The 72,089-nt window shown below is 37.9% G+C and overlaps 2 protein-coding genes and 1 long non-coding RNA gene across 5 annotated transcripts in view; all 3 read left to right on the forward strand.

The window, feature by feature from the left end:
- Nucleotides 1-2,375, forward strand: part of LOC122142315 — an 11,078-nt gene extending 8,703 nt beyond the window's left edge. Inside the window, exon 3 of the long non-coding RNA XR_006158523.1 lies at nucleotides 2,332-2,375. This is a non-coding gene — a long non-coding RNA (uncharacterized LOC122142315). The remainder of the gene's footprint in view (nucleotides 1-2,331) is intronic.
- Nucleotides 2,376-23,313: 20,938 nt separating this feature from the next.
- LOC109077063 (SH2 domain-containing protein 1B-like) lies at nucleotides 23,314-42,869 on the forward strand. Its single transcript, XM_019092679.2, has 5 exons — nucleotides 23,314-23,459; nucleotides 38,286-38,568; nucleotides 41,176-41,239; nucleotides 41,357-41,537; nucleotides 41,718-42,869. Exons 2-5 carry the CDS (start codon nucleotides 38,435-38,437, stop codon nucleotides 41,759-41,761), a joined length of 423 nt encoding a protein of 140 aa, XP_018948224.1. The 5' UTR covers nucleotides 23,314-23,459; nucleotides 38,286-38,434; the 3' UTR covers nucleotides 41,762-42,869.
- Nucleotides 42,870-44,098: 1,229 nt separating this feature from the next.
- On the forward strand, nucleotides 44,099-54,352 carry LOC109077065 (protein CIP2A homolog). Of its 3 annotated transcripts, none has more exons than XM_042751772.1 (21): nucleotides 44,099-44,549; nucleotides 44,943-45,090; nucleotides 45,180-45,295; nucleotides 45,777-45,871; nucleotides 46,743-46,839; nucleotides 46,934-47,056; nucleotides 47,180-47,325; nucleotides 47,420-47,495; nucleotides 47,666-47,893; nucleotides 48,789-48,948; nucleotides 49,133-49,274; nucleotides 49,509-49,608; nucleotides 49,697-49,815; nucleotides 50,704-50,893; nucleotides 51,062-51,136; nucleotides 51,225-51,335; nucleotides 52,695-52,891; nucleotides 53,009-53,122; nucleotides 53,532-53,614; nucleotides 53,736-53,854; nucleotides 54,024-54,352. In XM_042751772.1, exons 1-21 carry the CDS (start codon nucleotides 44,448-44,450, stop codon nucleotides 54,174-54,176), a joined length of 2,694 nt encoding a protein of 897 aa, XP_042607706.1. In that variant the 5' UTR covers nucleotides 44,099-44,447; the 3' UTR covers nucleotides 54,177-54,352. The 3 variants fall into 3 exon arrangements, with proteins under 3 accessions (XP_042607706.1, XP_042607708.1, XP_042607707.1); XM_042751774.1 differs by having other exon boundaries at nucleotides 51,068-51,136; XM_042751773.1 differs by having other exon boundaries at nucleotides 44,100-44,549; nucleotides 45,183-45,295.
- The last annotated feature ends 17,737 nt before the right edge of the window (nucleotides 54,353-72,089 follow it).

Raw genomic sequence — 72,089 nt, forward strand, 5'->3', positions numbered from 1 at the left:
AGAATCATCCTGGTCCGGCAACCATCACAACACCACCACAGGAGACCATTGAGAGGCCCTGCAAAACAGTGCAGGAGCTGCAAGCTTTCATATTAAAACTTGAGGGCCCAGAAGGGAAAAAAAGGATGGTTATGTTGATATAGCACAGGGGTCGGCAACCCTTTTTGTAACAAAGTGCCATTTTTAAGTTCAAAATGTAGATCTGTGTGCATGTAGGCTAAATTATCTGTAATGAAATACATACACCTCTCACATTTTGCTTGTGTGCCAGCGATTAACCCTGCTCCGTGTGCCATTGCAACACTAACATATGCTTTTTAATATTTATCTTTATATGTTGCATAGATACAGTTTTTGAGCCTGATGGGAGGTAGCAAACATTGGAGACGCTGTGAGGAGAATCCTGCGGAAAATAGCTACCAATGAGGCCTGGTCAAATTACAGCCTGAAAGGCCGAAAAGGAAAACTGACCTTCATTGGGGACAGCGCTTCCCCATATTGTTTTAATTATGCTTTTCAAAACTTCTCTCTTCTTCTCACTTCATCACGAAACTTTTTAAAGAGCAAATGATAAACAGAACAAAAATGTCTGTACTGTCCCTTGTACCTCGGATAATTTGTTTTCTCGTTTTTGACTTCTAAACGGGAAAAAATAAGAAACTGCTCATTTATCACATCAAAAAGGGATTTTACTTTAAACCATTCAAGCGCAAGAATCGCGCGCTGTTCTGTGATGCACACTGATGCCTCACTAACGGCCCATTTCAAATGTTTACTGCTTTCTTCTCTTTCTTTGTATGCCAGTCATACAGTTACCTGTGCTTTCTCAGCAATGAAAGTTCCACATTTGCGGCTATCCAACACGAAAATGCATGCAGCAAATAAGCCGTTCACAATATTTTCTTCAGATAACTCCAAATTTCTCCCACACACTGGACTTGATTTTTTGATGACGTATTGTCGACAACTTTACAATCTCCTCCACTAGCTATTCTTTTCTTCCACTCCTCAGCATCCATCTCGACGACTGCAAGCAGATCGCGCGCGAGCGGTTATGATGAATTTTTAAAAGTGGAAGTATAGGTAACGTTATTCCTGGGAGAGCTTGGCGCGTGGGCACAAATAAATGATGTGGATTTTAAATTATTTTATCAAAAATTAATCTTATCAACTTGAAATACAGGCATATTTTTGTAGATGTGTTCCTAAAAATATGCATATTTTTTTTTTTTTTTACGTTTGCATGTGATTGTTTTAAACCCGTGTTTCCCCCGTGTCCGACCCGACCCGCACCCGACACAGGTGGATATTTTTCGCCCGTTTGAGCAAAAACCTGCGGGTACCCGAACCTGTGCAGGTACACCATATAATATTAGGTCTATGCTTATATTTTAATTTCACGAAAGCACAAAAACATTTTCAATATTACAATAAATACAAATTATTGTAGGCTAAGATTAAATTAATATCTTACTTACATCTACAGTTTTCCTCGAGTGAATTCAGTGAAATCCAGACTGTGTCTGTCTCTGTCTGAGGTGAGCGGCACTGGCGTGAACGCGGCAAAAACTGCCGCGAACCAGCAGGTTTTTTTCTTCACTATCTAAACTCATATGATTGGTTATTGCATCATGAGCTCGTCAGATTCGTGTTTGATTGTTTATAATGCTCAACGCTGAAATAAAAATTAATATTTTGCATGCCATGTATAGGCTAACTTACTGTAATATGGCGAAACACTTTTAATTTATTTTCGCATTTTATTTCAATAGTGATAATCGTCATAGATTTATTTAGATTGTTTTACCCCCCTTGTAGAATATGCATTTTTATCAATTTTGGAGGGAACAGGGCAATTGTGTCTCATAATGTAGCAATTTTATTTCCACATCGCGCCGTTCCCCGGTGCTGTCCGAGGCGATGGTGCTGAATCTGTTATCTGATATCGATGGCTCGAGAATCAATTATTCTCTCGTGCAGGGCTGCTTCACTGCGTTATGTGAGAAAGCGGTGTTCTTTATAAAAGCGCTTCAGAAATAGTTGAAATTGCATTAGGACTCATGGGATATTATAAAAAATCTAAAATAAAAATATAAAATAATCCAAACTATAATAATAACTATAATAGCCTAGTCTACATATTTTAAAATGTAATCATGTATAACAATAACGTCATAATAATGGTCCATTTTAAATGTTTACGTGCTTCTTTTTTTCCATTTTTGTTTCGGTGGAGCTGTGAACTGTTGTTCTTGTAAAAACTTTCCAGCATAGTCTGGAGCCCTGCATAGAGACTTTCACATTTATTTTGTTACCTTTTTTCTCTTCTAGGTGCTTGTGCCCAAACAATTTCCGAAACACACAGAAAAGGAAATAGATACATGTAAAGGGGGAAACCTTCAAAACATGCACCTCACAGTGCCAAGGTGGTCGCGACACCTGTAAGTTGTTTTATTCAATGAGACCTCCCTCTCTCTCTCTCTCTCTCTCTCTCTCTATATATATATATATATACATATTCTCTAGAATAACATAACTGTTTTGATTTATTTACTTAGTACTTATAAACAAAGTGAAGTTAAAAGTAATTAAAAAGTCGTTGAAGTGATTGGTAATAATAATGTTTGATTTTTTCAGGCAGCGGAAAAAAGAACTTCGGGCACCTCCTGGGGATGGAGACAATGACTGACACACACGCACACACGCACACACGCACGCACGCACGCGCACACACACACACACACACACACACACACACACAGTATATATTTAATTTAAATAATTGTTTTTGTTACTTGTTGTTCAGCATTTACTGAACATAAAATTAATATAAATCGTTGTTCTTGTTGTTTTATTACTGTTTCCTAATATTTGGAAAATCTGTTTTTGTTCACACAAATAAATAAATAAATGACTGATTTTATCTTTGAGTGTGTTAAACGTGCCTGCTTATTCCTGATTAAGGTTCTGAAGTGTTTTTTGCAGTAACATTCTAGTTTGGTTCCCTACAGGTCCTTTGAGACCAGTGGGGATGTTCTTAGAACGTTCTGGGAACATCACATTTCCAAATAAAACATGGTCCCCTAAACACGTTTCCGATAACGTCCTGAATGTTCTGTGGAGGTCCGCAAAATAACGTCCCCCGACCCTTTAAAGAACTCCACATCATGAACCGTCTCCGAACGTTCCCGGAACGTTACTAGGCGACGTCCTTGACACTAGTGGGGACGTTCTGAGAACGTCCTGGGAACGTAACATTTCTAGCTGGGTAAGAGATGCATCCCACACAGCAAAGGGACTCCGCAGCGGATCGGCCGCGGTGGTGTCGTGGCTTCCGGAACGGACCCGCGAAACGGACCCGTATCGGCGTCCACTTGCGCGCAATGACGGATCCGAAACGAAGGCAGATCGCGGACACGCCTTTGCTCCGCGCTGCATCCGCGATTAAAACCTTACATCCAGGGCGGGTCCGTTTGGGACCCGCAAATTGAAACACATATCCGCCACGGACCCGCAACGGACTCATAAAAATACTGTCTCATCTGGCCCGGGTCATTTTCAAAATCCCTTCTGTTCTTGCTGTAGGATAAAATAGGATAAAGTAAACTGTAAGATAAAACTATCACTATGCCTGCCTAGGCTACTACAGCAATATAAACCTAAGCTTAAATCTGCATTGCCTTGTATTTTTAACCTAACAATATTTAAGCCTAACAGAAAAGCTCCAAGACAAGACATAAATTTACTATACAAAAGTAATCACTACTCAATGGAAATATAAAATTGACAGTTGCATTTATGGAATAGCCTATTATTGTAGAATGTTATCCGGTGATCATGTGATTTGCTCTGATTGATTTGCCCTGATTGTATCCACCTGTGAGCATATCAAAGGACTCATTAAAAAGAGACGCACGAGATGAAGCAGCGGCTTCGAGGTGGGTGACTTGTGGGGTTACGGTTTGTTGTCTCTCGGGGGCAATAGGCCCTCCGGAGATGAAGATAGACAGTTAGTTAGACGTGTGTGTGTGTGTGTGTGTGTGTGTGTGTGTGTGTGTGTGTGTGTGTGTGTGTGTGTGTGTGTGTGTGGTGTGTCTGTGTGTGTGTGTGTGTGTGTGTGTGTGTGTGTGTGTGTGTGTGTGTGTGTGAGTTGAGTTAGGAGGGAGGGGTTAACTATTAGTGTCACCATTACCTCACAGCATTGTTTGTTTTGGCATTTGTGCCCGACTGTCGTGCTAACTTAGGGAGACGTGTGACTCTATATAATTGGACTGGAGTGTTTTCCCCGTTTCCGAATGCGTATGGACTAGAAATAACAGTGAACTTTATCTTCGCCTCCTTATTGAGTGTTTTCTGTCTTGACGGTCTTCCGTGGCTGCTCTTCACCCCACGGCGGGGTCCTGCAAGTTGGGGGAGAGGGAAGTGTTTTAACTTATTTCTGTGTGGATGAGGGAATGAATGGTGTGGGTGTGTGAAGGGCGATCGGTATAAGAGGGTTGAGTCGGGGAGTATAGGAACGGAGTAACACGCCTTAATGATGTGTGCAGTGTAGGTTGATGTGATGTTTTCAATAGGGGTCACCATTGTATTAATCTATTGCATTTGAAGATTCACGGTGTGTGTAGATGAATTGACGTGAGGGATTGTGTGTTGTCCCGTGCCCTTCTCTTCTGTCCTCATACTCGTACCTGTGCTTTTTTCTGAGAAGCTGTATTTATTCTAGGCTAATTGTAATAAAGGAAGTGTTGTCTTTGGTACAACGACTGTGGAGTTTTATTTTGACGGACATAGACTTGAATAAGGTTCGTTACAGGTTATAGCCTATTCAGATTTTGTTAAGTAGCCTATCTTGGCTAGGCTAATCTACATTCATTTTATGAAAAACCTAATTTAATGCTTTATAGGCCTAGGTCGGTGCAAACATAAAATATTTGATCTATTAGACCACAACTTCAATGAAATGTTGCACTATGCACAGCATCAGAAAATAAATAACTGGTGAACGACAAGAGGTTCAATAAAAAGATGATTTATTGTTTAATCAATCTTCCTATTATTTAGTTTGTGTGGATGGAGGCGGGACACGTCTCCTCGTTGCCCGATCTGCTGCCAGGTTGAACCACCTGATTGCGTGCTTGGTGACCTCCGCGTCCGTGGCGGACCGTGTCACCGTGTTTTTCCTCACTGTGGTGTAATTAAGAAAGTTACAAGAGACTGTTTAATGTAGAATGCCTTTATTTTGAAGGCGTGTGTTTTATTTTGTAATTTAGATTTCCTGTGAGTGAGATCATTTCCTGTTGTGACAGCAGGTCAGATATATTGTTATATAATTAGGTTTCTTAAAGAAACTGAATTAATTAAAAGAATCTGAGTCTAATAAGTATTATTATTATTTATTTATTTATTTTATTATATATATATGTATATATATGAGTTTTTTTTTTTATTTTTTTTATTTTTATTTTTTTTATTTTTTCTTCTTCCCTGCTTAATCTCTCGTTCCACACTCCAGTCCAGTTAGTGGCGGTAATGCACCGTTAATGGTTTGCCAACCGCCATTAAACACCAGAAGAAGAAGATTTCCTGTTGTGCTGTTGTTGCAGTCATGTTGAAGAAGTACATGTTGTAGTTAATACCATCTCTATCCATCCGTCTTTGTTTGTTCATGGGGCATCGTCAGTGAGTATATTTAATTTAATAACTTAAGACCCAATTAAGGAGTAATATATTATTTGTTATGTGCTGAATATATTTTTGTTTACTTATCTGTATTTGTTATGTGTTTGTTATTTCAGTTTTACATTTTCTTCATTAAAATTACCTGCCAAATACAACACATCACCTGTTCATTGGAGGAAAACTTTTTGAAGGAACGAGTTTAGCTTGCTGTTTCATGTTAGATGAGAACAGTATACTCACAGCACCTGTAATCAAACAGACAGATATGTTCGTTTATGGTATGTAGCGTCCAAAGCCAAGTATGCTTACACAATAAAATATTTGAGATAGGTATGAAGGAGATTAAATTAAAAAAGAAACGTGACTTACAAAGTTATAAACAGGGTTGTGGAGGTTAAAATAAGAGGTGGGTAAACTATGAATTCATGATCAAGGTAAGGTGTGCCGAGCCTTTCGCTATCGGTCATTAAAAAAAGACATCCAAAATGTTCAAACAATATCAGTGGTATTAAATGGTCCCTTGATCAGAGCACATATTGTATGTGGATAAATCAATGTGGTTTTGTAATGTTTTAAGTTTGTTAGGGTCCTATAACATTCTATTTGGAAGTAAACTCTTAACATTACATTACATAAACAGGTGGATAAACTCTATTTCTGACATTTGAGCGGTGGGTAAACTCCCATTTACTTGCATTTAGTCCTGGTTTACATTACATTACATTTAGTCATTTAGCTGATGCTTTTATTCAAAGCGACTTAACATTCAAGCTATATGTTGCAGCAGAGACCTTAGTGTTAGGTTAACCATTCCAAAATCAACACTAAATTAAAATACAACTCACATGTCAATTTACAACCCACACAACTCAAACAAAACTGCATTCCATCAGTGTGTATTATTATTATTATTATTATTATTATTATTATTATTATTATTATGGAGATCCAAGATAAATGTACACGAGCAAAGCTATCAGAACCACCAGGCAGCCAATACGTTTACATGCATTTACTTTGATAACATGATGGGCCTGTTGCCCACACCTGGGGTGCGTTTCTCTTGACATGACATGTGAAAAAGCTCTTTATCTCAGACGTGCTGCAGCGTTAATTTTGTGAAAAATTATTTTAATATTGAAATGATATATTTTTTAAATACTTTTAATTAGGGATGCACCGATACAACATTCCTCAAAACAAACCTCATACTTACATTTAAATTTATAAACAAAAAAAATAAAATAAAATAAATCAAATCCCTGAATTTTCACTGCATTTGTAATTTTTAGACGTATTAGTAGATAAACCAAAAGAATATAAATCATATTAGTTGGCTTAATTTGTTCATCAAATATATATTTCTTTCAGTTATTTTCATGCTTAATTAAGCCTGCTAAAATGCATTGTATGAGCCTCTGTTACTTTCACTGTTCATTCTATTGCTCTATCATATTTTATCTTTCAATTAATAGTACATCACATATGTAGAGCTGCTCCAGAAGGGTTAGGGCTGAGGATAGGGTCATTGGTACTAATGTTTAGACGAGTGAAATATCAATTGTTTAATCAAATTTTGATACTACAACAATTAATGTGAATTTAAAACATTAATAAAGACAAGTAAGCAGTCAGTAACAAAATAAGAACAAAAATCAAATAACAAATAGGACAAATAAATACAATAGAACAAAAAAGGCTACAAATAAAGAGTGTTTTTAGAGTTTTTCGGGTAGATCTAACAGGTACAGAAATTTGAATAATCAAATGTGGAAAAAAAAATCATATTCATTACTGTATAAATTATATATAGATGGATATTTTTGTAAAGTTGAAAAGGGTAGCCTATTTAGAGCAGTGAGTAATTTCTTTGTCCTTTGTTTGTTTAAAACACAGCAGCAGTTTTATTAAATTGCTGCCCCTTAAAGACCGAACGACCCAATATGAACATGGCTAGGTTCACTTGAGATATAGGGCTAACCGACTTAGGATACTCACCAAGACCAGCGATTTTACATAATTTTAAATTATGTAAAACCCCTAACCCTAACACATTTACAAGTGATGAATAGTTTACACTTTAAATTAGGGGATGCAGAAAGTGTTGTAAATTATTTACTCATGCATTTACACATCTTTTATGACATACAATTTTTTTTTTTACATCATTTATGAAACACAAAGTCATGTTTAGTAAAGGATTAGTTAATCAATTAAATAAAAAAAGGCTACACGGTCATATTGGTAAGATGGTTGCAGCGATTTTTAAGGCTGCCCTAACATTCACAAACTATTGACTTTGAACGTATTTAATATTACTTTGAATTATGTACTTACTGAAAAGTAAGGTCCTCCACCACCTCCAATGGTGGCCAAAGAAGAAATCTAAAAGGCAAAGACATCTTTTTTAAATAGACAGCAAGGTAAACATTTCTAAGCTCAAGTGGAATTTAAAGGTGCATTTAAAATGTTTTTGTTCCTTTTGAAAGCATCCAGAAATCTAGAAAAACATAGAAAACTTCTATGTTTCTACTTTTGTCTGTAAAGAAAAAAAAAAGTTTTCTTCTAAATTATGTTTTATTAAAAAAAGTTTGGGAGGACCACGTTCAGATAATTAACACGAGTGGTAAGGTGTATATACAGTATATAGATTCAGCAGTCTCGCCTCAATCCACTCACAGTTTAGCTCCGCCACCCCTTCTCCACACTTCTAGTCCTAACCACTTACATACGGGGGAATACTCTGGGTTTGGGCCGAAGTCCGAGCTCTGAGCCCTCCCCCCAGACAGCACGCCATATACACATTAAACTGTACCCCCTCTAATTGTATGCAAGTGTGAACTCGTGATACATGTACTTGGATCACACCCTCATGGACCTGTGCCACCTTTACAATAATAATGATGGACAATCAATTAACCTAATGGCACCATCCAATAAGAAAACTCACCACTCTCTGTCGAGCTGGGCCATTTGACGGTTCCTTTAGAAACATTTCAAATGCCTCCACGGCCTCCAATTGTTCCAGGGGAAACTGGATCAGGGTACCCGCGGGGTCTTAAAAGCATTGAAAAAGTCTTAAATTTGATAATCTAAAATTAAGGCCTTAATAGCCTTGAATTTGGTATACAAAGTCTTGGATTTCGTTACAAAGGTCTTATTTTTATTTATTTTTTATTTTTTAACTTTTCCTAGGATTAAGTTCATTCCGTAACAAAATGAACTGTTACTAGTGTAGGCTTATTAAAAATTCATGCAGCGTAATGTTGAATGCACCTCGCGCTCCACGTCATAGCAGTAAGCGCGAAAGCTCGCGCACCCGTTACTATGGTTACTAGGCAAGTGAGGTAAATTACAGAACAAGATAGTAGCTAGCCTAGTTTGTCGGCTAAAATGGGAAAGTGTCGGTTTAATCCGCTGTGGACAAGGAATCCGAATTACGTTTGGGTCAAGCCTGTGCCAGGAAATGACCGCGAAAATTTTTTAAGCTAGCGACAATGGGTGTTACGGCCCTGGACTCCCATATGAAGGGTGCCAAACACACCGCGTGTAGCACTGCTCACCAGCGCAAACCACCTATTGACCCATTCTGTGCACCGCGGATCTCTTCGGTTACTGAAACAGCTCTGACTATCAATAATGAAGACATTTCTACAATAGAAATGCCACCACAGCCAAGGAACATTCTATCGTACTGTGGCTCGACACCAACTCTGCGGGCAGAGGTGATGTGGGTCCCTAAAACAGTACTCTTACACTTAAAATGAAAACGTTACAGAGATTTTTAAAATCATGTTTCCTGACTCCGAGGTTGCAGCTACATTCTCGTGTGAAAGCAACAAAACGGCATATATTACTAAATTCGGATTAGCTCCCTTTATAACGAAAGAACTGACTGACCATGTCAATATGTCCAACGGGTTTGTGATCATGTTTGACGAGAGTCTCAATAAGATCACGAAAAGTAAGCAGTTGGACCTTCATATTCGCTACTGGGTGGACGACCACGTCCAGTCATGATACTTCGGCTCGCAGTTCATGGGTCATGCAACGGCGGTGGACTTGCTCAAACATTTCAAAGTAAGTTTTTATTCTGAATTTTAAAAATGTTGAGTTTTTTTATTTATAAATAATATATGATATGGTAAAAGTAACATAAACACGACCAAGTGAGCTGTTCTATAATATCATGATTGCAAATGTTACATTGAATGTATAGTTTAATAAACAAGTAGCCTAGCTAATATGTAGTCACTTACAATTTAGACGCAATATCGTTTTGTTCTATTTCAACGACGAAAATAGTTACAAAAGAAAAGCAACACTAAAGTGCTGTGTTTTGTTATTGAATGATTCAGCATTTTGAACAAATTGTTTTAATGAATGAATCAATGATTCATTTATTACACTCAAAAAAATGCTGGGTTGTTTCTGTAAACAAATTGTTGGGTTGATTGTGCTGGGTCAAAAAGTTGGGTTGTTTGGGGTACTGTAAACACATTATTGGGTTGCTCATGCTGGGTAAAATGATTTGTAACGGGGTCATTCACAAATAAACAGTTGGTTGGGTTATTTTGACCCAGCAACTGGTTTATTACTTTTTCACTCTTTGCGGAACTTTCTGGATTCTTCACTTCTGACTGGAGGAGGCACGCACTGGAGCGGGCAGTGTTTTATGGTAAGTTAATATGAATGTTTACCTATATTTTTAATAAGTTGTGGTAACAGCAAGCTAATTTCACTGTTCAACATACAGTCTTTGATATGGAAGTGTGAGGGGTAACGTATTTATTCTGTGAAACATTAAATAGACACTGCTAGCCGTTAGATTTTTTGACAAAATGCAGCATCCTTAAATCCTTAGTTGTAAACCAGCTAGCCTATATATGCAGCCTTTTTGAAATATTCTGTTTAAATTGTAAATTAATCACGTAATTATTATCGTATTCATTGTGGACGTTGCGTATTTAAAAGTGAGGAAAGCGTTTTGTATGAAATCCATAGGCCTACAAGCGCAGTAAGTTAGTCCCTCACAGGGCTCGCACGTAAATTCGGCGGGAAATAGCGAGTGAGTTGTGTGTGGAAAGTCTGCTGTATTTTAGAAATACTCGTCAGGAAAAGCAACTGAGGTAAGCTCCAGCACAGTCTGCGTGTGTCTTCTGTAAAGTCTCTGTCGGACTCTAAACCAGAATAGTTTTTGCCAAAAAAAAAAAAAAAGTTTTTTATATGAATGACGTGCAATCTTTACAAACAGCGTCAGAGGAAAGGAGAAATAAATCGATTTCATGTTAAGCGTTTTCTCGCCCTGAAAACAAATTACAAGTTGTTAAGATTTTAGGTGCTAAGACTATAATTTAGTAACGTTATTAAGACAGTGGTCATCGGCCGAGTGTATAATAAGAATTTCTGAGGCCAAATAATGTTTTTTGCTATATTCACAACAGCGCCATCTTTGCCATCACACGGGAGGCTGTGACGAATAGACATGCATCTCTAAAAGCAAGTTGTACTGCTATTTACTGTGTTCTGCTGAAACACTCAAAAATATCTGTCTGAGAAAATTCAATAAAACTCCCCAGTCAATATGAGCTTTGGAAAAATAGATCTAGGAGTTATATACAGCTTTTTTTTTTACTGCGGATGCCATTAAAACACGGTGAGTTTATCCTTTACAGCCTTGCTTTTATACTTGTCATGGCACTGCTCTGAATAAAGTCTTATAAACTAACAGATGACACCGATTTAAAAAACGGATATGACCGTGGGCCGAAATGTCAGAAATGTTTAGAGGGCAACGATGTATTAAAAGCAGACGTCAACGTTTTAAAAACGATCCCCTTTTACACAGATCTGCGAAAATGATTTAAAAGGCTGTATGCATGCCAGGTCAGTAGTTGGCGATGTCACTTCGTCAAGAAACTCCCCATGTGAACACATCATTATCAGATAATTATGCGCAGACAGTTTTTGTTGACATGGAGAGAGACAGTAACGTTACTGAGTAAAGGCATCGGATTCAAAACTTTGCACTTTGAAATCCGGTTTCAAAAGCTTAAGTTTAAACTCAAAATTCCAGGACCAGAACACACTGTTGTCGTGTAAATGAACAGCCAAAAACGCATAAAAAGTTTTCCATTTTCAGTTGAAAACAGTGTCATGGAAGTTACTTACAGAATTTGAAAGCTAATGTCAAAATAATGAATAGAAACTGCCTAAATTCAGCAGTTGGGCTATGTGAAATTCTAATTTAACTTACTTTCAAATTTCATTTTATTGACTGCTGCCACTCATGGACACGTTTGTGAGAGGAAAATTGTCTGAATGGCAGCTTGAAAATCTTATAGACACCTTTAAAGGTAAGTTGGTTTTTATTGGACAATGTTGAGTCTAGGGCTGCAAAATATATCAAAATTATTGGAGCATTGCAAATGAGCATATCGCAATATGCATATCGCGATGGTTTGCGATAACTGCATGATTTAAATACTTTACAGGTAACGTTAGCTTTGTCATGTTTGCTTTTCTGTACTGCAACAGTAAAACATGGCTGTGCTGCTTTCTCTTCCCAGAAATAATGTGAAACATGTATGTTGGTAATATAATTTTAAGTGTTTAGGCTAATAAAATTTAAATCATACCACACTATTTAGCTGTAAGTTATTGCATATCATATTTTTCTTCAATATTGTGCAGCCCTAGTTGTTACAATTTAGAGTAATTAAATAATATATATCCAGCTGGTTGATATCACAAAATAAACCCGTGGAGTGGTCTTGTATCACCCTGAAAATGTTTTGAAATATGTTTTTCAAATCCCCTTCAATCAGGGATACAATGATAGTGACAACTTTGTTTTATTGTTTACGATCTATAGACATGCTAGTGTGCTGCAGTTAGGCCTGTCACAATAACAAATTTTTCTGGACGATAAATTGTCCAAGAAATTATTGCGATAAATGATAATATTGTCGTTCTGAGACCATTTTCATCTAATATAATGATAATGGCATAATAATGAAGGTACACCTTGTCAAAGATCTATAAACTTTTATTTCTAAAGAATATTAAACATTGAAAACGGAAAACATTTTAAATATCCACAAAAAATGAACAAAACAACCAAAAACAATAAAAGCAATGGACTCTCAGTGTCTGTTAACAAAAAAAAAATCACTTGAATAAATACCAAAAACAATAAATGGATGTAAACAAAATTGCACTTAAAAAAATATTAAACATTAGGCTCAGACATAAATAGTGATACATTCCATAACAGGCAAAACACCATATATAAGACTTTTTTTTTATATAAAAGGCTATCGAATCAACACTCTTGGTTATAGGGCTGTAAAATCGATTAATCGCATCTAACATAAAAGTCTGTGTTAAAATAATATATGTGTGTGTATGTTATATTTAGCACCCATAATATACACAAACATATATTATGTTACACATACCTTCCTTGGACCACTTTTGATAGATACTGACCACTGCTGACCAGGAACACCCCTCAAGTGCTGCAGTTTTGGAGATGCTCTGACCCAGTCGTCTAGCCATCATGATTTGGCCCTTGTCAAACTGCTCAAATCCTTACACTTGCCCATTTTTCCTGCTTCCAACACATCAACTTTGAGGACAGAATGTTCACTTGCTGCCTAATATATCCCACCCACTAACAGGTTCTGTGATGAAGAGATAATCAGTGTTAAGAAAAGTCAGAAATGCTACTTTAGAAATATGAATTGTTATATACAGCATACTATATAAATGTTAATGCAACTTTAATTTGGTCAAATTGTTTAGCTGCTAAAGAGGAGACAGCTTTGAAGGTCCTGCCAACTCTGCTTCCCCCATCCATCTACAGGAGAGGAGGAAAGGTCTTCAGACCCACCACAGAGGAGGCCCAGAAGTCATTTATTGACATGCAACCTGTAAGTTTTGCTTTAGTGTTTCTACTTCAATAAGGGTGGACGTTTGCACTGTTTGATATGCTTGATAACTATGAAAGTAATTCAGGGTTACAATATTGATAATTTACAATATTTATAATTTTGAAAGCTGCAGTCCATAACCTTTTTTTTTTTTGTGTGTGTTCAAAATTTACAAATAGTATATAATGAATGAGTACATCATGAATACATTTTCCAAATCGTGTTTTTGTCTTATCCTGAATCACTAACGGTACACCTATATAATAAGTCTTTATATTCAGACTATTTTAGACTGGCGGAGGAGCACAGTACCTGTGTGACTCGTCATAGACATAAAAAGAGAGAAGTAACTCTGGTTACAATGTTCTTCCACAAGACGCATGCAGTTCTGTTTATTAACCGCTAGAGCACCAAAAGTTATGGACTGCAGCTTTACCCAACAAAAAGTTAAGGAAAGCTGCAATTCGTAACTTTTTTTGGATACAAATTTTTACAAAAAATCTGTTATTGAGCAAGTACATGAAAGATCAGTGTCCTTTCCCAGTGTCCCAGTCACCTTAAAGGATTAGTTCTCCCCAAAATGAAAATGTCCTAATAATTTACTCACCCCAATGCCATCCAAGATATCCATGTTTTTCTTTCCTCAGTGCTAGAGAAATTGTGGTTTTTGAGGAAAACATTTCTGGATTTTTCTTCTAACAATGGACTTCATTGGTGACCATTCTTTTTTTAAGTCCAAATCAATGCAGTTTAAAAAGTCTTTGAAGTGTTTAAACGGCTGTACACGATCACAGCTGAAGAAGAGGCTGTTATCTAGTGAAACGATAGGTCATTTAAAAAATTTTTTTATGATTTATAGACTTTTTACCTTCAATAGTTCGGATTGAGCTGATCAACAAACGGACAGGGAACTACGTCATCACGTTGAAAGGTCACGCCTACTATTCATATTCATCAGAATGTTATTCATTTACTATTCAAATTCATATTCACTGAATACTATTACTATATATATATATAATTGCAAATAATACTATTTGAACTATCCTCCTACGTATGGTCGCATTGTAAACAGTGGGGCGGTGCTTCTGCCGGCGCCGACATGACCTTTCAACGTGATGACGTAATTCCCTGTCCGTTTGTTGATCAGCTCAATCCGAACTATTGAAGGTAAAAAGTCTATAAATTATAATTTCAATTTTTTTGAAAATGACCTATCGTTTCACTAGATAACAACCTCTTCTTCAGCTGTGATCGTGTACAGCCCGTTTAAACACTTCAAAGACTTTTGAAACTGCATTTGGACTTAAAAACGATGGTAACCAATGAAGTCCATTGTTAGATGAAAAATCCAGAAATGTTTTCTTCAAAAAACATAATTTCTCTCGCACTGAGGAAAGAAAGACATGGATATCTTAGATGGCATTGGGGTGAGTAAATTATTAGGACATTTTCATTTTGGGGAGAACTAATCCTTTAACTTCCCCCGATTCACAACGGTACATTTATAATAATGATTTATAATTTGAGCTGTCGAGTCCGGAAATGTCTGTCTGTATACTAAGAATATACAGCTATTATATCGCAAGTCAGAGTACTGGTGATGGTGCTTCATTTTTAGCTTGTTCTTATAGCAGTTATTTAGAATTTAAACCACATCAAGAAAATGGCTTCAAATTAACCAAACCAGTAAATGAGAAAACAAAAAGTACTGTAAGTAAACAACCATAAACAAAGAAACAGAACATTTTACCTGAAGAATAACATTTAAATGAGAAAACTATAGGCCTTTATCAAAGTACGTGTCGTCACATCTGGCTCTGATTAGTACTGTAAAGGAATTTCCGCCTGGATTATTTTCAATGGACAGGCGCCAGTTTAAAATTTAAACTTACATGATACCCTACCATGCATGTCATCTTTCATTTTATTGTGTAACATTATCTTTCCTGTAGCTCAAACAGTAGAGCATTGGCGCTTGGAATGGCAAGATTATGGGTTTGATTCCCAGGGAAAGCAAAAACACTGATAAGAATGTAAATGTGTATCTTGAAATGCAACTGTAAGTCGCTTTGGATAAAAGCGTCTGCCAAATGCATAAATGTAAATTATCTAAGATGAAAATTATCTAAGCTTATCTAAATGATCATCAGTGCTGCCAGTCAGGAGATTAACAAGCGGGTTTGTGAGTTTTAATGTTAAAGACACTATCAACATTACAGTAATATTTAGACTTTTTTAATGCCTAAATGTTGATAATATTAGTCCAAATTATTCTTTTATTACCATTACTATAAATATGTAAATACACATTTTGTCATATTTGGTAATGTTTGCAATACAATTTTTTTTATATTTCCACCAAAAAAGCTTAACTAGCATGTCAGTTATATTGCAGCACTCTAAGTTATTGTGTGTAATCAACAGGTTGGGACCAACATGGTTGAATATTTAAACCATGAGATGACTGGAGCATTGCTGCACATTCTATGCCTCAGTGATGAGACAAGGGGGACATCACAGACCTTTGCCATTATTCCAGGCCACGCCATTGAGACTGTGTCTTTGTTGGAGGCGGTTGATCTTTGCTTTAAAGCTTTTTTTGTTTTTGATGTTCAGTACACCAAGCAGTGTCTCCCCACCTGGGAGTTTCTCCAGCATGCTGTATATCAAATTGAAGGAAAAGAGTCCTCCTCTGTAAAGTTTTTGAGGACAACAGTGGTTTCAGGCCCACATGATATGTAGATGATTTTAAAATGTATTTTGTTGCTGTTCTTAAATCAACACATCTTAATAAATTAAATTGTAATCGTATGAGAGTTCAAATTAGTTGTTTAATGACTTTTAAAGCCTGAATATTTGGACAGATTTACATTTGTTATAAAGTCTGTGGGGAAGGGTGAATGTCAGAGGGTGTGTGGGTGGGGGTTGGGATGGGGGGGTAAAGAATGTATTCAATATTGTATACAAACAAAGTATTAAAGAAATGTATTGTTTTTAAAGAAATAATATGTTTTAAATTAAATAAGATTGAAATCACATATACATGGCCTCTCTGGTTTATTGTATTAAAGAGACAATAATTATTTTACATTCGTAATATAAAATATATTTGTAACTAATGTATAAAGGCAGTGAGACAGGAAATAATCTATTTATTATTAAATAATAACTATTTATTTGACTAAACTATTTGTTTGACTTAATCCAGCAAGAGGGTTAATTTTACCCACTGGTTGGGTCAAATGAATGACCCAGTAATATGGGTTAAACGGTAAAACCCAGCACTTGGGTCAAACCAACCCAGCGCGTGTGTTCTGTCCAATAGTGACCCAGCAGCGTGGTTAAGGTTGGGTTATTTTTTAACCCAGCAGTTTTTAGAGTGTAGGCTATATAGGCTAAAACCAAAATATGGTAAACAGTTTATTAATAAAATATAGCCTATTATGCACAGGAAAGCAGACAAGCCCAGAATAGCTAGAAACAAGCCAAAACCTAATGTAGAGCGAAACTGGGCTCACGTACAGCTCTCTTTCATCACAAATCCAAATGTTTCCATATTCGCAATGTATTTGAAGAAAAAATCATAATGAACAAAAATGTGCCTCACTGGAGTGGGCCGGGGCTCACGATACGGCACAGACATAATACAGATTATTTAAATTGATTGTATAACGTTATATCTGTATTGGTGATTCTTTATTTTAATAATGAACAGGCCGCACTTGCAATGAACATATGCGCATGAGGCGCTAGCGCGATCAAATCGCTGAAACACAATACTCCGTCACTTAGGCTACAGTAGGGCATAATGCGATTTTGAATTCACTTTGAAGATTCAATAATATAAAAGATTATTAGAAATGTTATAAAGCGAACACTGTTACGTTCTCATTTCGCTCTGGAACCTATACGAGAATGCAATTTTCCCTGAATATCCAGAATATTGCATATGTGAAATTGATTTTATATAGGCCTAACAGTTCAACAAAAAAGGCAATATTAAGTGTACATTTTACATTTTAAAAGAAGCCTACATTTTAAACACAATATTGTCTATATTGTATTTTACAACAAAATACTAGTTCCAAATGAGCCCCGGCCCACTCCAGTGCGGCACTTTTTTGTTCATTATGATTTTTTCTTCAAATACATTGCGAATATGGAAACATTTGGATTTGTGATGAAAGAGAGCTGTACGTGAGCCCAGTTTCGCTTTACATTAGGTTTTGGCTTGTTTCTAGCTATTCTGGGCTTGTCTGCTTTCCTGTGCATAATATGCTATATTTTATTAATAAACTGTTTACCATATTTTGGTTTTAGCCTATAGCCTACTGTCTTTGTCCAGCTTCCCTTAAGGATCCTTTCTATATCCTGACGGTTTTAAATGGGGGAGAAACGTTGTATTATGGCTATTTGCTTTACTGATAGCTATTAATAAGGTTATTAATATTACAATTTTTATTAGCATTAATAGTATTTATTAGGCCTTACGGAATTGGGCCTCCAATGCCACTGTTATAGTAGCTACATCCACATTAAGTGTTTTAGAATGTCCCAAAACCATGTCTTAAACTATAGGCAAAGCTGACTGTACCCTATTTGAACTTGAGTCCAAGTTTAAAATAAAACTCTTTCTTTATATGAGGGATAGCCTTCGCTTAAAGTGCAGTTTACCAGGTTACGTTCATATTCTGGGCTATTCTGCTTGTCTGTCTACTTTAATAATATGGTGTGTAATCCGTGTACTGAATTTAGTCATCCAGTGTGTAACAAACGTTATAATCACGGGAAGAATGAGGCGGGAACCGGCGAACATTCAAACAAAACTTTAATAATAAAATATACGTAAAAGACCGCGACAGCCCCTACTCGTGGACGAGTGTCGCACACAAACAGAACAAAAACACAAAATAAAGTCCGAGCCTAGTCCTCTATCGTCCCAACACTGTCATCAGTCCATCCTTCAGTTCTCCTTCGCGGGACTCGTTACCGGTGAATGGCGCAGGTGCTCCACCGGCCTCGCTCCGTTCCCACGGCTCTCACACAGTGTTTTACATTAAGCGTTTTAGTATGTCCCAAAACCGTGCCGTAATAAGCATGCACTGACTATTTCTCCAAGTTCAAAACAAAACTTCTATGAACCGCTCCACTGTGAATGTATGGAGCTGTATGAACCACTACAAGCTGTAAAGTAAACAGGAAGTGTTTTGTCCGAGCTCACTTGGTTTTGCGAGAGAACGCAAATGTTTTGCGAGGGAACGCAAATAATTTTGAGAGAGAATGCAAAATTTTGCAATAGAACGCAAATATCTTTGCGCGAGAACGCAAAAGAAAATCTAAAGAACAAAAAAAAAAAAAAAATATATATTATGACAAAAACCCAAAATAATTACAAACAAAATCAATAATATCAACCAAAATAAACCAAAATAACACCCGAAAATAATAGTATCTCAATGATACTAAAATAACACTGGACACAATAGATTGGTAACAAAACAATCATAACTTCAAGTTTGGTATTACAGTAAAAAGTAAACACAGAAAAATCCAATTATTTCCATATCTCATTTATAGTGCTGATGCAAATACAGATCAGATACACACATTTCTTTGACAACAAATACAAACCTTATTCCAAAAAAGTTGGGACACTACAAATTGTGAATAAAAACAGAATGCAATGATGTGGAAGTTCCAAATTTCAATATTTTATTCAGAATAATGCTGGTGGTTCCAGCTAACCCATCGTTTCATCACAACTTCTCTATACAGCTGGGTTCGTCAACCATAACTCCTTCCAGGACAGCCAGAAACCTAGGAGTTGTGATGGATCATCAGTTAAGCTTCACAGACCATATTGCTACAACGACCCGGTCCTGCAGATTTGCCTTTATACAACATTAGGAAGATTAGACCCTTCCTGTCAGAGCAAGCCACCCAACTTCTTGTCCAAGCTCTTGTTCTCTCCAGACTGGACTATTGTAATGCTCTTCTGGCGGGCCTTCCTGCATGTACTATCAAGCCTCTACAACTGATCCAGAATGCAGCAGCGAGGGTTGTCTTCAATGAGCCAAAAACAGCTCATGTGACTCCTCTCCTCATCAGGTTACACTGGCTACCAGTAGCCGCTCGCATCAAATTCAAGGTACTGATGCTTGCCTACAAGACGACCACTGGCACGGCGCCAACATACCTAAACTCACTAGTTCAGTCTTATGCGCCCTCCAGAAGTTTGCGCTCTGCAAGTGAACGACGTCTTGTGGTGCCATCCCAAAGAGGTTCAAAATCACTCTCACGGACTTTTTCCTGGACTGCGCCCCAGCTGGTGGAATGACCTCCCGATCTCAATTCGAACAGCTGAGTCTTTACTCATTTTTAAAAAACATCTAAAGACTCATCTTTTTTGCCTGCACTTAACCCAACTAATACTAGTACTTACCTTTTCTTTTTCTTGTCTATCATATTCAAAAAAAAAAAAAAAAAAAAAAACCCTGGCTACGTGTTCTGTATTAGACTAACTGAGACTTGTCATAGCACTTGTATACCGTTGTTGTTCTCTCGTTGATCTGATTGTTTCTACTGTTCTCATTTGTAAGTCGCTTTGGATAAAAGCGTCTGCAAAATAAATAAAATTAAATTTAAATCCAAAAAATAATACAACATAGATGACATATCAAATGTTTAAACTGAGAAAATGTATCATTTTAAGGGAAAATGAAGTTGATTTTAAATTTCATGGCATCAACACATCTCAAAAAAGTTGGGACAAGGCCATGTTCACCACTGTGTGGCATCCCCTCTTTTTTTTATAACAGTCTGCAAACGTCTGGGGACTGAGGAGACAAGTTGCTCAAGTTTAGGAATAGGAATGTTGTCCCATTCTTGTCTAATACAGGCTTCTAGTTGCTCAACTGTCTTAGGTCTTCTTTGTCGCATCTTCCTCTTTATGATGTGCCAAATATTTTCTATGGGTGAAAGATCTGGACTGCAGACTGGCCATTTCAGTACCCGGATCCTTCTACACAGCCATGATGTTGTAATTGTTGCAGGATGTGGTCTGGCATTGTCATGTTGGAAAATGCAAGGTCTTCCCTGAAAGAGATGATGTCTGGATGAGAGCATATGTTGTTCTAGAACTTGGATATATCTTTCAGCATTGATGGTGCCTTTCCAGATGTGTAAGCTGCCCATGCAACCCCATACTATCAGAGATGCAGGCTTCTGAACTGAGCGCTGATAACAACTTGGGTTGTCCTTGTCCTCTTTAGTACAGATGACATGGCGTCCCAGTTTTCCAAAAAGAACTTCAAATTTTGATTCGTCTGACCACAGAACAGTTTTCCACTTTGCCACAGTCCATTTTAAATGAGCCTTGGCCCAGAGAAAACGCCTGCACTTCTGGATCATGTTTAGATATGATATTTTTCTCTGACAAACTCCTTTCTGATATTGCTCCACTATTTTTCGCCGCAGCATTGGGGGAATTGGTAATGCTCTGCCAGTCTTGACTTCTGAGAGACACTGCCACTCTGAGAGGCTCTTTTATACCCAATCATGTTGCCAATTGACCTAATAAGTTGCAAATTGGTCCTCCAGCTGTTCCTTATATGTACATTTAATTTTTCTGGCCTCTTATTGCTACCTGTCCCAACTTTTTTGGAATGTGTAGCTCTCATGAAATCCAAAATGAGCCAATATTTGGCATGACATTTCAAAATGTCTCACTTTCAACATCTGATATGTTATCTATATTTTATTGTGAATAAAAAATAAGTTTAAAATTTATAAAAACCACAACTAAAGTCAGTTCACTCTCCGGCAATATTCAAAAATTCTCCAATCGGGTTTGTATATCCTTTAATTGATATCAAAGGAATCCAGTCAGAAACAGCTTTGCATGTGTATGAGTTTTTGTATTGATGCTGTGAGACAGAACTAGCATTTGTATTGATAAAAGGAAGAATGTTAGGTTTTCCAGTTTTTGACCGTTGTTTTTAGATTAGTTTCAGTATGACTGATCACCTAGTCGCTATGACGTAGGCTTGAATCTGTTTTAAAGAGTCAAAAAGTCAGCCTCTCATAATGAGTATCTCTTTTCCTCCATCTAAAGGGCACTAGCTGTTATCTCAAGTTCTCACAGAGGTACTTTAGTTGTTTTAGATATCATGCAGATTAACCACTGACCTAAAACCATCGGTCCACCAACACTTTCCGATTTAAGACTTTCATATTTAAGATTTTCTTCTTCACGTAAAGCCATTATTATTATTATCATCATATTATGTGGTGACATCCAGAGCTCACCTGTTCTCCTACAGAGTGAATCATTCACTCAGCCGATTCATCTTTGAGTTGACTGAAACAATGCAAGAATTCAATAATGGCCCTGTCCCAAATCGTCTTCCTCTGAATCTTTACTTTTGTGACATAATGCCGCTTTGACTGTTGGGTAGAAGTCTGCTGCTCGGCAGAAGTCATATCGAGTGCCCATAGTGGCCGCAAAGGGGACGTTCACGAGCTCCCTTCTGAATGCTAAAATGATGAATGGGACACCCTACGGCAGGGCTGGGCAACTGTCCTGGAGAGTTTAGCTCCAACCTTAATCAAACACACCTGCCCTCCAGGACCAAAGTTGGCCAGCCCTGCCCTACAGTCTCATGGACTTAACAGACACATGCACACTGGGCCGTCCCTTTTGAAATTATTTTTATTGTAATAAGTGTAGTAACCATGTTTTTTTGGCATATTGATTACCATTTGTACAAGTACAGTTTTACTACAAATAGTTAGTGTAACAAAACCATGGTTAATTTGTAGGGATGTACCAATACCACTTTTTTTTTTATTTAGAATGAGTCCAATACAGATACTTTCATTTTTGTTACTTGCCGATACGATATATTTTCACAGCATTTGTCATTTTTTACAAATATTAGGTACAAAGACAAAAATAAGACCCAGCTAAGTTACGTAACTGCAACGTAATTTGACGACCAAACTTTCATTGTAGCAACGTATCCAGAATTTCACTTTTCCAATTGTCACAACATAACTAGTTTGGTTGTCAATTTACATTGTAGTCACGTATTATGGTTAACTTATTTACGTTGTCAGAGTCATAATTACCTTGCTACGACGAAAGTTTGGTCTTCATACAGTGTTGTCTTAAATATTTTTATAACTGTTCAAAGTCACAAGATTGCATGGTACTGGTGATGACCAGTTAGAAAGTCTGAATTAATTTGTTTTGCAAATTACCTTTACCTCCAATTCATAAACTGGCCTTATGGTTTCAAACTGCATAATCATACCTTTTAAGGGCACTTAGCAAATTTAAATAGTTTAGTTTTTTCTGCAGTCAAAGAAAGTAGCTTAAATTATGTCAGTGATTCTCTCATTTTAAAGATTATTAATTTTTTTTTTTAATTTTGATCTGCAGTCCAAGTAAAAAAAAAAAAAAAAAAAAAAAAAAAGCCTTTAGCCTTATCTATACTGGCTAATCACATGTTTTCTTAACTTTTAACTTAAAAATTGTTATAAAGAAATTGAAATCAACTTTAGGCTAGGCCATTGGTCTCAAACTCAATTCCTGGAGGGCCACAGATCTGCACAGTTTAGCTCCAAACACACCTGATTCAGCTAATCAAGGTCTTCAGGATTACCAACTTACAAGCAGGTGTAATTTACAGCTGGTTGGAGCTAAACTCTGCAGAGCTATGGCCCTCCAGGAGCTGGGTTTGGGGCTAGGCCAGTGGTTCCAATGTCTCCCTCCTCTATCACACCTGATTCAACTCATCAACTCATTAGCTGAGACTGCAAGATATCCACCTTTATCCTGAGGTAAAAATGGGCGCCTCCGTTTGTAAATTCTATGGGTCTAGCTTCCGGTCTCATTTGCGTCCAGTATGGATGTGACGAGATCTCGAGATTCAATGTGTTAACCTGATGCTATCCTTGCAAAACATTTTGCAGTGTTTACATTAGAGCTTAACAATTAATCATTTAAAGATCGCGATATCAATTCAAACACCCACACGATCTTATTCCTGAATGAAAAAAGATTAAGTTATGTCTATTATTTATGACTGTCACATCGCGAGTGTCATTGGCACGTGAGAAGCACGTTCTGTCGCTGCACATGTTAATGCATCATTCACGCTGCTGCTGATTCAGAAAGAGCAACAGTCTTTTCAACCACACAGTAATATTTCTGTGTTACAGACAATTAAGCAACAAGTACTGGGATAAGTTTACAGTTTGGGGTATAAAACACTTATTCTCTACAGTAGCGATCAAAACGAAAGTATCTTAATGCGTCTATGTATTGTAACGCTTATCCTCTTCCACCAGGTGGCGACAACTGCCCGTTTAAAAAAAAAAAAAAAGTTTGTCATTGAATCGTTCATTCAGGAGATTCCAGTAGTGAAACAAGTCTTTATGAATTGGGACAATGACTCCTTCATTGATTTATTTTTTTTAATTTAATTTTGTTCAAATTAATATAAATTTTTAGGCAATGAACATTTTGTCAGAACCACTAGTAAATTAGGTTATTTTGTTTAGTTTTCTAATATCTTTTTCTTCAGAATTGTGAGAAAATCGTGATCTCCATATATATGTATGTATGTGTATGTGTTAAGCAATTAACATTCATTTCTTAAATCTTTAGTAATTCTTACTTTCCCTATTCTTGCAATATTCAAGTGTTCATGTACCTGAGTAATATCTGCACCCACTGAAGTCTGAAGAGAACACAATATGCTAGTAGACAGCAGTCCATATGAGAGAGAGGTCTGGTGTGGAGGGTGGATCTGGAACTGACTTCTGTACAGTTTGTCCCATCTCTTGATTATCTGTCTTCAAGAACTGCCCTGAAATACAATTCAAACATTAACAACGATAGTTATAAGTGTAATGTGAGGCTCTTACATTCACAATGCTCATTTTGGCCTCTTCAGCTAATTTTGGAAATATAGTTAATATCAGAAATATGCAGCATGCACGACACAAGGAAATTGTCAATAACATCACCACTTTGAGGTACAATATCTATATCAGTAAGATCAATTCCATTTGATATAATTAAACCTAGCTCATGAGTGGGCCTGGTGACGTTTTGCTTGACTCCAAAACAGTCAGTAGACGCCTACTGTCCTAATGCATCATTTGTATTATCAATGTGAATGTTAAAATCACCGACAATTAGCGCTTTATCAGCAGTAACCAATAGGTCTGAGAGGAAATCTGCAAATTCTCTTAGGAAATCTGTATACGGCCCTGGCAGTCTATACACAGTATCCAGAGCAAGAGATACGATAGATTTCTTTTGCATATCTGACAGTGTAACATTAAGCAGAAGAAGTTTTCGAATGAGTTAAACCTGTATCCGGTTTTTGTTTTATTTTTAGTAATGTTGAGAATATCACTAGGCTATATATTGTTGCAACACCTCCCCCACGAACAATCTGACAGGGCTCATGCTTATAACAGTAGTTTGGTGGAGCAGACTCATTTAAACCAATATAATCAGTTGGTTTTAGCCAGGTTTCAGTCAAGCAGAGTACATCAAAACTATTATCTGTGATCATTTCATTTACAATAACTGCTTTGGGTGTGAGTGATCTAATGATTATTAGCCCAAACTTTAAAAATTGTTTTTGTTCATGTTTTTTTTTGCATTTTTCTGGTTTAATCACATTCAGCTTTTTTCTAGAGCCTGCTTTAAAATGTATATTTTGACTTCACTATTCGGGGAACAGACCAGTGTGAATTTCATCAACGAAGACGAAAAATATTTAACACATTTTTTCTGTAACTAAAGACGAGACATTGACGGGCTAAAACTAATATCTGATAATAAAAACTAACGAAATTTATGCACGTCTTCATTAATAAGACCAGGAATTAAAAAAAAAAAAAATTAAAATAAAATTAAAAAAAAAAAAAAGTTATGAGGTCTACCTGACATATAAATCACATCCTATAGGCTATGGTCTTGTCCTTCAAAATGTGCATCCCTGTCATTGGATTGCAATCGGATAAGGGGCGTTCGCATATCTCGTCTCGGTATGGCAGCCACAATGGATGGATAGAATACCAAAATGTGAACTAGCGATCTGAAACAATGGCATCTGCACCTGAAGTGGTAGGAAAAAGAATTGCAATGATAGAAGTGCTCTCTCTCGTAAACGCTCCACTTCTTCAGTTCTCAGCACTCAAACACAAACACAGCAGTCCACATGTCAATTTGTGTAGAATATCTCTTAAAAAAAAAAAAAAAAAAAAAAAAAAAAAAAAAAAAGACTAAAAAAATGCCTGTCAAAATGAACACTGGAACAGACACAGTCTTTATTGATTGGACAGCACAAGTACTTCTATCATTTAAGTGGGTAGAATAAAAGCCATCATAGCAGCTATTTGAGAATTGGCTTACTACATATGGAGTGTTGCGTTCTGGATATGCTGTCTGACAGGAGTTCCGTTCCTGCTGGGGTGCAGGCCATCAGCACGAAAAAGCCTAGGACACTCCCAGAAAAGATTCCAATAATTAACAAAGAGCAGTTTCTGTTCTTTACACCATGACAATAACCATTTGTTTAAAGCAAAAAGTCTACTGAACCTTTTGGGTCCTTGTCGATATGTTGGAAGCGGTCCTGACACGAGGATCGTCGCCGCGGGAGATGTGCTGTGTGCCGTCTCGATCAGGCTCCTGAAGTCCCTCTTCAGTCTGCCGTAGCTTGGTGTCGTTAACCCTGGCATGAAGCACGACCACTCCAGGGCTCTCGTTGCCCATCAGGATCGTGGGTATCTGCACAGAAACATTGAGAACATGAGCACCAGGGAAACAGTGAGTGTGCACATTACCTTCAGTTAACATAGCATGAATATATGAATAAGAATTTCAATCGGGTTTCAGGCCCCACCATAGCACAGAAACTGCACTTGGTAATATTACAAATGACTTGTTTCTTGTCAGACCAAGGCTGCATCTCATTGCTAGTTTTACTTGATCTTAGTGCTGCGTTCGACATCATAGATCATGACATACTCATAGATCGCTTACAAAACTATACAGGTATTCAAGGGCAGGCTTTAAGATGGTTTAGATTCTACCTATCTGATCGCTACCACTTTGTTTAAACTCTGCGGACCCGGCACCGGGTCCAAAAACTACATACAAAATGTTTGTTTCATTTGCAAAGCCTTCCTTATATGGTATCAGCCCATATATGAGTTCATTTGAAAGCTTAGAGTGTCTTCTTTACAAGGAATACCATTAATTTGGGTTTTATGATTCATAAAGTAGTGAAATTAAGCTTAGAAATATATTTGTCCCACACACAAATTTCCGCCTAACAATTGCGAATAATTTTTTGCGAAGAATGTGTATTTTATATATTTTTCACAAAACAGTCAAGTCATATATCACAAGAAAGCTCTCATTCTCAGAAATTCGACGATGTAGATCGTTTTATTGTGTGACAATTACAGATCGAATGATCTTCAATAAAATCGCGATGTGAAATTTCTCACCTCAGAGCAAATTTTTATTTATACTCGTAGCACCGCTTTAGTCAGGCGCAAAGAGCCACAAATATCTATATACTCTATATTATCTTTTAGATTAGAATCTCTTATTTCAAACAAGACCATTTTTACGTTTCTGTATGCTTCCATCGGTGAGATATAAAGCGTTTTGTCCAGACGCGCACCAGGTTAAAAAAGGCGCACGTTCTTCTAAAGACGCGCTTTCTATATCAAATGCGCTCTCGGGTTGAAGATAATTATGTTCTATAAATCTGAGCTGGTTGTGAAGCGCTATTAATCAGATCAGATGTCACTCTGAGCAGTGGGCCAGTGAGAGCTGTGGAATTTGACACCTCTGCGTAATCAGCGGGGAAGGGTGGGGGCAGTGAGTGACCCCTTCCATGTCCGCCGGGGATGACTGCGGTGGACCCTAGGATATGTAGTTTTCGGCTGTTTGTATACAAAGCTCGCACGTGGAAAAGCTTTCGCATATGCGTCTCGGAGAATACCAATTTATAATAATCATATTACAAGTTATTGATGATCACCGGCTCCGTGGACGCGCGTCTGGTGAGGCTATAAGCGTGTTAGTTACTTTTTTTTTATCTTTGAATCTTTATTTTGAAACGTGAAAGCCCAAACTTTCATTAATAAGAGCTCAAATCTATTATGCTATAGACGGTTTCATCAGGCGCACGTGCCTGGCTCTAAGTTGTTGTTCTGTGTTTATTTATCAGCTATGGCGCCGTCTACAAACTGAAGTTGGGCCCAGATGGTTGTGCTGTGGGATGTGTTTCCCATACATTTATTTATTTGTGGCGCTCACAATATCAAAACCGACCAATTTTCCAAAAGGCTTCGTTGAATAACATGAGCACGTACTGCACATTTAAAAATCAAAACAAGGCTCGGGTGTTTTTATACCACTGTATTTCTGAAAGAAGACTATCTTTAATTAGTCTATTAAATTTTCGATGTCATTTTCATTTAATCTTGCTTGTTATATGCCTGATAAAGCAGCGTTTGTGAGCTCAGCGCTGCTTTGTGTAAGTTACACCAATTACTGGGGAAACCTCTGTTTCTCCCGCTTTAAAGCATCTCCTGCTGACAGAGAACGAATTTGCATTTTCTGTAAGTCTGATTTACGCAGCAAACATATTTTGCTTGTTATCAAAAATAAAACTCTAGAGGGACTACTTAGCTGTTGTTATTGATTCTATTTGGAAGTCTACCGGAAGTTAAGTTAGGGCCGCAATGGAGCGCATGCGCAGTAACGTTTAACGTTTGTTTATGTTGTTGCCATTGAAACCGTCTATAGTTCCCTTCCATAGGTCACTTCGATGCTGCGGTGACGTCACCGTATGGGAACACCTTTTGGTGTGACGAATGTCTGAAGCCCTATACCATCCCACCAATCCTATTGGCCAAATAGCCCTTGGCACATATGTATAGTATACCTCAGTGCCGCGCGCTATTTCGCTCAGATTTCATTTCCTTCAGGAAAGCGAATCATCTGTGCCCTAAGGAATCATCTCGCGTTCTCAGCGGTTTTTCTTCGAGCAGTGTTCAACTCCTCTTTGTGGACGCGATGAGTTTTCGGAAGTGTAAGGAACCGTGTACGTTCATCACGAAGGGAGACAGTCATGAAAGGTGCGTAGTGTGCTTGGGCTTACATCACACACAGGCAGCACTTAGTGGCCTTTCTTCTTGCCCCCATTGTGATAGCCTGCGGCTTAAAGTACTGCGCTCGAGGGCAGAAGTATTTTCTAAGGTCGCCCCCGCGTCCAACCCCCGCCGTGTCACTTCTGCGGCTACCGAGGCACCGCACGAGGCGATGGCTTGGGGAGACATGTGCGACATAGACTACGAGGACAGCGCTGCACTGGAGTTCTCTCCACGTCGCTCGCTCTCCCCGACCCGAGTGCAGGAAATGAACTTTGTGGAACCCGTCGTTTTTTCAAATGAGTGTTTACAGCCCACCCCGGAGGCATACGATGCTATTTCCTTCGGTTGTGGACAGTATGACGACGACATCTTATCCACCGCGGCCTCGGAGTCTGAGGACTTCATGGCTGATGCTTGCACTTCGGTGGTGGATAATTTTAGGGCAGCGAAACAGCAATCAGCTGCCTTCCGCCAGCTGATTCCTCGCAGGCCCAGGGAGACTGAATGGCGTCAGGCGCTGGCGCGGTCTCGCTCGACCTCCTCTAACCACCAACGGGTCGCCTCACGAGAAGAGCCTTCACCTATGGCGCCCCCTCATAAAGATTGGGGTCCTAAGGTTGTTCCACCGGCTCGCCAGCGACAGCGGAAAAGGTTAGACCTGAGCTCGACGGCTAATGCCTCTCGTCCTCGGGCCCTTACAGCAGCTCCTGATACTCTTGCTGTTCGCCAGGGACTGTGCCCTCCACTAGAGAGCGCTGTTGGACCATTTCGGCGCATCCAACCCTCTCTCTGCAGTCCCCACACTCAAACATTGACTGTCTCTCCACAAAGGGCGCTTCGAGCAGCATTGGATCAAGCTACCATGTCAAGCATTCCCTCAGACACTCTGCGCAATTCAGCCTTCAGAATTCGAGGGACGGTTCAAGGGTCTGGCAAAGATGGCCTGTTTATGACAGCTCACACAATTCCTGCCATGGACACGCTTCAGGATTATACACAACGAATCGCAATGACTTTGACGCATGCGCTTCCCCTGCTTACGGACGCCGCGAGCCTTTCGTGCCAGGACATTTTAACGTGTATGGAAACGTTGCAGAAGGCGGAGCCCTTGAAACCACTGACGTTATTTCGGGCCGCGTGGGAATGCTTGCCCGGCATTTCACAATGGGTGTTATGCACAATTCGTCACGGAAACACCATTCAGTTTCGAAAAGGCCCGCCTCCTTTCCGCGGAATTCTTCCCACGGTTGTGAAGCCAAAGGAAATCGTGGTGCTGCGGCAAGAGATGTCAGCTCTGCTGAGCAAAGGGACTATAGAAAAGGTACCTCTCAGATGGAGTCAGGTTTTTACAGCCGCTATTTTGTTGTACCAAAAAAAGGGGGCGGTTTGCGACCCATATTGGATTTTCGCTGTTTGAATCTTGCATTCAGGACGAGCAAATTCAAGATGTTAACGGTAAAATCTATTTTGTCTCAGATTCAACCAAACAACTGGTTTGTCACGATTGATCTGAAGGATGCATATTTTTATATTCAGATCATCAAGAGACACAGGAAGTTCCTCAGATTCGCTTTAGAGGGCAAAGCGTATTAATACCGTGTTCTTCCCTTCGGCTTAGCCCTGGCTCCCCGAACTTTTTTGAAATGCATGGACGCAGCTCTGGCCCTGTTGTGGCTCCAGGGCGTTCGCGCGTTGAATTACTTAGACGATTGGCTGGTGTTAGCACAATCGCAGACTCAAGCACACTCATCTAAACAGCCTGGGCTTACGCACAAATTTCCAGAAGAGCGTTTTAATTCCCTCTCAGCGGATAACCTTTCTTCCAACACAACGAACAACCTTACTGCCAATAGACTTGGACTCTCGCGCGATGACAGCAAGACTATCTCTCCCACGCGTTCAGTCTCTCATGTCATGCATGCGTTGGTGGCTCCGTGGTTTGCGGATCTGGTCAGTCTGCTAGCGGGCTCTCCGTGGGAGATTCCCCTCAGACAGGACTTACTATCGCAAGCACGAGGGATGATTTGGAACCCAAGGCCAGATCTATGGAAGCTGTGGGCGTGGCCTCTGAGCGGAGTGAGTTAATATGTCCCGGTCTTTCTGTCGGAACCACCGAGACTATAATGAATTCTAGGGCAGCTTCTATGAGACGCTTCTATGCTTTCAAATGGAAACTGTTTACGGCCTGGTGTGGAACTCGTAATATGGATCCGGTTTACTGCCCAGTGGCTTCAGTATTGGAGTTCCTTCAAGACCGTTTCTCTGATGGAGTAACACCAGCCACTCTTAAAGTTTACGTGGCAGCCATTTCAGCTAACCACGTATATATAGATGGTGCTTCAGTGGGCCGTTATCTGCTGGTCTCTCGTTTTATACAGGGTTCGCGACGGCTAAGGCCTTTTCGCCCTGTGCGAGTTCCTTCATGGGATTTATCCATTGTGTTGCAAGGTCTATCAGGGCATCCGTTTGAGCTCTTGGAAACTGTACCGGATAAAATCCTGACTTTAAAGACAGTTCTTCTTGTGGCTTTATCCTCCCTCAAGAGAGTTGGTGATTTACAGGCTCTTTCTGTTTCGCCCTCGTGCATGGACTTTGCACCAGGGTCTGTGAAAGTATTGCTGTGACCGAGGCCTAATTATGTCCCTAAGGTTGCCTCGAACCCCTTTCACTTTCAACAAGTGGTCTTTACCCCCTGCAGAGGCGGGGTTAGGAGATCTGAGTCTTTGCCCTGTCAGAGCGCTGAGGACTTATGTTGATCGAACAACCCCATGGCGTGAGTCCGACCAGCTGTTTGTATGTTTTGGACACAAGAATAGAGGCCATGCTGTTACAAAGCAACGCATGTCCCATTGGTTGGTGGAGGCAATATCTTTAGCCTATGAGGCGCGCGGACTTGCTTCGCCCTTAGGAGTTAGAGCTCATTCCACGAGACCAGTGGCTTCATCGCAAGCTTTTCTCAGTGGATCTCCTATGGATGATATCTGTGCTGCGGCAGGATGGTCCTCACCGAGCACTTTTATCAAGTTTTACAGTCTGGATGTGAGGACGGCTCTTGGCTCCCGGGTTCTCTCCGCTTGAGCAGATGCTTCCTTGGATCTCAGCTATCAGGTACGTCAGGCGTTATGGTATAGGGTTCCCATACGGTGACGTCACCGCAGCATCGAAGTGACCTATGAAAGGGAACATCTCGGTTACATATGTAACCACGGTTCCCTGAATAGGGAACGAGATGCTGCGGTCCCGGCCGTTCCATACCTTGATAGCGTTCTTCTTCAGTTCATGAAATCTGAGCGAAATAGCGCGCGGCACTCAGGTATACTATGCATACGCATGCGTAGTCCGGTGCCAAGCGCTATTTGGCCAATAGGATTTGCGGGATGGTATAGGGCTTCAGACATTCGTCACAACGAAAGGTGTTCCCATACGGTGACGTCACCGCAGCATCTCGTTCCCTATTCAGGGAACCGTGGTTACGTGATGTTATGCTTCTATGCTAGCGTAATATTTGCTAGCAGACATTTCAGATAATTAAAGGAAAGATACCATAATCACAGAGGTATCAATATTAACAAAAGTACTTAAAGTAGACTGTGGATAATATCAACATTTTTTTTCTTTATATAGAGATGATATGTCAAGGAAATATTGTGAAATTTTGTACATTTTGTTATGTGGAAATGTTTAAATTTTGTAGTGTTACAATTAACTCTGCGTTTATGCCCTGCTCACCCCGTACATGTGAAATGATTTTTACAGACCGTTTCCCGAATGAAAACAGTGCAGTTCAAACAGACGATAGAAATGAATGAACATAGCCTGAAAACATTTTCGTAACATTTGAATTTTCTGGTATATGCAATTTCACGCAGAATACAGCGCATTGAAGTGAGCGAGTTTTTTCTCATTAATAATGCGGACCGATTGAACCTTTTAATACTGACGTTGCTCTGAGACCCTCACTGTAATTACAACTCGTGCGCGCCCGTGCTACAAAACACGCAACACATGTTTTAAATCGTGGACTTCATTGCAATTCAAAAATCACACTAAGGATGCAATTCGTAATTAATGTTGGTAGGCTATATCGTGCAGCCCTAGACTGAACTGTGTGAGTGTGTGTGTCATTTAAACGCAAATTTAGCTGCAGCCAAGTGACTGTGGAACCCACCTTGCTCCATTCTGCGACCCACAAGTGGGTCACAACCCACAGTTTGAAAACCCCTGGTCTAGATCATTTCACACAGTCTGCTAATTTCACTTTTGCTTTAATCGTGTGTGCTTGACGTTTAAAATAAATGTTGTTTATAGTGAATGCCCCTATAATTTTTGTTTGTTTTATATTTACGATTTAGTTCCAAATCCAAATGCATGCGTTAATGGAGCGAACAGCAATCAAGATCATGCAACAGAAGCTCTCTCTCTCTCTCAGTGTTTCCTTAGCAAGTTTGTTGCTGAATTTAGCAACTTTTCACACCACCCTAGCAACTTTTTCTTACAAAAGCACCTAGCAACAAGTTTTGCTATTTTTAAAAATTTATTTGGCAACTTTTAGCAACTTGCCTCAAGCGAGTGCCTCAAGCGAGTTTTGGACGAATAAATCAAAAGTAGGTCAGTACACTTGAATCAAAATGCGAGTGCCTCAAGCGAGTTTTGGAGGAATAAGCGAGTTTTGGACGAATAAATCAAAAGTAGGTCAGTACACTTGAATCAAAACGCGATATGGACAAACTACTAAAAAAAATAATCCTCAAAAATACAATATATGAATCCTGCACGTTTTGCGTGTCTGTGGAAATCAGGCGCGGACGGGCCATCGGGAGAACCGAGACAATTCCCGGTGGTCTGGCAGCCGATTTGGCCCGCTATTTTGATATTATTATTGTATAATTGCATGCCGAATGTACTAAAGCGATTATTTCCGAATCCGCCATTCGATATTAAAAATTAATTTACAAATTAATTTATTTTAAAATAAATACAAATGGTAATCCATTTGCCAAAAAAAAAAAAAAAACATGGTTACTGTATATGGGATTATTATCCTGCCATGATTCAAAACTGAAAATAAAGTTCTGAAAGGTTGAAACTAAGTGTTCGAAAGCTCAAAATCTTACAAAAAAAAGTTTTGCAAGATCGAAAAATAAGATTTGCAAGCTTGCAAAATATAAAAAAATAAAAATATCTCTGCAAACATTATCTTGTTTTTGAGATTTCCTTCTTCAGGACTGCAACATTTTTTTTACGATGTTGCACAAAGAATTTTTCAGATTTTCAAATTTGTCAGTGTTCTCCCACTGTATTAGGTTGTTTTCCAGGTTTGAAACCTTTTAAATGGTGATCTGAAAACTGGAGTGCGAATGTGTGAAAAAAAGTTTTGAAACTCTGAAAACAGAGTTTTGCAGGCTTGCAAAGTGGTAAAAAAAAAAAAAATCTCTGCAAACATAATTTTGTTTTTGAGTTTTCCTAGTTCAGAAGTGCAACACTCTTTTTTTACGGTGTTGTGCAATCATTTTTTCAGAGTTTCGAATTTGTCACTGTTCTCCCAGTGTATAGTTTGTTTTTTCAGATTTGAAACCTTGTAAATAGTGATCTGAAAACTGGTGTGCGAACAGGTGAAAAAAAGTTTTGAAACTCTGAAAACTGAGGTTCGAAAGGGCGAAACTTATTACATTACATTACATTTGCACTCCTATTGCAGACCATTTTTTCAGAGCCGAGTTTACAACACCCACTTTGCGGAGATACGCCCACACAGTTGCGAGCTTGCGACTCACGTGATTAGTGGCAGCGTTATCACGCAGCTCCGCTCTGAAACTCTGAAACTCAGACTGAGCGAAAATGAAGCTTCGCAAACTCGCAACTTAAAAAAAAAGCCTGGAGGGAGGGCCTTCTGCTCTTGGCCAATGATTTGCTGTCTGCTGACGTACAGTCCAATCACAAGTCGTATTTACTGGAAAGGTGGGACTGACGACTGTTCCGCCAATGACGAAAGCGCACAGGATACGCAAACAGAGGATGCACGGATCTCTGGTCACAAGGCGGTCCCGTCTAGAGCTGCAAGAAGAACCATGGCTGGATAGCGTCCGGTCCGGTCCAAAAATAAGGCTACTACCGACGTGTCGCGGGAATTCACTATACAATTGCCAGTAGCCACTGAGTTTTTACCACTGATAGGCCGGCGGTGCATCAATATACACACTCACCTCACGCAGCGAAACGACTCACTTTCAGCTCACTTCTTCTGAAAATGCACATTTATTATTTATTATTACATTTTTTTGCCTCTCTCTGCCCACATACTGTATTTGGATGCAGCTAAATTCTAAAAAAAAAAAAAAAAACTGTTTTCATTTATATATTTTACTGTTTCTGTTGTCAGACAATGAATATGAAATAGTGACCAGCTCTCCCTTCCAAAAAATTAATCTGCACAAAAAATCCTGATAATCGAGCCGTCGTCTGATGAAATCAAATACACATACAGTAAGATAAAAAACAACAACTGTGCTGTGATTTCGGCTAGACTTGCAAGTAAAATTAGAGAAGCAACATCATATGCGTCTCTGTGCGTCTGAACACAGCAGACGCACAGAGAGAGAAAGCAAAGACCTCGCGCAGCAATAACGGCAAGTCTCAGAAACTAAATAGGCCTAAGGTTTGGCAAACCCTAAAGATTTGTCGCTAGGTGCTTTTTTAAAGAAGAAAAAAAAAACTTGCTAAAGGGGTCTGCAAAAGGTGCTAAGTTGGCAACACTGTACATCTCCAGGCCATGGTGAGGTGAGTGTGTATATTGATGCACCGCCGGCCTATCAGTGGTAAACTCAGTGGCTACTGGCAATTGTATAGCTAGTGAATTCCCGCGACAAGTCGGTAGCCTTATTTTTGGACCGGACCGTACGCTATCCAGCCATAGACGCGGTTCTTCTTGCAGCTCTAGACGGGACCGCCTTGTGGCCAGAGATCCGTGCATCCTCTGTTTGCGTATCCTGTGCGCTTTCGTCATTGGCGGAACAGTCCGTCACTCCCACCTTTCCAGTAAATACGACTTGTGATTGGACTGTACGTCAGCAGACAGCAAAGCATTGGCCAAGAGCAGAAGGCCCTCCCTCCAGGCTTTTTTTTAAGTTGCGAGTTTGCGAAGCTTCATTTTCGCTCAGTCTGAGTTTCAGAGTTTCAGAGCGGAGCTGCGTGACAACGCTGCCACAAATCACGTGAGTCGCAAGCTCGCAACTGTGTGGGCGTATCTCCGCAAAGTGGGTGTTGTAAACTCGGCTCTGAAAAAATAGTCTGCAGGAGTGCAAATGTAATGTAATGTAATAAGTTTCGCCCTTTCGAACCTCAGTTTTCAGAGTTTCAAAACTTTTTTTCACCTGTTCGCACACACCAGTTTTCAGATCACTATTTACAAGGTTTCAAATCTGGAAAACAAACTATACACTGGGAGAACAGTGACAAATTCGAAACTCTGAAAAAAATGATTGCACAACACCGTAAAAAAAGAGTGTTGCACTTCTGAACTAGGAAAACTCAAAAAAAAAAAAATTATGTTTGCAGAGATTTTTTTTTTTTTTTTACCACTTTGCAAGCCTGCAAAACTCTGTTTTCAGAGTTTCAAAACTTTTTTTCACACATTCGCACTCCAGTTTTCAGATCACCATTTACAAGGTTTCAAACCTGGAAAACAAACTAATACAGTGGGAGAACACTGACAAATTTTAAAATCTGAAAAATTTCTTTGCGCAACATCGTAAAAAAAAAAAAAAATGTTGCAGTCCTGAAGAAGGAAATCTCAAAAACAAGATAATGTTTGCAGAGATATTTTTATTTTTTTACATTTTGCAAGCTTGCAAATCTTATTTTTCGATCTTGCAAAACTTTTTTTTGTAAGATTTTGAGCTTTCGAACACTTAGTTTCAACCTTTCAGAACTTTATTTTCAGTTTTGAATCATGGCAGGATAATAATCCCATAACTGTACTTTTACTTTAATAAAGGCATGGTTAATTTTTGTAAGGGAAAAACATGACTCATGTTCAGTATTAGGATTTTTCTATAGATATTGTAGTGAATTACTAATTTTGACATGTAGGCAATTTAGAAATTATAGTTTTGTTAAATCTTGAGTATTAAAGTCATGAGAGAGATGGATATCAGGGCAAAATAAAGAGACTGAAAAGAAAAATTGAAGTGAAGGTGCAGTTCAGGAGAGAACTTTTAATTGTTTTGCATGTCCCCATCCTAAAGATTTAAACCTTTTTTATGTCAGGTCCATACAAAAAATAGGTTTGTCCATGTTTCAGAATTTGTTTGTATGAGTTTGAAATTATTTCCCAGTCCGCCCCTCGTGTAAATTAATGGCACAGACATGCGGTTTCATTTACTACACATAGGCCTACTGAAGCTTGCTGTGTTTTCAGCCTCAATATATGAGTCCATGAACACATAACCATTGTTAGATGCAGTGTTTCCTGTATATGCAAATATTTGGTTCCAAAAATAGTATCAGTAAACTATTTCTTATGATTTTAAATCTGCATTGAACTTCAGATCAAACTCAAAGTAAAAGGCAGTACTAAAGTCTGGTTTTGTGGTGGATATGTTCAAATATGATAACCTTAATTCAAGTGATGAAGGATTGTGAAAGTCTGACAGTGTTGAGCACTAATGTAAGGTTAACCCTGCATGGTGTAAATGTTTGAAAATGATTAACAGTTGAAAATAAACATTCATTAGAAATTTTGAAAAGTAATCAAAAAGTAATCAAAATTAATCAGTTACATTACTTTAATAAAGTAATTGGAAAAGTAACACTACTATTACATTTTAAATAGGTAATCTGTATCCTATTACATTTCCAAAGTAACCTTCCCAACACTGAGTGCGAGTACAGGAGCGCAGTATCGGGCCCGATACTGATACCAGTATCGGTATTGGTGCATCCCTATTAATTTGGGGTTAATATGGTTTAACGATATTAACCATGGTTTTTGGTTTTATTTGTAGTAAAACCATGGTTCATTTTCGTAAGGGACTGTGAGTCTGTAAGACTGCAAGTGCACATTAAATTCAATTTGGGACAGAACCATTCGACTGAGAGACTCCAAAGTGTGCATCATTAACATTTTTATCATTTTTTCAGCAAATTTATCTTTTTCCCTTCAATTTTCACTCATCCTTCAACCAAAAACATTTATAACCAAAGCGGTCACAAGAACGATTTGTTTAAAAACACAAATTCAAGTGAGCGTTTTAAATAGGCACCCGACTATTTTTAAAGCAAAGATCAAATTTAAAATAAATTTCATTTGAGTTGAATTAAAAGAGTATTACACAGAGCTTCAGTCGAGATCTTATGGTTAGGCTACTTGTTGATTCTGACATGTTCATACTTCTTTGACCACTAGCCTACTAGTGTGCAAATGCGCACACACACAAACCAACTTCCTGTGTGACATTAGTGGGTTTGCATGTGCAGTGTTTTTTAGCCTCAGACGGAAAGATCCTCACTGTGTATCATAATTTCTGAGTGGGGGCATGAAGGAAGATTCCTTTCACCAAGTATCCTTTGAGCAAACAGCAGTGACTTGCGCTGACACATCGCTCCTCGCACGTGCGATGTGAAACATGGATCATCCAGCGTATCATGGGCCGATAAGCAAACAGAGATGTGAGGAACTGCTCGGCAAGAAAGGACGGGATGGAACATACCTCATTCGGGAAAGCGAGACCATTCAGGGAGCTCTCTGCCTCTGTGTGTAGTGAGTATTGTTTACCTATTCACATTGGTAGTTGTTTTTTTAAGAAACTGATAACTTTATCAAGGAATCATTTTGGAATAATGCGTTCTTTATGGTGTAATCTCCAGTTTCATCTAATTTCCTTGCCACCAACCAATACAAGATGGATAGGTTGTTAATATACACGAATGAATGAATTAAGACTAAAGGATGGATCACACTGATCAAACTATCAAAACTATTTGTCTTGCTGGCTACTATTAGAAAGTACGTCAATAAATATAAACTTAGACATGGAAAGCAGCTCTTTAGAATGAAGGCTGACATTAATATTGATTAGTATTTAAATGTTTTAATATCTGACAATGTTGAAAACAGCCAGGATTCTTATAAAACCTTATAAACTGACATGTAGTTTAAGCAGTAGTGAGTGATATATAATATAAATATTTTTGTGTATAAAAAAAGGATAAAATAAAATGGTTCAGTTGTATTAAGGATATTATACTAATGATCCTTAATTACACTCAAAGTGGCATGTTACTTTCAAAACCAAGGGCAGGTTAATTATTGGAATACATTTTGTTTCTATATCTTAAAAGTCAGTGAATTGTACATTTTTGAATATTTGTTTTATAATCTTTTATAATGAGAATATTTATGGAAAATGAAGCAGTGAATGTGTAATTTGTTAACAAGAATTTGTAATTCTTATCCTATAAACCAGTAGTTTTTTTTAAATTGGTCCTGTTTTTAGCCCTGGTGTTATGTTGCGGCGCAGTTTTACCCATTTAAATCTTTTAGTTGTTGGTAATGTTTTGAAACCAGTGACTTTTCTTGAAATTTTTGAATTTTTTTTTTTTTTTTTTGGTCATTTAGGGTCATGAAACTGTCTGCACTCTGACATGTTTTAGAATATGCATGTATTTAAAAGTATAAAGAATTTTATGTCAGTTTCTCAACTACCCTCTTTACATTTGGCAGACGCTTTTATCCAAGGACACTGACACGGCATTAAAGTCATATTTTTTTTATCTGTTCATGTACAGTATATTGTGTATGCCATGCTTTTGATCTTCAGTACATCATACGGAAGTGCTTTTCCACACCACTTATGTTTAAAATCACATGTTCTCATATATATATATATTTTTTGTGATATTTGATGAGTTAATGTTTAAGACTGCTGTTTTTACAAGATATTTTGTTTGTTTTTCATTGTGGTTAATCCATTTAGGATCAGAAACACAATAGATATTTCTTCCTCCAAATTGTAGTTGACCCTGAAGCGGAACAGTTGTTACTAAAATAAGTAGATGCTTTAGGCAAGTTTAATGGTGAAGCAATCGCCAGTGCACATTTATAAAAAGGGGAAATGGGCAGCCTGCATCAGTAGTAAAAGAGAACTGGTAGATCTGTCTCACACTAGAGACAAAATGTAAAAATATTATAGACTATGCAGTAAAACATGTACAGTACACTGCTCAAATTTATACTATAAATTGCAATTCAAGGGGCCCACAACAATTTCTAAATTTTCTATATAAAAAAATAAAGTGCCCAGAGCAGTATACTGTATAGTCAGGAGATGCAGAATAACTAAATTCATCCCTGGCCATTTGCAAAGAATGTGTACTGTTCTTGCATTTCGCTTGCATCTTTTAATTGCTTATAGTAGGTTACATTGAGTCATATAGACATTTTTGTTTATTGCATTTTGTTCATTTCCTCATGTTCTGAATTGCACATGTTCAGTGAAGTACTTCAGATGTCTTTTAAGAAGACCCCTGCGATACATTCTAAGGAACGAATCCTGTGCGATTGTATGTCAGCTGAACATCAGCGATCCCAGCGTTACAGTTTCTAATTTCAGTGTGTTCTGAATGTTTTTAGACAATATATGCTAAGACTGAAATGTTGCAGTAAATAATGAAGCTAGGATATTATTTATACATATTACTTTTATTATCAGTGATGGTAAAGTGAAGTAGCTTTGCTTGTTGATATTTCTTGTTGGCAGCATCTTAACAGTCTTAACTGTAGACTGTAGACAAAAATCAACACTAAAACTTAAAATTCTCATTTGGCTTTGAATAGCACCTAATTTAAAAAAAAAAAAAAAAAAAAAACTGTGAAGAGAGAACTGAAAGTCTTATCAGCTAAACTAACCAAACATAACACGACATTTCCTGAAGGTTACTTATGATCTTGAGAATACAGATCTCTAAGAATATAACCATCTTTTCCTTTAAAAAGCTGTAAAAGAATTTTTTTTTTTTTTAACATGTACTGTATATTTTCAGTGTTTACGTTCGGTCCAGGGTTGTGCAGGTTTTATGCAGGTAAAAGTAAGGCATTTAAAGACTTTTTAAGACCAAGTAAAAAAAGCACCAACAAGTCTTCATATCCTACTTTAATTATAAACTCAGTTAATTTTGTCCAGCTTCTCAGAAAACCAGACGTTAGTTTGTATCTCAAGTAAATCTTGATTTAAGGATGTTTAGATACTTGTATTAGAAAACAAACCAAGGTCATAGTCTGATATAATCAAGTTTTTAAGTTTATGATTTAATGTAAATGAACTGTGTTCACTTAATTATTTATTTACTTATTTATGCATTTTTACAGCAAACAAAAAGTGGTCTATACTTATAGGATCTTCCAAACCCACACTGGATACTTCACTCTACAGGTAGGATAATCTAATCGATTTGCATTGGTTTGCCAACAGATATTATTGTTATGAATAAATATATGGATATAAATGAATCAAAAATTCATTCTGATATCACAACACAATTTGTTTCAGGTTAGCTCAGGTGTAGAGGAGAAGTTTTTCAAGACAGTTAAGGAACTTATTGATCATTACAAGCAAAAGAATCAAGGACTTGCAACACACTTAGGCTGTTCGCTGAAAAGAAAAACGCTGCAACCTCAGCCATTGCAATGTGCAGAACCACTAGTGTGTGATGAGGAAAATGAATATGAAAGTGAGTGTCGACTGTTACAATATAAGACATTAGCAATTACCAGTGTTCATTACAATGAAATATTATTAGACAATTACAATTAGCAGGAATCAGCCTTGCTGATTTTTTTCTCTTTGACAGAGAATCGAAATATTTTATTTACCCAAATTAACTGTGAACACTTGTTTTTGTCTCCCTCAGATGTTGACTGCTCAGGGGACTATGTTGTTGTTCTGCCAGACTGATTTAGTCACAATGTGACTTTCTGACTGGATAACTGGATCAGCTAATATGAACGATATAGATGTGCTATTACAGTTTCCGAGAACTTTCTGGCCATATTCACCTCAAATATGCGAAATGCATGTGGATTCTTATTACTTGAATCACATTTTAGCATGGGTATGTTTTTGTGCATGGAAAATGGATAAATTGATGCTGTAATGGTGCGAATTGAATGAAAGCCTGTTTCTGCTTTGGAATAAAGAGGTCATTGCTACTTTTCATCTTACATTTCAGATGTTGTTTCTCAAAAAAACAAAGTTGCAATTACCCTTTTCATTTATGTATTTATTTATTTTATTCTGTGGCAGAAATAGGCTTTCATATTTTCATTAATTTGAAAAATTAACATAGTTTTCAGAATGTCTTGGTATTTGGGATTGCTTTAAGGACAAATGATTTAATGTACAGAAGAATTCACATGGTCAATATCACATGTTTGATTTAATGTCCTAAAAATAGTGCAAAATATTAAATATTGTTTATTTATTTGACAACATTCTAGAAATTCTAAAACTTGGTTTTAGATTTGTTTAATGTGGCCTCAAGACTTTTAAAGTCATTGTTTGTCATTGGCCAATAAAGCCTTGTTGGTTGGAATTGTAATACTAATCTGGATGGGAGAGAAATATTAGGTTAGTATTTTGAGTTTGATGACCTATTCATAACTCAACGACAAGAAGAGATTTTTCTATTGTATATATGTTTTTTTTTTTTTGTTAGAGAATGTGTATCTGTATATTGTATGTGGAGTTTATAAAAATAGTCTAATTTTGTTTTGAATAAAATCTATAATAATGTATGCTGTGTAAATGTTATGTTCCATATGAATGGGTTGTCTTTAGGTTTTAACGTGTGTATATATATATATATATATATATATACCATTTTTTTTTTTTTTTAACCACAACTTATAAATTATAAATAAAATAGACTGGCTCACATTGGACAGTAAAACAGTTTCCGTTATGCTGTTCTATGTGGTTAAAGACAGCAAGTGATTTAGCTTGATGTTACTATCTGAATTGAAGTTTGGTTGGCATCTTTAATAAATCAATTAAAAAAAAAAAATCAGTAACTTGATTTCTCCACATGCTTCATGTATCATTATAAATGAACAGATATTTTATTTTATTTAAAAAGAGCAGGGGCCAGTTGCATAAACACATCTGCTAAGCCTGACCTCTTAACCAAGGGATAATCAATCTCATTATTCCAATTTTTATGTAACTGTAATTGACATTAAATGTCAATTAAGGTCAGCCTGGGGGGAGTGGGGTGAGAGAAGATAATAATAATAAAAAAAGATACAGTACATGTTATAGGGCATGATTACAGGGGATGATTTTCGTGGGGAAATGCTTATTTTAATAGTTTAACTTAAATAAGGATGAAGTGTAGAAATACGTCTTTTAAATTTTTTGCTTGCTTAGGAAATATAAATGTAAAAAAAAAAAACAAGCAAAAAAGCCAGTGATTCAAGAATGGCCAAACAATACATAACAATTAAAATTCAAGAGCGCACGAGAGAAAGAGAGAGAGAGACATAAAATAAGTAAATAAATGAATAAATAAAGAAATAAAATAAGCAGATCACATAACTTTAAACATAACAATCTTTACTACAAAACATAATTATTAAATAAAAAATTATACAAAAACACCAAAAAGTGAGCATACATTTAAAGGTTTAGTTGCCTGGTAATTTTCATAAACTTGCATTTGTGGATAAAATATTTTGCAAGCAAAATAATTAAGTGGCATAGAAAGTAAACATATCCATATCGCTTCTCAAAAGTGAAAACAACAAAAAAAAAATACCCAAAAAAAATCCCAAATTCAACTCGAAAGAAGCTTACAATGAACTGGCAAGTGTCTTGTCAGAGTTTTCTTGTATGAACACAAGATGCAAAAAAGATCCAACAAAATTACAGTTCACAACTCTATGCTAAATTACAATTCACACACAATACAGATTATAACTTTAACACAATATTAATGAATAATCTATAGTATTAAGCTCAAAAGAAATCTCTTTAATTGAAAAGAGTACAGATACCCCAACTATGACGTACTTACGTCAGTGCGTCGTCGAATTCTGGCTCGCAACCATTCTTCATAGAAAGGGGGTTTAAGCTTTTCTTAAGAACATAAAAAAAATTTAGATTAACATAAAACAAGCCAAAAATCCACTGATTCAATACTTAAAAGACTTATATTAAATCGTAAAAATGTTTTGCCCTATATTTTAAACCTAAATATTTAGATATATTCGTAAATGTTTATATTATCCCCCTCCCCTTTTGGATAATGAACTCTTCCGGTGATTCGAAGTGTTAGCGGGAGGAAGTTGCTGTTGTGGCGGACAGTAGGGAACTTAATATAAACTTTTGAGTAAATACTACGTTTAATAACATACTAGTAAATATCAGTTAAAACAGAAGTCAACTCCATGCTTGATGAAAACATTGTACGGGAGAGAATACGATATATCTGTTATTTAATCTCAGAAACAGCGTCTGTTATCAACTAGCATAGCCTACCGTAACATATGTTTACAAAACCTACAGCGAAACCGTTTAGATAGTTTCCTCATATCAGTTAATATTTTTAGTTCAAACCCGCCATTGACCTTCCTTGGGTGTAAAGATGGATGTATCGACCTGTTTGAAGTCTCTTCTGTTGGCCATTCGTCAGTACAGAAATAACAGAAGCGCTTTAAATGCATCACAGCTGCAGAAACACATTGAAGTGAGTGAAAACATTTATCTGTGGGGTTATTAAATATATTTGTGTGATCTATCCAATCAATTTAGTCACTTTAAAGTTGTTCCAAAGTCCATAAAGTCTTTTAAATCTTATGTAAAACGCACAAAGAGATGTTAGGGAATGACAGTCAACAACCCCTTCATTTCTTCGTTTACATACAATGAAAGTGAATGGTGACTGAGGCTGTCAATCATCTCCTTTAATGGTTAGGGAGAAAAAAAAAGCTATTTCTTATATATTCAGCATAATTTTTCTAGTTATATTCTAAAAAAATCATCAAAAAGTCAAACCCAGAGTGACAAAGAATGTGTAATATACGTTATTTCCTTTAATATAAAATGTCCAACATTTCAGTTGCTATTTTTAATTCCACAGGATGTTTCAGGGCTGAAATGTGGTGGAGTGCTGTTTTCAGGTCAGGTGCTGCCCAGCGAGTGTCTGAGTGGACTCATGGAAGTAGCTGGAGATCCCAACACCAGTCATGCACTGACGGGATCCATCATATCCCTGCTGGCACAGTTCGGTACTAAATCCTTTAATGTAGTTCCACAGTCAGTTTATAGTCATATCACCCGTTATTTACCCATGCATGTACATTTCTTAATGGCCCAGCAGCTTCTGATGGTGAGGCTAAAGAGGCTCTTCACAGCAGCTACAACTTCACTGGCACTCTGGCATCCATAATCCACTGCAACAGAAGCACACCGGAAGAACCTCTGGTGCTGCAGGTGGGAGGACTGCAGTTTGTTAGCGCATATTGCTAGTCTTGAGGCAAACAGTTAATCTGTGCAAGATAATCCACTGAAAAATTTTCAATTTGCGTCCACTTTAGAATCATTCCTTCTCTGATGACATCAGTTTTACGGCTTTTATTCTTAACCTCTCCCCTCCAACCATTAGTTTGCTGTGAATGAGCAATGGCAGGGAGGTGTGCTAAAATAAAATTCTGCCCATTATTGAATATTTAGTTTGGAAATTTAACTGATTGATTGGAAATACATCACTATACTAATGTTAAATCGGTGGCAACTTCCGGTTCACACAGACTTTAAATGTCACTGCACAGATTGCACAGATGTTTTTCAAGGTGATTTTATTTCAATACATTTAGTTAAAGTTATCCAAAATGGATGGATTAAAAAAAAGAAAGATTACTTTGGATATTACTTTGTGTGGTCATATGAATAATATCTCTAATGCTCTCCACAGTGCCTTAATGTGCTGCAGCGACTGACCTACAGCGTGAGGACCCAGCATTGTGCCTCTCACATCCATGAACTCATCAGCTTCCTAATGCAACATGTGTAAGACCCACGACATTCACTTTTCTGCTTTGTGCATACATGTTTCTTTGATGTACAGTACCAGTCAAAAGTTTCAGAAAATATATCAATACTTTTACTCAGCAAGGGTACATGAAAATGTTCAAAAATGAGAGTTAAATCATATGTCTGTTTTAAATTAATGTGGCTCTTTTGAACTTTTTAAAAAGTTCTTTAAAGAGTGTATCACAGTTTCCACAAAAACATTAAGCAGCACAACTGCTAAAAGTTTATTAAGCACCAAGTCAGCATATTAGAATGATTTCTGACGGATCATGTGATACCGAAGACTGGAGTGATGATGCTGAAAATTCAGCTTTGCAATCACAGGCATAAATTACATATTAGTGAAGTCATTTAAAATTGTACTAATTTTGTGATAAATATTACTGTTTTCAATGTATTTTTGATCAAATAAATGCAGCCTCTGTGAGCATAAAACTTTCACTTTCAAACAACTTTTTAATTGCATCATGGAAAGTGTACAGAGTTTTATTTTTCTTGCCACAGTGTATACAGTATAATAATATTAAACTGTTCATGTCTTAGATATTAATAATCATCAGTCAGGGTTGTAAATACAGTCATGACATTGAAAAGTGGTCACAAGTTAGTTTTGCCTGTAAAAACAACACTGAAACATATTTTTTGCTTTTAATCACAGAGGCTGGGTTTATAGCAGCACCCTTTATAAACTGCAATATGCATTAAACTATTGCACAGCAATGGTTATGCAAGTAAAGGTTAACAGAATTGTGAATTTGATGCAAGTATACTAATAAGAACTTTTTTTTTATTTTTTTAATATTTAAAACTATGCATGAAATGTAATGCTTTTTATGATTGTCTTTAGCCAGTCAAGTAATGATGATATTGTAAAGGCCTGCTTGGGCCTGATGGCCAACCTCTGTCGACATGACATCTCTGTGCAGTCACACATCAAATCTCAGGTCAGAACCGGCATCATGATGAACTCTCAATATGAACTCTTATAAGTTTTGATAGTGAACTATTTTACCTACTCTTTTTTTATTTTATTTTCAGAGTAATGTGAAGGCTTTCTACAGAGCCTTGATAAATTTCCTGGGTCACAACTGTCTGACTGTGGTCGTGTTTGCACTGTCCATATTATCAAGTTTGACTCTAAATGAAGAAGTTGGACAGAAGGTAGTGTTGAGATGTAGCGCTGATATTGGTTAACATGCATATCTTTTCATCATTTCTTCTTGTGGCTGGAAACTTGTGGCCCTCTACTTATTTTCCACTTGAGGTTGTTTTTTTCTTTTGCAGCTGTTTAATGCAAAGAACATTCATCAGACCTTTCAGCTAATATTTAACATCACCGTCAACGGAGACGGCACATTAACCAGGAATTATGCTGTGGATTTGTTAGTAGATCTCCTGAAAAACCCCAAAATCGCTGATTACCTGACCAAGTATGTGTTTATCGGTGTCTGATGGCACAGTTTTAAATGTAACTTTACGTTCTAATAAAGTCCGAACACCTTTTTTTTTTTCTTCTCACGCTAGGTATAAACACCTCTCAGTTTGTCTATCTGAGGTTCTTGGGCTATTACACAACAAAGATCCTGATACTGCATCAAAGGTCAACTATGTCATTTTTTTTTTTTTTTTTTTTTTTTTATATATAACTTTTTTTTTGTCAAGTAAAACTTTTTTTTTAAGGCAAAATATGTTTAATTTCAAACCTTTCAAACCCTTCAAACCCAAAGGTCTTGAATTCTTGCAGATAGTCATAAGCTCTTGTCTGTGCAGGTTATGGAGTTGCTTGTTTCTCTGTGCTCAGTCCCTGTCCTGCGTAAGCTCATCTGTGAGACGGTGCTCCGACCTCCAGCCCCTCGACTGCAGCCTGCTACTAGAAAAGGTGTTCAGGCTCGAGGGTCTGAACCAAGTTTAGCGCTCGTCCACTGGGTTACGTCACCTCTGGATGGTCCAGAGCAGTGCTACATGCAGGCTCTGTCCCTGCTGACTGAGCTTTTTGAAGTATGCCAGTGTTTCAATTCAGTTTATTCAAACAAACACCCCACTGAATAAGCAAAATGTGAGAGTGGCAGGAAAAATTCCTAAGATGTTTTGTGCACAAAATAGGGATGTACCTACATTACAAATCTGGAAATATTTTAAATTGTATTATGTCTTATTTTGTGACCAATTTTGTAGCCAATACGTAATATAGGATGTTAGATATAAAAAATACAGATATAATTATAATAATGTATTAATGTTAGATATAAAAGATGTTTTGTGCACCAACATTACAAATCTGGACGTATTTTGTAGCCAATACCTAATATATGATGTTAGATATAAAAAAATACATGATACACAAATTCTATTATGTCTAAATAAACAGTAACAACACTAAAATTAAAACCAGTCATTTTAAAGGCATTACAACATTATAATGTACAGTATGAAAATGGACATACATTTTGGGATTTCTTAAAGATTACATTTAACAGTATTATTGATTTTTTTGTTTTTTAATCATTTGTAATTAAATTATTTTATTGGTGTTTTTAAAGATTAACACAATGAGAATTTGATGTTTTCAAATGTAATTGTTTTCTCAGGTCCATTAAATAATACTACCAGATATAGCTTTTGATTTTTACAATATATTAGTAAATATTGAAATTTATTTTATATATTGAAAAAAGTATTTTTATTGTTAATACATGTTAACTAATGAGTTAACAATTGGAGCCTTATTGTAGCGTTACCATTTTTCTAATAAATTCTTTTAATTTCTTTAATATTTTTATCTTTAATATTTTTCTATAATTAGGAATCCATGCCAGATGCAAATATTTGATTTGTGTCATGTTAGTGACATTCTGCCCTATTAATCTATAAGTTTGTGCTTGTGTTCACCCAGGAGGCGATTGATTCCTCTCTGTGCAGCTCAGCTCAGTCGTTTGTAGAGCTCCTCCTGCAGGAGGTGTTGGTTTTGCTGCAGTCTCCAGACTCCACTGAAGGAGAGCAGCTGCTAAAGAAACGCTGTTTACGTGCAGGCCGTGTCGTTGACTTTCTTCTAGATATCCTTATTAAGCAGAAATAATCACACTTCAACACACCTCACTGGACATGCTGTCTGTTTGATGGGCTAGTGTTAGTAGCCAAATATCAGATAATTAATTATCCTGGCTTATGAATTGACCAGTAATGTATTGTGATTGTCTGATTCTACTGTAATAGTATAGCGATCCTTGACTCTTTTACTGCTTTGTGGCGATGATGCTCTGAGGATGCTGGTGTCCCAGCGGCTCAGTCCTGAAGTGTGTGTCTCACAGGTGGAGCTTCTGCTGTCCTACAGTCAGGACCTCTCTGGGTCCACCTGTACTACCTCCAACTACCAGCTCAGGTAATGAAATATTTTGGAAGTAATATAGTTTGTGAGAAAGTATTGACACTTACAGTACCATTCGATCAAAATACAGTTCAACAGTAATATTGTGAAATATTATTACAATGAAAAATAACTTTTCGATTTTTAAAATATATTTTATTAATGTGATGGCATAGCTTTCACACAATCCTTGAGAAATTGTCCTTCCAAAAAAAAAAAAAAAAAAGTTGTCTCCTTGTGCATCTATAGTCAGGTGTGCTCTAAAGTGGTACTGAAGACTCTAGAACTGATGAGCCACTTTAGACAGCAGATGCCAGACATGGAGGCATCCTTCTACAGGATCTTACAGGTACAAGACGTACGCTCTGCTTCCTTGCTGCCCTTTCTGTTAACTCTGTATCAGATATTTATAACCTCATTTTTTCCTTTGCATGCAGGACCAGCGCATAGTGACACCTCTCTCATTAACTATGACCTCAAACTGCAGGGAGAATGTGCAGGTCGCCCTACGCATACTTTTTGAAGCTGCCCCACTCCCCGACTTCCCCTCTGTCATGTGAGCCAACAGAACCCACATCTGAAAACTTAAAGTATAACATTAAAACCTTCAGAATAACAATACAAAAATATTAATACTAACATCAAAATAACTTAACTAAAAAATAAAAAAATAAGATAAAAAACAAAAAAAATAAGATATAAATTTGAAATAGTTTTTGTTTTAATTTGTGGTGCTTGCTAAGGCATTACTGTTGCTCATACTTAAACTGGTAATCCGAAGTATTCAAATTTTATGCATAACTATGCATTTTAAATTATGATTTGAAATGATAAAATCTGCAGAAAATTTCAGTAATGATTAAATGTTCATGCTAAAAACAGCAAGCAAGTCCTCCTTAAATGCAGAAGTGTTACTTAACTACCAAACTGTACACTACTGTTAAAAAACGTGGGGTTGGCAAGATTGTTTAAAAAGTTTTGAAAGTGTTTCACCAAGGCTGCATTTATTTGATCAAAAACAAAGTAAAACAGTAATATTGTGAAATATTATTATATAGTATTAAATATTGTTGTATAACAGTTTTTTTTATTTTTATTTCAATGTTTTAAAATGTAATATATTCCTGTCATGGCAAAGCTGGATTTTCATCACCGTTACTCCAGTCTTTAGTGTCACATGATCCTAAGATAAATTCTTAGTATTATCAATCTTGAAAACAGTTGTGCTGCTTAAAATTTTTGTAGAATGTTTGATGTGAAGTTCAAAAGAATAGCATTTATTTGAAATATAAACCTTTTGTAACATTATAAATGTCTTTACTGTCACTTTTGATCAATTTAATGCACTCTTGGTAAACCCCAATATTAGTGCATATATTTATTTAGAAATAAATATTGGCATTAAATCCTGGAAAGTAAATGTTTCTCTGTCACTTTTGTTTTAACTGGGGGACAGTATTGCTGCCAATAATGCATACCGTCAGAAGGACAGCGAGTTGTCGATCCGGAGTAGTCCTGCTAGCGAAGATGTGTCTTTTGTGGGGAAGAGTTTTCCCATGATGCATGCCGAACCTTCCGGTTCTACTTGCCAAAGTATCGACAGCCTCATTGAGAAGCTTCAGAATGGAGTGGAGGTATTGTGTTTGTCTGAATCTGACTCATTAGTTCTGTGACCTCAGTGTCTGCAGACATTCCATCGTGGGTTTAGTTGCATGTAGTTCCATACTGACATTAGAAACGTACCCACAAGTGGACGACATGCTTGTTTTGTTTGTTTTATTTCTAATGTTGTAGTGTCTCAGTTACAGGAGAAGGTCAAAGATGTACACATGTCAGAGATCATTGATGTGTATGAACAGAAGCTTTCGGCGCTTGCGGTGAGTGTTAGGAAGTTAGGAAGGAACTTCCTGTCTGTATATGTAACGAATGCTGACTTTGTATTTATATGTGCCTTTGTATATGCAGTGTAAAGAGAGCCGTCTGCAGGACCTTTTGGAGGCTAAAGCACTGGCGCTGTCACAGGCGGATCGACTGATTGCTCAATATCGCTGTCAGAGAGCTCAGGCGGAAGCTGAGGTTTCACACAATTTTTTTTTCTTCTTTCTTCCTACAAAGCTTTTATGCATATGTGTTTTTGAGTTGCTGTATATATCTTATATCTTATATATCTATCTTACGCTCACCAAAACTGCATTTTTTATGAAAAATACAGTAAGATGTTAATATTATGAAAAGATATTTCCATTTAAAGGAACTTTAATATTCTTAAAAATGTTATTTATTCCTGTGAATTTTCAGTGTCACATGATTAGGCATGGGCCGATTACCGGTTTCAATGTATAGCGCGATTTGAAGATTTCACGGATTCAAAACCACTGATATATTCCATTATATTGTTCCTGCGGTATGCGCTGTTTTCCATGTCTCCTCAAAGACTATAAGAGTAGGAATCTCTCAGGCTGAGTGCAGTGTAGAGAGTAACACTGACCCCTCCTCCTCCTGTTGGTGCGAGCGAGCGGTCAGTAACTTGTGTGAAGGATGGCCGAGGTTAAGGAGCTGCCTCCGGAACTTAAGGCCCGGGTACACTTCACATTTAGCATACCTTTCCATCTTGCGCACAGCCGCGTCCGTACAGCTTTCAAAAGTATACTCAACTGCAGATGAGCACGGACGGATGAGCTCGACACATGCGCAGTACCACGGGGTGCGGTGCGGTTGTCCGCGAGCCCTCTTGATGACAAAAATAACGTAATGCCGACGGTGCACTTCTCACTGCTGTGTGTGTGCACTTGGATGGGTTAAATGCAGAGTACCAATTCCTAGTATGGGTTACCATACTTGGCAAATGTCACTACTTTCACTTTCCCTTTTGCTTTCACTTTCACTTTTTACCTTCACTTAAATGATATGAAACGATATAAATGATATGTATAGGAATTATATAACTATGATTATATAACTATAATTACAGATTTAGGTTAAATAAAGATGTCAGTCTTTCTTTTTTTTCTTTTTAGGAAACAAATCAAAGAAAAAATAAAATAAATTCTATTGTTTCTAATATTCTGTATGTTGCTCAAAAACAAAATATATTGTGTCCAGCAGAAAAAAAAAATTCCCCTCAGTCATTTAAAAACAACAAATTTCAGAGCTGTAACAACGATACAGTGAAACCGTGATATTTTTGCTTAAGGTTATCATACCGTCAAAATCTCATATCGGCCCATGCCTACACATGATCCTTCAGAAATCGTTCTGCTGATTTGCTGGTCAAGAAACATTTCTTAGTATTATCAATGTTGAAAACTGTTTTTGGTGCTTGACATTTTCACTATGATAGACTTACAATTTAATGTGCATATGAGCACATTTTTTATTTGTAAAACAAAATTTTTTAATCTTGTTGTTGCTGTTTTCGATCTTTCTTCTTTCTAGGCACGTAAATTGGCATCTCTACTCAAAGACACAGAGCGGAAGAAAGAGAATCTGCAGACGGAGTTGAATGATCACCTGTTGGAGGTTGAGAGACTGAAATCTGACAGCCAGCAGCTCCTGGAGCACAACGGCCGTCTGCAGGAAGTCGCTGACCAGCATCAGGAGCTGAAGGGCACCTACAACCAGCTGCTCAGTAGGTCAGTGTTCCTCTCTCACACACACACTCACGAATGGATACGTCAGATGTTTTATTATAGATAAGCAACCTCTTATTTTTTTCTCACTTTTTTTTTCTCACTTTTTTTTTTTTTTAGGTATGACAAAAGTGAAGGGATGCTGAAGGAACTGCAGGCCGCCCATATCTCACTTACCCAGCAGGCCGAGGGGCTGAGAAAGACCAATGAGGGATTAAAACTCCAACAGGAGAGGTCAGTTTTTGAAACGGTGGATAGAATGTCAGGCATTTTTGACTGTAATATTAACTCTAGTATTAATAAATAAAATTTGAAGCTTTATGCCATTCTTCATATCAATTATAATAATTATTATTATTATTATGTTTTAGTTGTTATTCATGGAAATTATAAAATTATTTATTTTTATATAATTTTTTTCTGTATTATTAATATTATCATCACTATCTAATTATTAATATCATGTAGAATCAACTCCAATTAAAAGAAATGTAATAATAATAATAAGTTGAACTGTGCTTTGTCACCCATGAATGGATCAATAATAGTAGTAAATAGTAGTAGTAATAATAAAAATATATATTATTATTATTATTATTTTTAAAAAAATAGAAAAATTATTGAATGACTTTTATCTGCTCAGGACTCTTGCAGAGGTGGCAGAAAAAGAACAGCAGATAAAATGCCTAAAGAAAGACGTGCTGGAGAAAGAGAGAAAAATAACAGGTGAGAAAAAGCAGTGGAATTAATTTCACACGGGTGTTATGCTCTTTCTGCTGTTTCAGTCATACAAACTTATGCATTTGGTGTGAAGTGTACTATAGAGCCTCTTTCTGTTTTGTACCAGGTCTTGAGAATGATGTGAGGAGACAAGAAGAGCAGATCCATGAGATGGAGGAGAATATTTCCATCCTCAGGAAAGAGCTTAATAAGACCGAGCAAGCCAGGAAGGACACCAGCATCAAGGTGCCGTCAACATTCACTCAAACCTATCAGTCAGTCTCAAATCATAGTGTGCCACGATGAAACCAAAAGTCATAATTTAGCTTTTTCCTATTTTATTCCTGTTATTTCAGCAGTCGTGTAGGCTTCATAATGATTCAGCGTGTTTTCTGTTGTTGTACTCATTTGGCAGGCTTCCTCTCTGGAGCTGCAGAAATCCCAGCTAGAGGCCAAGCTGGAGAAGATGGAGGAAGAGCTGAGCAAACACACACATATGATCGCCATGATACACAGTCTCAGCAGCGGCAAACTCAAGGGTGACGCCACCGCCAACCTCTCTCTGTGACACGTACATATTCATGTATACACTATCAAGCCAAGAAATACTTCACTTGCTTCATGAAATGAAAATAACTTATTTTATCTGTTTTGTCACTTTTAATCCGTACACTTTGTATGTTTTCTTACATTCATGTTCTTATGTTTATAAGTGAATGAATAAATGTCTGTAGAACTTTTGTAGATGTCTGCTATCATTTTGGATTACATTCATTATTTGAAATTAATTTTAGACTGAAATTTTTCAGATGTTGGTGTAGTGTTTAGATTTTAAATGCTAATCTTTGGCCACCAGAGGGCACTGTACAAACACACTGTTTAAAGATTGTGACTGACACTATTTAAATTTTCCATTTTTTTCATTTTTAAATAAATAAGAGTAGTTATCCATGCAGTAACTCCTTACATTTTTCCCCTCATTGTTGTATCCAGATGTCTATCACTAGACATGTTTCTGATGATGTTTTACAGCTGCTTGCCACAGCATTCATTTGGATTAATGCTGAGACGTCTTAAGCAACAGTGTTCTTTTAGTTTCATTATTGATAAGGATAATTACACTGTGATTTATTAGGGCCATTCATGTGAAAGATAACTTCCTGGTTAAAATCATATCTTCATTCAGGCCTTTTAAAAAATCACTAACTTAACTCATAGTTTCTGTTGATTTAATATAGGAGTACAGTGTTTCATTAAACAAAAGTATTTTGTAATTGTATGGGTTGACTTGTAATCTTACCATTCCTTTCAGTGTTTAAATGGATCATCCTGGCTTTAACTTTCTGTTCTTCAGAACCTGATTTGTTACATACTTTCATAAATGTTTTGACAAGCTGTTTTTCAGCCAATCAGAAGAATGTGGCCCAGATAAACAGGACTATGACTATCTGTGTACAAAAAAATTCCACACATCGGCTCTTTGGGATTTTTTCTGATACCTGAGTGGGAATGTTTTTTAAAAAAGCACCTGTTAACCTTACTTTCATTGTCTATTTGAACATACTCAGATTCTCACATATTGTCAGAATCTGAACTCAATTTAAGTGGGAAAAAAATAAAGTAACCACAAACAATGTACCCCCGATTTCTATACTTTATTCAAAGCAGCTTCACATATAACTGGAAATAGCAGAAGCCATTCTAGAAATGAATCTAAAAGATGATAGATAGATCAGCTATAGGCAGCAATGTTATTTGTTAGCTTGTCAGTTTCGTGTTCAGTCAATTCAAAACCAGTGTTGGTGTTGAATTCATAGTGCTTTTACAAAAGATGTTAAAACATGCTAGACAGGCTTCACTTCTTCGCCTAATTCTGATTTATTTGTAACAACTCTATGATGAACAGTTCAAAACATTGTCTTATCTTTTTGTTGTTTTACAGTTTCAGGTTAAAGGTATGAATTCTTTTATGACTTGATTGTTGAGTATATCTGACTCAGAGTTTCTCATAGTTTTGTTCTTGAGAGATTTACCAAGCCCTGTTATGGAATGAGGCAGCTAGATAGTTTCCTATTACATTTGAATTTAAGAAATTACATATTTACATCCTTCATAGCCGAGTTGATCTTCATTAAAGTGAATCATAGTGCAATTCAGACTGGTAAAAGAAAAGCAGAAAAATTGGATTGCATTGATTAATTGATAGATAGGTTGATAGACAGCTTATGTACAATCATTGTAGTCTTGGTATGGATGGTTGCCAGGGTAAAAGATTAGCACCTTCTGAAACAAAAAAGCAATAAAACTTGCTTGTTTGTGTATTTTTTTCCAGCTCAGTCTGTAGCTAGTTATCCCTAAAGAGCAGATTTCCTGGTTTGCTGCGGAATGAGCAAAAACTGGTTTTATGTTCGTCATGACCCTGTGACAGTAGAATGATGACTGGAATCTGATCTATCCACTACAGACAGGTAAAGTATGTTAAAAATTGGAGAAAAAGTCCTTCAGCAGAGAAAAGACTGACTAAAACCTTGAATCTTGAAAGTTTGTGAGCTAGCAGTGAGTTTACAAGTGTACCATTGAGTCTGGACAGTGACTGCTTCAATGAACTTTCCCATTAAATGTTCACTGAAGTTCACACGCTCTTTTTCAGTGTCTCTGCTCTCACCGGTTTCTCCCAGAGTGCTTTTGCCTTCAAGAGTCTTCTTATTTATATCCAGGCTTGCTGGTCTTCATTTAATAAGTCCTGAACAATAAATATGAATACTTCAGATAGGGTGCTGATTTTTCTTGTCATTTTTTATTCACAAGACTACACACTTCTGTTTGCCCTGTTCCATTGTTTCCTGATAAATCCTGCAACTCAGAAGGGTTATTTAATGTGGCTTTAGATCCGGATGATTTCTGTGGGAAGATGGGAGCTGAGTTTCAGGTTATCATGTTGAGGTAAAAGACTTACAGTCTTTAGTTTAAAAGTTAAAAAAGGAAGACACATTCATTTGAATGACATGAAAAACTGGTGTAATGTAATTTTCCCAGCACTTTTGCATAATGTTTTGGTTAATTTCAAATACAATTAATTAATAAATTAAAATAAAATGACGATATAACAGTAGAATAACAAAATAAATTAACTCACCGTTTTCTTTCTTCTAATTAAAACAAAAACAATGGCACCAATAATAATAATAATGGCTGCTATAATGCTGATAATTATGTAGGCAATTTTCCAACCTGCATGGAAAGTAATAAGCATTAAATCTCTTTGAATGATGTCATTCAACACATTTTTATCTGGTTTATATTTGTTTCTTTTGTGTCTGTTTGATTGTTTTAGCACATAAACTGAATTTGAAACATAGATAGTAGAAATGTTGAAGTGTTACCTCTTGATGGGAGTGTGGTTTGTGTTATGTATCTGTACTGGGCTGTAGTGCTTTCACATGTGTATGTTCCCAGTTGCTCTTGATTAAGATGAGAGAGTTTAATGGTTCCTTTTTCTGGATCAAAGGTAACCTTGTCCCTCCACTGCTCAGTGATTTCTTTCCTAGAGGTTTTGCTGTCATATTTCAGGATGGTGTCAGAAAAACTCAAGCTGAGAGTGTAGTTAAAGTCCTTAGTGACTGGACATTCAAAAATGAACTCATTCTCAGAGAGTTCTGAAGCAGCTAAATAAAAAAAATAATAACCACAGAAAAAAATACAATATGCATTTATAATATTTCACACATTCCTTAGAATTATATGCTGTGTACTTTAAAGTGTGACTTTATATGTATCTATGTACAGTGACACATTAATACAAAAATTGGTGCATTTACCTTGTTGTTTCAGACTAGCTGTATAGCTTGTATCTTTAGTAGTTATGGAGCAGTTATATGTGTAGGTATCTGTGATGACATCTACTTTAAGTTGACTTGTCACTGTAAACAGGTGATCTTCTGTTTGGCTGACGGTGTTCAGCGGCTCCGTTGCTGGAGGGTCTGAGTACCACAAGACTTTTGGTTCTGGATAAACTCCACTGCTGGTGCAGATGACTGTATCCTTTTTTAATATGATATCCACTGATTTAGCTGGAGCTAAAAAAATAAAAATATAGCAACATACAACTATTATTTCCTGATGTTTTCTAAATAAAATAATAGATCATTTTAGATCAATTTTCAGTTTGTGTGTGTGGGGGGGGGGGGGGGGGGGGGTCTCATGAGCAATGAAAGGGAAGATCCTAAGCAACAGATCTTCTCTGGGCAGTCAATGATGTTTTTCTTTTTTGTAATAAGAGTTTCAGAAATTTTGACTCTTACCATTCACTGACATAACCACATACTTCTCATCATTTTTTTTAGCATCAGCAGCGTAGCACTTGTATCTCCCTTCATCTTGGAGACTGATGTTTCTTATCAAGAGGGATACATTTCCATTTTTAATTTCAGATTCCGACAACAGGGATGTTCTCCCCTTGTAGTCCTCATGCTGATGTCCCAGCTGGTCTTTATTGTGGAAGAATGAATGCACTGCTTTTTTATCCAAATACCAGTGGATGATATCAAGGTGGGTGGATGTACAAGGTAACATACATTCCTCAGAATAGATACAGGTGACATGAGTGTCTGTAAAAACACCTAATTACAGATTGAAAAACAACACACAAACATACAGTGTCATGTTAAGACTACAAGTGTCTACTGTATACATTCAGCCAATATTCACACTTCCCTGTACCATCATGTGTGTTGTAAGTAATTTTATAGAAATAAAGTAATTTAGCAAAATACCTTTGGATAAATAGAACAAGTGATTCCAACAAGTCTGCAATCATTTACTTATGTATCAAAGGTCAAATCTGAGTAAAGCTATACTGACGTGTTTACCTTTAGTTGAATGTGGTTTAAATAATCGAAACTGTTACTAACTCACTTTTCTTGATGTAGGATCAAATATTAGTAAAAATATATTTTGTTATTGACCTAAAAATGTATTTATTATTAAATCTGTGAACAGTAACAATTATATTGATCTCACAATATATACAAAAACAGTTCAAGCACTGACATTAATTAAATATAAATTTAAAACACATTTTTACAATTTAAGGTAATTACAATTTAAATTACACTAAATTTTTATTACAATTTAACTTGTAATTATGAATCTTGATTGTGATTTCTTTTGACAAGATAGAGAGGTGCTAATGTGTCTGTATGAGGTAGTCTGAGGTTGAGTTAACGAGTCAAGACAGTTTTTGAGAAACGTATCAGACATGTAAATAAATGTCAGTAGATATTTTGGTTTTCTTACCTCCTAAGATTACAGGCAAAATACACAGCAAGAAAAACAGCTTCATAGCCACATCATTTAAAACTTTTTGAAAGTAATAAGTAGTCTGTCTACCAACTGTATTCTATTTGATTTCTTCACATTGCAGTGCACCCTCTGTAGAGATTAACAGGCTTCACAAGTTTTCACACTGGTCACGTGTCTTAGAACCCTCCCACAAAAACTTGTGCACAAGACGCCCAAATCATGATTGTTAATAATGTGCTGCCTCCAACTGGCTTTTAGAGGCCTAACAGGAGTGATGTAATTCTTTTACCTTAATTGGTGTACAGAACCATTATTTACTGTTACTTGTTGTTATTTATGATTGAAAACAGAAAATTAGAGATTTTAGGACACAAGAAACTTTTTTAACTGCAGATAATATTAAATAAAATATTAAGATAGAGCTGGGAAGAGGTAGATGTGCATCGACTGTATAAGCTATGTTTTTGCCAATACTGATTCTGATGTGATTTTCAGCTTTGAATTATCAGATAGATTAAATAGCATCAATATTGACCACTATGTATAATAATAATAATTGGTTACAATGACAGTATTTCTGTCAGTAATGGAAAATCAGTCGGTAGTTAATGATATTTTGAATAGAATAACGAAACACAAACCTAAACGTATTTAGTCACGTTGACTCTCATTTATTTTTGGTCACAGTGCTTTGCTACATAACATACATACTTTAAGTCTAAAATTGCACACATCTGAAGAAATATGTATCCAGACGATTACCTCATATTTCTTTTTTACAGTATCATAATTTCTTGATGACTTACAGGAAGACGATTCTCCGCAGATCCATCAGTTAATATTGTGTGTTCACAATTCTAGCTAATGTTTTGAAAATAATTTTATTTTTGGTATTTTATATGGTCTGTTGGTGGAGCAGCATCACCTGGGGGATATCTTTTATTATGACTTTAGTTCCTTCACCTGTATGGAAGAAAATGAGGGTTAAATATCTCTAAATGTCTTAAGTGTTTCGACCACATTCAACACAATTTATCTGCTTTAGTTATTTCTTTTGTGTCTGTTTGATTGATTAGATAAAAAGAATTTGAAAGATTATAGATAGTAAAAATGTTGAAATGTTACCTCTTGATGGGAGTGTGGTTTGTGTAATGTCTCTGTACTGGGCTGTAGTGCTTTCACATGTGTATGTTCAGTTGCTCTTGATAAAGATGAGAGACCAGAGATTCTGACTCTCACCTTCCACAGACACAACCACAAACTTCTCATCACTTGTTTTTTAACCAGCAGCGTAGTATCGGAATCTGCCTTCATCTTGGAGGCTAATGTTTTTTTTTTTAATCAAGAGTGATACATTTCCATTTTTAATTTCAGATTCCAACAACAGTGATGTTCTGCACTTGTAGTCCTCATGCTGATGGCCCAGCTGGTCTTTATTGTGGTAGAATGAATGCACTTTTTTATCCTTGTACCAGTGGATCATATTACAGTTGGTGGATGTACAAGGTAACATACATTCATCAGAATAGATACAGGTGACATGAGTGTCTGTAAAAACAGCAAAATACAGTGTGAAAAACAACACACAAACATACAGTGTCATATTAAGACTACTTGTATTGTGATTAGTTATTTTTAAAAGACAGGGGTGCTAATGTGACTGTTTGAGGCACATATCAGACATGTAAATAAATGTCAGTAAGTATTTTGGTTTCTTACCTCCTAAAGTTGTAGGCAGAATCCACAGCAAGAAAAACAGCTTCATGTTCACTTAGTTTAAAATGATTTGAATGTAATTTGAAAATGATCAGAACCATTATTTACTTTTACTTCTTGTCATTTATGACTGAAAATAAAGCATCTAAGATTTTTATCACAAAAGAAACCATTTAACTGTAGATGATTTCAAATAAAATATTAAGACAGAGCTGGGAGGTTGTTTACATTTACATTTAAGACATTTAGTAGATGTTCTCATACAGTCAGACTTTTAAAAATCATTTAGTTTTAATGTGAGCTCAACAGATAATATGCACAGAATTCAAAATATTTGAGCGAATATAACTTTAAAAACAATCCACACATAGTCCATAAGTAAAATACATGTTAGTAAAAATGAATAGAAATGTAACACTTGATTGTTTTATATCATGATTACTGTAAGTATTGACACATATTTCCTATATAAATAATAATAATAATAATAATAATAATAATGGATAAATACTTCTTGTCGCTCCTTTTGTCTTTGCAGTAAATCAATCATTTTTCAGGATTTGAAAAAAAGCCTGAAAGGTGATTCAGGCAACTGAAAGTGAAAGTGAAGTGAAAGTCGTGACATTTGCAAAGTATGGTAACCCATACTCGGAATTGGTGCTCTGCATTTAACCCATCCAAGTGCACACAGCAGTGAGAAGTAAACACACCGTGAACACACACTCGGAGCAGTGGGCAGCTATATATCCAGCGCCCGGGGAGCAACTGGGGGTTCAGTGCCTTGCTCAAGGACACTTCAGCCATGGGTATTGAGGGTGGAAGAGAGTGCTGTTCATTCACTCCCTCCCACCTACAACTCCTGCCAGCACCGAGACTCAAACCTGCGAACTTCGGGTTACAAGTCCAAATCTCTAACCATTAGGCCACAGCTGCCCCTGCCCCTGGAGTCCCATGTGTGCTGTTTTAAACAAACTTTCCCCCATCTATTCTCATGCTGGTCTGTTGGCAATCTCTGCTGGTAAGCAAGTGTCCTCAGATGCAGCTCTGCTGTTTGAAACTGTCACTGTAAAGGATAGAGATCTGTGAATATGATGCAGTGAGATGAGGAATATTTAACTGTTACCACACACAAACCTCTGATTGGTTGCATCTCTGTAGCCTCTGCATGGGTTTTACTTGATTTCGTACAGCCAGCTGGTTTGAAGAAGATACAATTGTTGCACAAATATGATAAGTATATATATATTTATATTTTGCATGTATGCATGCAATTGTGGTAATCCATACCTTTACATTTTATAATTCCTATGATTGCTGCGACTGCAATGCCTGTGATCACAGCAGCAGGAATCCACCACTGGGGGGAGCTCTCAGACTGTTGTTTTTCTGCACGTCAGACACAATTTGTGTGGTGAATGAAACGTGAAGAAAATTAGTTTGTTAGTTGAAAAATAGTCTTAAAGAGAACCAATTGAAATTCCAACATCTCACTTTGCTCTTAGTTAACTGACGCAATCGTCCAACAAAGTTCCAGAGATTGCTGAAAAGGCTTTACGAAACTTTCATATTTCAAACTTAACCGGTTTTCATTTTTATTATAATTTTAACTGGCAGCTGTTTCACAGGGTTTTCATGTGTCTTCAACATCACCAGAGTACCTTGATATCACTTTCCATTTTATTTTTAGCATACCCTTTAACAAATAAAAGCCACTTCCTTAAATTACATCATCATACAGGAAGTGACATTATTTTGTCGGGAAAACAATAGGTTACTTGCGTAACCCCGGTTCTCTGATAGCATTAAGTGAGGTGTCTCACTATGGGATACGCCCTTTCCGCATATTCCTCAGAAGCCCAATACCATTACGCCAGCCCCAACTGGCTGGCAGACATGACGTTGCGTCATGGAGTGGCTCCCTCCTCTCGGTATAAAACGAGCGACGCAATGTCATTACGACATTCAAAACAAGCACACCTCTTCCTCGCTTCACACAGCAAGGAGGGTGTTCTGGTAAGACACCTCACTTAATGCTATCAGAGAACCGGGGTTACGCAAGTAACCTATTGTTCTCTTTCAATCATACATTTTGGTGTCTCACTATGGGATATCCTAACACCCGTATTGCCAGATAACCTGTCTCGAAGTCTCCTACCAACCAAAGAAACTATTATAGGGCTGGCCAACACTTAAAATCCAATGCTCAAAACAGCATGTGCAAACGTTTGAGCTGTAACATCCAGTTTATAGAACCTTGCAAATGTGTGCAGTGAGGACCAACTCGCCGCTTCACAGATATCTTGTAACGTTACCCCCTTAAAGAGGGCCCATGTCGTTGACATTCCTCTCGTTGAATGAGCACGTAAACCAGACAGAGGCGTAAGACTCTTATTGGAATATGCAAGAGAAATTGCCTCTACTATCCAGTGGGATAAACGCTGTTTAGTAATCGGCTTCCCTATACGCGGCTTTGCTCAAGACACAAACAGCTGATCACTCTCTCTGAACCCTTTAGTCCTCTCTGTGTAAATGCGTAAAGCATGCACCGGACATAATGTATTCAGCCTTTGCTGTTCTGCTGAAGCAAAAGGCGGTGGGTTAAAGGCTCTTAACTTGAGAGGAACAATAGAATTGACCACCTTGGGCATAAAAACAGGATTAGATTAGGTCTGGCATAAAATGCGTACACGCTGAATTCACAGAAAGTACGTGAATTTCACTTACGCGCTTCGCTGAAGCCAAAGCTAACAGCAGCACCGTCTTAAACGACAATAATTTCAGGTCAGCTTTGTCCAGTGGCTCAAATGGAGACACAGAAAGCCCATCAAGCACCAGAACCAGATCCCATGACGGAGAGATCGGTTTTGAGACTGGTAAAGCACCCTTCATAAACCGACATACTAAAGGGTGCTGCCCCACAGTTTTGTTGTCAAAACCTACATGACAGGCAGATATTGCGGCAAGAAACACCTTTATTGTTGAGAATGCCTTACCCTGATGTATCATATCCTGCAGAAATGATAGAATAACTGCCACTGAACACTGAAAGGGGATTACGTGTCTAGCCGCGCACCAATGCTCAAACACGCACCCATTTACATTTATAGAGTGACCGAGTGGACAGGGCCCTAGAATTCTGTATAGTTCTGATGACACTGTCTGGCAGACCAGCCGCATTCCTATTTAGCCACTCACTGCCCAGGCCCACAGTGCCAGGCGTTCATGATGAGGATGAAATATCTCCCCCCCGCCAGTGACAGCAGATCCCTGTGCAGTGGCAGGGACCATGGCTCTGCGTACAGCATATGTATGATCTCCGCCAGCCAAAATTTCCCTGGCCACCACGGAGCCACCAGTATCATTCTCAGTCCCTCCTCCCTCACTCTGTGAAGGGCTGGAGATATCAACGCAAATGGTGGGAAAGCGTACAGGAGAACACGAGGCCACTCGTGCGCCAGTCCGTCTATTCCCAGAGGCGCACTCTGATCCTTCAGAGAGAAGAACAGAGGGCACTGAGCATTGTCCTGCAACACAAACAGATCCACTGACGCTCTGCCAAATATGCTTCAAATTTGACCAATCACTTCCGTGTTCAGCTTTCACTCTCCATAAAGGGGATTTCCCCTGGACAGCATATCTGCACCCCAGTTCATGATGCCTTGTACGTGTGTCGCTCTCAGGGATAAAAGACTGGCATTGCTCCACAAAATCAGTTTGCGTGCCAACATGTGTAAAGGGAGTGATCTGAGACCTCCCTGTCTATGTATGCCACAACTGTAGTGTTGTCCATTCTTATGAGAACATGATGTCCTTTCAGAAAAGGAAGAAAATGCTTCAACGTTAGAAAGATGGCCAGCATTTCCAAGTAGTTTATGTGACAGTGGCTCAGATGGGGACCCCATCTCCCGTTCACTGCCCTGCCTCGTGAATGCCCCCCCAACCGGACAACGACGCATCCGTCGTTATGACCTTCCTGGTCTGGACAACGCCCATCGGTACCCCTTGTACCAGAAAGCACGGGTGCCGCCAGTGACACAGTGCCAAGACTGCCACGGATATCACTCTCACTCTCCTCCGGGAGTGCCGTAACGGGTCTAGTCTCAGAGAAGCTAACCAGCGTTGAAACTCTCTCATAAATAGTCTGCCTAAGGGAATGACTATTAGAGCTGAGGCCATCAGACCTAATAGTCTGAGGCATGTGCGAAAAGAACCCTTTCTGAAATTCAGCCAGGCATTTCGTAAATTTTATTACTCTCTCTTCTGACAGTCATGCTCTGAATGTCACTGAGTCAACAACCCCAGATACGTTATTGAATGTCTGGGAACTAAAACACTCTTTTCGGTGTTTAATTTTAATCCCAGTTTTTGTAGATGTTCTAGGAGCATGGCTGTGTGATCTCTCGCTTTTTGCTCTGATTGAGCCGTCACCAGCCAGTCGTCTATGTAAGTAGCGAGACGAATGCCTTTTTCTCTGAGCGGAGCTAGGGCCGCTTCTGTACATTTCACAAATACCCTTGGGCTGAGAGACAGGCCGAAGGGAAGGACTAGATATTCGTATGCCACGCCAAGGAATGCAAACCTCAGAAATTTCCTGTGGGGTGGATATATTTTTATGTGAAAAATATGCATTCTTCAGGTCGATTGATGTAAACCAATCACCTGGGCGCACCAGTTTCAGAAGTGTAGAATGGGTGAACATTGTGAACTTGTACTTCCTTAGGTATTTGTTCAGTGCGCGAAGATCTAATATGGGGCAGAGAGCTCGAGTCCCTTTTTTCGGGACTAGGATTGTGACTTTCCTCGGGTGGAACCACTCTTATTGCCTTTTTGTTCAACAGTGAGGTAATCTCGTCCTGAAAAACATTTACTAATGCTCCCTGCACTTGAGAATAAATTATTCCGTTGAACTGCGGGGGAGAAGTGGCAAACTGCACTCTGTAACCATTTTGTACTGTTCTCAGCACCCAAAGAGAATATGTGCATTCTCGCCAATAGTTGATTTGCAGCATTCCGGCGCCATCATATGGCCGAGTTGAATACGGGTTTGTGGTCTGTACTGCGCATGCGCGAACATACGTTTACGTGGCTCACCACCTTCAGCGGAGCGATGACTCCACGAGGTGGTGTTAGGTTTGTTTTGCAAATATTTTTTGGGGCATTATGTTTTGCAACATTTGTGGGGGAAACAGTGAAAACTTTATTGAACTTTGAGCATGTACAGTACTTGTGACTAGTGGGTGGGTGTACACCACTCGTCTCTCGTTCTCTTCATTGCTCTGCATCCCCTGGACCAACTTGGCTCTGGTTTCCCCACAGAACATCTGTAAACATCTGAACTCGTTTTCTGCTGAAAGCTGAACAACTGAGGGTCGGGAACTAGTGAACGGTGGGGGAACACGAAGACCCCCTCAAACGGCCTTTTTCTTCCTCCTCATCACCTGGGTAGGGTGAGGGGCCGGCTGGTCCATCTGAGCTGTCGCGGGCAGATAATTTTTTCTGGGCCAGGCGGGTTTCTGCTCTGGTGCGCCGCTCTGAACTGTTGTTGCATTCACACACGGTCTCTGTCGCCTAGGAATGCGAAAGCTGGGGGGTGGGCGAGCTGTAGCCTGCGCAAAAGTCTGCCGAGGAGGTGGCGGAGGCGCAGTTTGTGTCTTTCTTGGCATGCAGAGCTGCAATTCCCCATAACACCACACATTCACCTCCCAACTCTTCTGCATACTCAACTTCGCTGAACCGAAAATGCCATCTGCGACGACCGGTGTATCTAAGATGGCTTCCTTTTCTCTGTCGGAGAGATTCGCCAAATTAAGCCAGCGTCCTCTCTCCTGAATGACCATTGTGGCCATGGCCTTGCCCGCAGCCTGAACGGCATATTTCTGAAGACGGAGCGAGAGATCTGTGACAACACAGATTTCTTCCCACTGTGTCTGACTTGGCGTGACAGGCACCTCGTCTTGTAGCTCCGCCTGGTATGCGGTGAGCAGAGAGATGGCATTCATGGCCCGGACTAGAGGCTGACATTTTTTCGGGAATCCCACGGGTCACGGGATTCCCGTGGGATTCCTGCAGGATGGGAGTCATCTTTGCTATTAATCACGGGATTTGGACGGTACAGGATAAATGGTTAACGGGAGCAGACGGGAGCGGGAATCAACCAATAGCAAAGACGACAAAAAAAGAAAAAAGTAAATGCACCATTTTGTAGTTTCCTTTTAATACGCCTACAATGTAACACAATTAAAAAATAACTACACGACCCAGCCGTCCCAGAAGCCATCAGTGCTTTTTGTCACGGCTTCCCGCCGGAATTCAAAGAGCAGTGATGGAGGGAGCTAACAGCCGCGGAGAAGTCGATGTGGCAAAAAATGATTTACAGCGCAAAGTCAGAAGTAATGACATGAAATGTAGATGCACTTTTGTTCCTACACAGCAACATATAACTAAGATGGACTCATTATACGTTAACATGTAATTAAAAAAAACTATAAATGTAAACTATAAATGTATTGTTTACTCAACAATAAATGAGTAAAATGCAGCTTTATGTGCTGTTTGGGTTTATTAAACTATTGTAGACATGGTGTGAACTATGTACTGTTTTTCTCTTTTATTTGCTGTCTTCCATTTTCTGTAGAAAATCTAGAAACAGGGGCTCAGCAGCTTCTAAAAAACAATATAGAGAACATAAAAAAAAAAACTATATATAAAAAAAAAACAAAAATAAAAAAAAAATAAATGGGAGCGGTACAGGAGCGGGAGTCAGTTTAAACAGGAGCGGGATGGGAGTGGGAGTCAATTTACCAGGAGCAGGATGGGATGGGATTATTTTTTAAACTTTGGTCTGGGAGTGGGACGGGACAAGATTTCTTTCTATGGGAGTGGGACGGCACAGGAGTGAAAATCCACTCACGTGTCATCCTCTAGCCCAGACTGAGAGAGCGACTGCTTTGTAAGCGCGCCCCGTCATGCTTGACTGGAAGCGGTCCGCTTTTGATGGTAATGTTGGGTTTGCAGCCACCGTACGCTTTGGATGCAGATGCGCTGCGACTAAAGGCTCCATGGGGGGCATGCGAAGAAGGCCCTCCTTCTTCATACCCTCCACGTCGAGTGCAGATCCCCCTTGCACAGGCATTTTACTAGTAAAAGGGTTGTCCTTCCAGGTGACAGAAACCTCTTCCAGAAGCTCTGGAAAGATTGGAAGGAGTTGTCTCACTGCCCATTTAGCTCTCGGCAGCCTCTTCCCCTCATAATGCGACTTTGCAGTCTCAGATACTATGGTCGGCCACGGAATATTGAGTTTCTCTGCAGCACGTTTGCACACGTCTTGTAGATCCACAATAAGAAATGGAGAGGATGGTGCCCCGCCCACCTCCTCCGTGGATCCCGCCGTAACTAGGGGTTGTGCCGGTTGCGGGAGAAAGGGGGAATCCTTGAAATCTTCCTCCTCTTCAGAGAGAAGGAAATCCGATTGCCCCTCTTCCTTAAATTCAAACACGACCTCCTCCTCGACCGTGCTGAGGACACCAGCCAGAGGGGCACATACATCCAGTTGTTCACCCCACGATAGAGTTGCCGTGGTGGGCAGCTCTACAGGAATGGGTACCTGAGGGGCGGAAACCGGAGGGGGACTAGCTGACATGAGGGGATCATGGCCAGACAAGCTAGCTTGGTGTGCTAACCTGCGACGGAGGCTCTTCATGGTGAAACACGCGCAGTGCTCACAGGATCCGGGACTATCGACCGCCATTTGAGCATGTTTCAGCCCAAGACATGCAGAGAAGACCTGGTGTGTGTCTTTGCATGAGATCTTGTTCCCGCATGAGCAAAGCCGCGGATCTCCCTCGCTAGCTACGGTAGTCTGCATTGCTGCAGCCATAGTTGCGGTACTGAATGACCCTAACAATGAGCTGTAATGCGGCGTGGTGGCCAACAGATCAACTATTAGCACAGTACCAGAATGATAAGCCAGCAACCAGCGTGGAGACTAGTCGATGGCTATCAGAGTTGGGTAGGCTTCTGGTGTGAAGCGAGAAGAGGTTTTTGAATGTCGTAATGACGTTGCGTCGCTCGTTTTATACCGAGAGGAGGGAGCCACTCCCTGACGCAATGTCATGTCTGCCAGCCAATTGGGGCTGGCGTAATGGTATTGGGCTTCTGAGGAATACGTGGAAGGGGAGTATCCCATGGTGAGACACCGAAACGTATACTTGAAAGAGTACAATAGCACAAACATTAGTAAGTAATACTCATTCTGTGATTGTGTGGTCATATCTGGTTAAAAAGTAATGCTTGATAAAATTACAGAGACCTCAATGAGAAACCCTAACATAACATTACTCTAAATCACTCATTGAGCAATAGCATTTCAACTTTTTATTGCTTTCTTGTTGAGTTCCATCATGTTAATTTTATTCGTCATTGTGAAAATAATCAAGTTATATTTAATATAGTGCCTACTGCTTAACCATAATTATGAAAGTCTGATATACTCTTATAAAATACTATATATTTGAAGTAACAGATCTTAAAAGGTGCAGCAGAACAGAAAAGTTGGAACAGAAATGTCCCTTTTATAAACAGCAACAATGATATCCTAGTCTTAATAAAAATAATAATAAATTTCTCATTAAATAATCCTTTGCCAAATATTATGGTTCTTTATCAGGTCATTTAAAGTTGCTATGAACCTGGTACAAATTAGCCACCAATTTGCCAAAATGTAAGATAGTTAATTGCATAAAGAGTGTTTTGGACTTCAGAGTCAGAACTATATGCTTCTTAAAAAAGGAAAATACTGTTGTTTGTGATTTTAACTTCTTTTTAAAGTTAGAAATGTTCTGCAAGATTATGTTGATGGTTTACAGGGTATTACATGCTCTCACCAGGCTTTAGTGTGATGTTGACTCTCGTATGGACCTCATGTTTGGTCTGGTGAGCAGAGAGGATGCAGGTGTAGGTTCCAGTGTGCTCTAGACTCAGCGGGTTGTGTAGCTGTAGTGAGCCATCTCCGCCTCGACCCCTGGGGGTCACCAGTCGCACCTTCTTCCAAACGCTGGAGCTCCGCTGTGTGAGGCTATCATAGGTGTAGATGGTTGAGGACTTGTGTTCTTTGGTGAAGGACCATGTCAGTGTGAAGTCCTGCAGGTTCCATGGGGCCACACAAGGGATGATGAAGTTCTGACCTTCCACGCTGAATATTTCTGTTTATTTGAAAATTGGTTAAAATAGTATCTAGTTGCCATGTAAAAAGGTCAGAGACATTGTGATACATGATATTCTCTCATCTGCATGTAATTGTTTTGGTCGGTCACGGAAATATTTGATGATGCAATGTCATGTAATAATAACAGTGATGGAATGCAATGTAGCTCGATGAGATCAAACCTTTCTGCTGCAGTGATGCTCTCCATGTCTGAGACCTGTAGAATGATTGAACGAGGCAGATGTAGGTCAGATCTTTCAGCTTCTTGAGCTTGCTCTCCACTGAGTACAGGCCTTGTTTGTCAGCCGTTTTGCGTGTGAGGGGTTGGAGGGAATCAGGTAGACTGGCTGGCTCTGTGAACAGGTTTACACGGGGAGCAGGGTAGACGTCTCGACTGGAGCATATGACTTCCTCAGAACCACTGAGACGTGTTGTCTCCAAGCTCACTGACTGGACAGGGGCTGGAATGACAGAGTTATTTGTTGCATTAGTGTAGCACTTATAACTCCCAACACATTATAAACTTATCAATCTTATCAATTCCTTTTACATTTTTAAAGCTTCAGAAGCACAAACCCTATGCTCTGTTAAGTCTCCTGAGCAATGAAAGGGAAGATCCTAAGCAACAGAACTTCTCTGGGCATTCAAGGATGTTTTTTTTTTTTGTTTTTTTTTGTAATAAGAGTTTCAGAAATTTTGACTCTCACCATTCACTGACATAACCACATACTACCAATAATTATATATATCATCAGTAGTGTAGCACTTGTATCTCCCTTCATCTTGGAGACTGATGTTTCTTATCAAGAGGGATATATTTCCATTTTTAATTTCAGATTCCGACAACAGGGATGTTCTCCCCTTGTAGTCCTTATGCTGATGTCCCAGCTGGTCTTTACTGTGGTAGAATGAATGCACTGTTTTTTTTATCCAAATACCAGTGGATGATATCAAGGTGGGTGGATGTACAAGGTAACATACATTCCTCAGAATAGATACAGGTGACATGAGTGTCTGTAAAAACACCAAATTACAGATTGAAAAACAACACACAAACATACAGGGTCATGTTAAGACTACAAGTGTCTACTGTATACATTCAGCCAATATTCACACTTCCCTGTACCATCATGTGTGTTGTAAGTAATTTTATAGAAATAAATTCACAAATTTTGCAAAATACCTTTGGACAAATAGAACAAGTGATTCCAACAAGTCTGCAATCATTTTCTTATGTATCAAAGGTCAAATCTGAGTAAAGCTATACTGACGTGTTTACTTTAGTTGAATGTGTTTTAAATAGTCGAAACTGTTACTAACTCACTTTTCTTGATGTAGGATCAAAATATTAGTAAAACTATTTTTCTTTGTTATTGACCTAAAAATTTATTTAGTATTAAATCTGTTAACAGTAACAATTATATTGATCTCACAATATATACAAAAACTGTTTAAGCACTGACATTAATTCAATATAAATTTAAAACACATTTTTTACAGTTTAAGGTAATTATGAATAAAATCTTGATTGTCATTTCTTTTGACAAGATAGAGAGGTGCTAATGTGTCTGTATGAGGTAGTCTGAGGTTGAGTTAACAAGTCCAGACAGTTTTTGAGAAACGTATCAGACATGTAAATAAATGTCAGTAGATATTTTGGTTTTCTTACCTCCTAAGATTACAGGCAAAATACACAGCAAGAAAAACAGCTTCATAGCCACATAATTTAAAACTTTTTAAAAAAGTGATAAGTAGTCTGTCTACCAACTGTATTCTGTTTGATTTCTTCACATTGCAGAGATTAACAAGCTTCACAAGTTTTCACACTGGTCACGTGTCTTAGAACCCTCCCACAAAATCTTGTGCACAAGACGCCCAAATCATGATTGTAAATAATGTGCTGCCTCCAACTGGCTTTTAGAGGCATAGACAGTAAAAGAAATGGACACAGCGACCCCATTGGAACTCAATTGAGACAAGTGAAGCCCATTTTTAGCGATTTTTAGAACTTCCGTTTCTGACGCGCAGACTCAAACTAAACTTGATGACGTCAGCAACCTGTCTGACAGATGTAAATCTTCTAGTAGCTGAACCATTATTTACTGTTACTTGTTATTTATGATTGAAAACAGAAAATGAGAGATTTTAGGACACAAGAAACTTTTTTAACTGCAGATAATATTAAATAAAATATTAAGATAGAGCTGGGAAGAGGTAGATGTGCATCAACTGTATAAGCTATGTTTTTTGCCAATACTGATT

The sequence above is a fragment of the Cyprinus carpio genome, chromosome B24 (genome assembly GCF_018340385.1).
Source record: "Cyprinus carpio isolate SPL01 chromosome B24, ASM1834038v1, whole genome shotgun sequence".
Classification (NCBI taxonomy): domain Eukaryota; kingdom Metazoa; phylum Chordata; class Actinopteri; order Cypriniformes; family Cyprinidae; genus Cyprinus; species Cyprinus carpio.

Coding starts and splice junctions, on each gene's coding strand:
- LOC109077063 (XM_019092679.2), top strand. CDS start 38,435: ATGGATCATCCAGCGTATCATGGGCCGATAAGCAAACAGAGATGTGAG. Junction 38,569..41,175: donor GCTCTCTGCCTCTGTGTGTA/GTGAGTATTGTT, acceptor GCATTTTTACAG/CAAACAAAAAGTGGTCTATA. Junction 41,240..41,356: donor CTGGATACTTCACTCTACAG/GTAGGATAATCT, acceptor AATTTGTTTCAG/GTTAGCTCAGGTGTAGAGGA.
- LOC109077065 (XM_042751772.1), top strand. CDS start 44,448: ATGGATGTATCGACCTGTTTGAAGTCTCTTCTGTTGGCCATTCGTCAG. Junction 45,091..45,179: donor ATCCCTGCTGGCACAGTTCG/GTACTAAATCCT, acceptor TTAATGGCCCAG/CAGCTTCTGATGGTGAGGCT. Junction 53,123..53,531: donor TTAAAACTCCAACAGGAGAG/GTCAGTTTTTGA, acceptor TTATCTGCTCAG/GACTCTTGCAGAGGTGGCAG.